The 72,089-nt window shown below is 45.0% G+C and overlaps 1 protein-coding gene and 1 pseudogene across 1 annotated transcript; one reads left to right on the plus strand and one right to left on the minus strand.

Annotated features, from left to right (window-relative positions):
- The first annotated feature begins 1,819 nt into the window (after nt 1–1,819).
- LOC123060020 (uncharacterized) lies at nt 1,820–53,608 on the plus strand (annotated as a pseudogene).
- A 10,614-nt stretch (nt 53,609–64,222) lies between these two features.
- LOC123183393 (uncharacterized) lies at nt 64,223–67,149 on the minus strand. The gene is made up of 4 exons (XM_044596192.1): nt 65,542–67,149; nt 64,912–65,448; nt 64,743–64,823; nt 64,223–64,297 (listed from the first exon to the last, which is right to left on the minus strand). The coding sequence occupies exons 1-2, from the start codon at nt 67,090–67,092 to the stop codon at nt 65,080–65,082; spliced, it is 1,920 nt and encodes a 639-aa protein (XP_044452127.1). The 5' UTR covers nt 67,093–67,149; the 3' UTR covers nt 64,223–64,297; nt 64,743–64,823; nt 64,912–65,079.
- Nucleotides 67,150–72,089: the final 4,940 nt, after the last annotated feature.

Genomic DNA, 72,089 nt, shown 5'->3' on the forward strand with positions numbered 1-72,089 from the left:
AATGCCTAAATTATAGTCCCCTGTCTTATTATGTCCCCATGCCACTATGTGTGTTGCAATTGGAATTTCCTAATAATAGTAGTCCCATAGCTAAATTTATAAAACAAAATTGATTTATTATTATTTAATATGTTAAACTTCATGTATAAATCTGATTGTATTGTCTATCTAATAATATATGTATCTAGTATTATTATTGACTCAATCCTTGATCATCTATTGTCGTGGAATTGTCACGGCAGATGTCCTCTTGCAAGGACTTAGTCGTGGAGCCATCGCAACTAGGAAGCTTAGAGGGGTTAATCGAGACAAAGGACACGAGAGGGTTTATACTAGTTCGGCCCCTTACGGTGAAGGTAAGGCCTACGTCTAGTTGGGTTGGTATTGCTGAGGTTTCGATGACCAGGGAGCGAGACACGCTACGTCCGGCTCTCGATGAGTTGTTTCTTGCCCTAAGCCGCCGACGAGTCGTCCCCTTATATACACGGGTTGACGCCCTGCGGCCTACAGAGTCCCGGCCGGCTCATAGACAGTATCCGGATCGGTGACTAGTTAATTCTACCTTATGATACAAGTCATGCCATCATGGCGGTTTACCACTATGGGCCTTAAGTCGCCTATGGGCCTTAGACCCTTTATTGAACCGTCATCTTCATGTTTGGTCTTGGGCTTCTTCTGATGAGTCCCTCTTTGCGTAACCCGGCCCCTCCTGGGCAGCTTACACAATTAGTTATATCCCCAACATTAGGCCCTAGATTGATTTGAACCGGTTCATGTCAATCTTAAAACACCTTAAGAAATAAGTCTTCAGTCTTCTGCCTGTGCAAAGGTTTTAACCCGCCATGACGTCATCTTCTGGATCTGCGTTAACCCGTCGTGACGTCATCTTCAATTAAATTCATATTTTACTCTGTCGTATCCTCCAACGGATCTTTGCCTTTACTGACCCTTCCGAAAACCGAGGCGTCGGGGCCGCTGGATAATGATGTTTGGTCTCCTCGTTTCTCGCTCCGTCTCAGTCGGCCTTCCCTTATAAATAGGAACGACCTAGGTCCTCCATTCTCCCCCCTTCCAGTCGTCTTCTTCCTCTAGCTGCCTCTCTGTCTCTCGAGCTCCGCCGCCGCCGCCGTCGAGCCCCTCGTCTTCACCGACTCAGGCCGCTGCATCAACCTGAATTTGACCAGAAATCGACGGCGAACCTCTGTAGCCCGTCCACATCCGTAAGTTCCTCTCTTTCCCTTTCTTAGATCTGCATTAGAGCTTCTTCGAGTTCGTCGGTGTTCGTCACCGCCTGAGCCAAACCCTTGACCGTTTTCACCTCCAATGCCCTGCTTAGATAGTCAAAATAACTTAAAACTGCTGCGGTGATTGTTTGCGCTTATCCTGAATACAAACAGATCTGTTTTCCCTTGTTTAGAAGCCTCCCTCGAATGTATGAAATTCTCTGCCCTGTTTTTAGGTCTAGAAAATTTTCTATTTAGAACGACCATTTGATCTAAAATAATACCTGCAACTTGTGAAACCTGTTTGTGCCACACTTAGTCAAAAAACACTACCGCTGTTGAATTTGTTTAACCATGGTCATTGGTGTGGCCTGTTTAAGAAAATGATACTGATTTGTCAACCTTGCTTACTTCCGGCGACTTAAGAAAATTTAACTGCCCTTGACACCTGTAGCGGCTTAAATATCACTGCACAGTTACCCATATGTCATTAGGCCCCTTCTTAAGCCACCATCTTGAATAAATTAATAATGTTCTCCTCCGAGTTAAAGTTGAGCCGGAAACTCTTTATTTTGTCATAGGCTTCCATTTGCGTAATGGCACCTAAGGCTCCCAACGCTCCTGTGACCTGTAACTGGGTCAAGTCCGTTGTCACAGAGAGCACATTGTCTGAATTTGTGAAATCCGGCTATCTACCCAACAAGGATATCATGTCTTATCGCGCTCCTGACCCGTCTGAGGAGAAACCTCATCCCAAAGAGGGGGAGGTGATCATTTTCACTGATCATATGAGCCGGGGATTTGCTCCGCCCGGTTCAAAATTCTTCAGGGATGTTTTGCAGTTCTTTGACCTAAAACCTCAAGACATCGGGCCCAATTCCGTGTCAAATATTTGCAACTTCCAAGTCTTCTACGAGGTCTACCTTGGAGAAGAGCCCAGCCTACTTTTGTTCAGAGAATTGTTCTATTTAAACCGGCAGAACGAACATGCCAATGGGCCCAGTCTGGAACTCAGGGGCATCTCGATTCAGTGGCGGAGAGACTATCTTTTCCCTTATGCTGAACTGCCGAGTCATCCAAAGGATTGGAACAAGACGTGGTTCTATTGCCAGGACACTTCTCCGGCTGGTGAAAACCCATTGCCCGGCTTTCGCGCCTTGCGCCTTGAATCCAACCACCCACTGCCGGACAAGTTGACTGTTGTTGAACATCTGCCACTCACCCCTACTATTAAGAAAATCAAAGCTCTTTTGGGGAATGGCTTAGATGGCATCGACCTGGTCCGAGTCTGGGTTGCTTGGCGAGTGATTCCGTTAAGCCGTCGACCCGGCTTAATGTGTACTTACTCAGGCGAGAAGGATGACCCCCTGCGTCATAGCCCTGACAACTTACCAGATGATGCAGTGGAGGCTACGACCCAGACTTTGTTGAAAGAGGGCACAGTGACTAGTAATGCCTTTGTCTTACTTCCCTTCTGCAAGAAGAACCCGGCCCCTGCAGTGAGTCATCAACCTCAATAAATACTCTTTACTGTGTTATACCTTGCTTTTACTCATAACTCCTTATCATTTTTCACAGGCCAATGACAACTTCTGGAAGGTCAAGTATGACCATGAGGCTGCCAAACAAGCCAGGGCGGCCAAGAGAGCCAAAAGAAAAGCCACCAAGACAGGAACATCAAGGAAGAGGAAGCCGAGCGCCTCCGATATGTTAAGACTTGAAGATTCTGATGACGATGAAGAAGAGGTAACTTTTAACCCTTTGACTCTTTTATCATCACTTCACTGACATTAACTCATTTCAGGAAGGCACGGGAAACAGCCAAGCCGTCGAGGAAGAGGTAACTATAATCTTCTCCGACTCCGAGCCCTTGCTGCGGCAGAAAATTCGAAGAGTGACCCGGAAAGTAAGATTTTCACATCCTTTGGCTTACCAACATCCTCAATTTCTTTTGAAGCAACAGTTACATGAAAGCCAGAGGCAGACCCGGACTAGCAAGGATGCAGAGCTCTCCTCCGGCTTACCTGACGTAACCAGGAAGCGCCGAAATGAGGTTATCTCTGATTTACGTTCCGCTTTACCTTTGGCAGGTTTAATTCGTCAACCTCTCAATTCCTCTGACTCCAATTATCAGGATACATCTCCTTCCTCCGGCGAGTCTATGCAATCCAACATGCCGGCTTTCAAAACCGCCCCCGGGTAATATAAACTTGTTTACCTTATGCTTTATCTTACTCATGCTTTTGCACTTACCTTTCTGACTTGTCCACAGCGTGCAAGTGAAGCCCAGGAAGAAAGCGAAGAAAAATAAGCCGGCCCAGGACCCTGTTGTAACAGAGCCGGCGCTTGGAGCGGCTGCTCCTGATGCCTCTGCTCGCGAGCCGCCGCCTCAACCGTCTCATGATGTTCCTGTAACTTCTTCAGACCCGCCTGCTGAGCAAGCCATCAATGATTCTGATAACCCGGAGGCTCCTAGCCCCTCCAAGGCAGACGATCCGGAAGTTGAAATTCTCAAGACTCAATTTGTTGAGCCGGCACAGCCCACTGTACTCGCCAAGTGTTCTGCTAAGGAGGAATTATTAGAACGCCGAAAGGCCAAACTGGACGTCGCTGACTACACTCATTGGAGTATTGGAGAGATCGTTTCCGGCTATATCAATCAAGTACATAGCAGTTGTGACCTGGAAATTGACATGGTGAAGCAGATACAACAAAAATCTGAGGTATGACTTATGATACTTTTCCTTAATCATACTTACTGTACCAGCCCCCAAGTCTATTGCTTATGAATAAATATGTTGTAGACTTAGAAAACTGCCTAGCACTGCTTGTCCGGCTTTAGAATGAAAATATTTAACCCGACTGTAGCATGATACCTTGAACTTGCGATACACATTAGCTCCCAAGTGCCATGTACCTTTGCTTGTAAAGTGCTTGGGACTTAATGTTCCCTTACAATGATTCTGACTATAACCCGACATCAATGCAGGCCACCATAAGTCAAATTGAGTCGGAGATTGCTGACCTGAAGGGTCGTCTGGCAGCTCAAGAACTTGAAATTCAAAAGTCCAACTCCAAGTTTGAATTCAGCGTCTCTGAACAAGAGAAGTTGAAGAGGAATTTTGAGGCGGAGAAGAAAACCTGGGCTGATGAAAAGGCTTCTCTGGTTACCCGGGTCGAGACAGCAGAGGCATTGCTTGCAGAAGCAACGGCTGAGCTGTCCGGCTTAAAGCGCTAGATATCTCAAATGGTCTCAGCAATCTTTGGTAAGTTACTTATACAAACTTTAAACACTGCAAACCTTCTTTGAATGACTATTTCAGTTGTTACCTCCGGCTCACCTTTTGTTTAATAACGTAGGCCTCAGGAGCACAAATCTCAAGCAGAACATGTTGATCAAGCTGAAGGCAGTGTATACTCTACACCGGGTCACAACGTGCTCTGGCCGTTGTGGCTTTATCAAATGACGTTCCTTATCTCCTGCAAGATGTGCTGAAGTGGCTTGCTATGCTCCCTCAACGGGTCCAAGAGCTAAGGTGGGCATCTGCAAGAGCCGGAGCTATAGCCGCATTGAGCCGGTCCAAGGCGTGGCTTCCAGAGTTAGACCCGGCTGACATTGCTCTTGGGTATCCAAGCTGGAAGGAGGATGGCACCTTATTCAATGAGACGGATTTCACCTCATGTGTGAAAGACATACGCCCTGTGGCTACTCTCATTGGGAACGACACTGACCTTACCAAGTATCAGCCGGGTTATGACAGCGAGAATCACAGAATTCCAACACCTCACTATGATGAAGTCAGCCTAATCCCTCCAACTCGTAAGCATACCTTTGCCCCTGAAGTCGACCCAGCCGGGTTAATTGATGATGAAGCTCAGTTTTAAGCCTTGAGTGGCATTGACTGGGCGGCATCCACCTTCCAGGACGGGGCAGCCGACGGAGAGGCGGAAAAGGATAACCCGGAATCTTCAGGCCAACCTAAAGAGTGAACCGCCAGACGTCATATGTTTATATCTTTGTGAAAACAATGCTTCATCATTCCGACTCGGGGAGTCTTGTAATAGGGTAGAAAACACTCTCGATTTTTGCCATGCCTTCATGCATGTTTACGGCGCTTTAATACTTTCTTAAGCCATCATCGCTATAACTTACCAGTTTTATTGATCTTCTATATCCGTTATGTTAAGAAAAAAGTCGCTTGCCTTATCCTGCATATGAAACAAATAGAAATCCCTTGGCGACTTATCGCATCGGGGATCACGTAAGGTACTGGTAACCCGGAGTGTAAACCAAAAAACATCACATAAAAGGTCGGTTTAGGATTACATCTGTTAAACACAATCACAACAGCATATCTGCGATCCTTTTGGTAATCTCGCCGGTTTATATGACCCAACCCATGAGGGTAAGTTTAACTCCTAAAAGTTGGCACATATAACATTCACCTGACACTTAATAACCTGAGGAACAAGAACCACTCCATAGTAAGAGGGCCTCAAGATAGTCAAATACTTATGCTTACAAATTATGAGAAGTAATAAACAAAATGTAAAGGTTTCTGATTCGAATACAATCAGTGAACCGTTCCAAAGGGGTTAAGCTAAGATTCGGATACGATCATATAGCCCCTAGTGGCTTTGGCGATGCCGATCAAGTGGGTATCGACAACTGTGTTACCTTTGGTTCGAATACGACCTATGTTTGAACAGGAAGCCCCCAAGTGACCATAAGAGTTGTTTAATGACGCTGATTCAAATACGATCCATGTCAGACCCAAAGGGGTTAATCTATTATTCAAATATGATCAAGAAGCCCCCAAGTGGGTTTGGCAGTATGCTGATCAAGAGGGTATCGACAGCTATGTTCTCTTTGGTTCGAATACGACCTATGTTTGAACAGGAAGCCCCCAAGTGATCATGGCTAGATTCAGATATGATCATAAGCCGGACCAAAGGGGAAGCCGGATTCAGATATGATCCGCTCCCTGTTGGTTGTTTCCACCACATGATAAAGAAGACATGTAAATCTTTGAGGGTGAAAAGGACAGAGGTCCTGCTTTATTGCTTTATATAATATATACATTGTCAAAATATATACACTTTAAGAGCCGGTGGCTCAAGTATAGTAAGGCCGAAGATGAGCAATATTCCACGGCCTGCGGGTCTCCTCCTCCAACTTACGTGAGTCTTTATGCTCTCGAACGTCGATAAGGTAGTATGAACTGTTGTTCAGGTTCTTGCTGACCACAAAGGTTCCTTCCCAAGGAGGGGATAGCTTGTGCATATCTGACTGATCCTGGATGAGCCGGAGCACCAAGTCGCCTTCCTGAAAGGTTCTGCTTCTAACCCGGCGGCTATGATAGCAGCGCAGGTCTTGCTGGTAAATCGCCGAGCGGGCTATTGCCAAGTCTCGCTCCTCATCCAACAAGTCAAGTGCATCCTGATGAGCTTTTTCATTATCAGCCTCAACGTAAGCCGCCACGCGAGGTGAGTCATGCCGGATGTCACTTGGCAGAACCGCATCTGCTCCGTACACCATGAAGAAAGGTGTGTAACCCATAGATCTGTTAGGTGTAGTGTTGATGCTCCAAAGTACAAAGGGTAACTCCTCCACCCAACAACCCGGCGTCCGCTGCAAGGGGACCAAGAGCCGGGGTTTGATACCCTTCAAGATCTCCTGATTTGCTCTTTCTGCTTGACCATTGGATTGTGGATGAGCGACAGCCGAAACATCAAGCCGGATATGTTCTCGTTGACAAAACTCTTCCATGGCACCTTTGGAGAGATTAGTGCCATTATCAGTTATGATGCTGTGTGGAAAACCAAAACGAAAGATCACCTTTTTCATGAACTGAACCGCCGTGGCTGCATCCCACGAAGGCATGCTTCACGACGGGCTGAGCTCGGGCGGGTCTCGCACGCTAAGCCGTCTCGACGAGGTCGATGCAGTAGTCCGGTTCAGAGCCGGCTCACCAATCCGGCCGATGAAGACGTGGATTCCGCCGAAGGGGACCCGGTACCCATACTCAATTGAGCCGACATCGGGGCCCTAGCCTTCGTCGTCGATGTAGATCTTGCCGCGATGACTCTTGGTCATCCGGCCGACCGCATATCCCTTGAGCCCTTCGAAGCTGCCCTTCAAGAACTCAAATCCACCATGCGCTGACCCCATGGTGGGCGCCAACTGTCGTGGAATTGTCACGGCAGATGTCCTCTTGCAAGGACTTAGTCGTGGAGCCATCTAGGAAGCTTAAAGGGCTTAATCGGCAAAGGACACGAGAGGGTTTATACTAGTTCGGCCCCTTACGGTGAAGGTAAGGCCTACGTCTAGTTGGGTTGGTATTGCTGAGGTTTCGATGACCAGGGAGCGAGACACGCTATGCCCGGCTCTCGATGAGTTGTTTCTTGCCCTAAGCCGCCGGCGGGTCGTCCCCTTATGTACATGGGTTGACGCCCTGCGGCCTACAGAGTCCCGGCCGGCTCATAGACAGTATCCGGCTCGGTGACTAGTTAATTCTACCTTATGATACAAGTCATGCCATCATGGCGGTTTACCACTATGGGCCTTAAGTCGCCTATGGGCCTTAGACCCTTTATTGAACCATCATCTTCATGTTTGATCTTGGGCTTCTTCTGATGAGTCCCTCTTTGCGTAACCCGGCCCCTCCTGGGCGGCTTGCACAATTAGTTATATCCCCAACATCTATGATGGACTGCGTGTTTATAGATTCTAACTTAAAAAGAAAAATTAAGTGGCTTTGTTTGTACGGGTTAATTGCTTGTTTTTTCGGGGGGGGGGGGGGGGGGGGTTTAATTGCTTGTTTGCATGGCTCTAATATGGCTCTGCGGCATTGATCACCAATTCATTTTTTGGTGAATTGTATGTACACCCTCTGTATCAAAATATAATACGCTCTCCCCCTCTTAGATTTTGATACAGAGAGGTATTTTGTTAGATGAATTGCATGCATGTTTTTCTTTGAAAGACTTGCACGTATGCTTTCTTGGAAAGACCTACCCGCATGCCATTATAATCAGAATCAATGGAGCATACATTTTTAGCTTATGTAGAAAAATTTAGCGCTATTTTATTCTACTATTTTAATTTATATAACATTTATACATTTATACAAAAAATGCTTCCTTGTTTATTAGCTGAAAGATGGATGTATTGAGTTATATATGGATGAGTGTCCATGTGGTTCTCCAGTTTTTATACTCATGGTGTTGCCAAAAATCTAGCAACCGCATGGATTGATCCATGTGTCCATCTATGCTTCTGCATGGAAACTAATCAATTGCTCATGTCTTACCGAAAATCTATATTGCCTTGTACACGTACGTTACGTTATTTATTCTTGTACGCGGACTAGAGATGCTGATAAATCTGCATCGTTGATACATCTTAACATTATATAACTCAATCTGCACCGTCCTTTTCTATTGTTTTAATAATGTAATAGATAGATATGCCTGTTGAAATTCTGGGACATCCTCATCCACCTAAGGGCGATCCTGTGTTCGAAATAAAGGAACTTGCTAATACATTGAAATGTGTTTATCTTGATGAAAATCAAATATATCCTGTTATTATCAATTCGAACCTTTCAGTGCACGAATAAAAGAAATTGTTGAAAATCTAAGGAAACATCGTGCTGCAAGATACTCTGGATGATTTCAAGGGCATTAGCCCAAGTATGTGTTAGCATAAAATTCATATGGAGCCAGATGCTAAACCCGTTGTTGATCATCAATGTCGTTTAAATCATAAGACGAAGGAAGTGGTAAGAAATGACATATTAAAACTTCTGGAAGCAGATATTATTTATCCTATAATTCATAATATATGGGTAAGTCATGTACATTCAGTTCCTAAGAAAGGAGGTGTTATTATCGTTCCTAGTGATAAAAATGAACTTATCCCACAAAGAGTTATAGTTGGTTATAGGTGATTATTGATTTTAGAAAAATAAATAAAGCTACAAGAAAAGATCATTATACTTTGCCTTTTATTGATCAAATGTTAGAAAGATTGTCGAAACATACACTTTTTTTTAAGATGGAGATTCTAGTTTTTCTCAAATACCCGCATCTCCTGAAGATCAGGAGGAAACTACTTTTACTTGTCATTCTGAAACTTTTTCTTATAGACGCATGTTGTTTGTCTTATGCAATGCACTTTCAAAGATGCATGGCTGCTATATTTTCTGATTTTTGTGAGAAAATTGTTAAAGTTTTCATAAATGATTTCTCCTTCTATGGAAGTTCCTTTGATGGCTGTTTGAGAAATCTTGACAAGGTTGTGCATAGATGTGAGGAAACTAGTCCTGTCTTAAGCTAGGAGAAGTGCCACTTCATGGTGGATGAAGGTATATTCCTCGTTCATATGATTTTTGAAAGACACATTAAGGAAGATAAAGCTAGAGTGGATGCCATTGGGAAAATGCCATGGCCTGAGATATCAAAGGTATAAGAAGTTTTCTTGGTCATGCTAGTTTCTATAAAAGGTTCATTAAGGACTTTTCAAATTTTTCTAGGCCTCTTACTAATCTCTTGCGAAAAGATATTGCATCTGTTTTTTATGATGATTGCATAGAAGCCTTTGAAATACTTAAGAAAGCTTTGATCACTACTCCTATTCTCCAACCACCCGATTGGAATTTACCCTTTGAAATTATGTGTGATGCTAGTGAATTTGCTATAGGTGTTGTCCTTGGTCAAAGAGTTGCTAAGAAATTAAATGTTATTCCTTATGCTAGTATGACCTTGGACAGTGCTCAGAGAAATTATGTTGCTACTAAGAAAAAAATAGCAGTTGTGTTCTCTTGTGACAAGTTTAGTCGTTACATTGTTGATTCTAATGTAACCATTCACACTGATCATGCTGCTATTAAATATCTTATCGATAAGAAAGATGCTAACCCTAGGTTGATTAGATGGGTTCTTTTGCTGCAAGAGTTTGATTTGCATATTGTTGATAGGAAGGAAGCTGAGAACCTTGTAGCAAACAATTTATGTTCGATGGAAAATATTCTTGATAACCCAATTCCTGTTAATGATGGTTTTCCTGATGAAAAATTGGCTATTATTAGTACTTATTCTCATGATAACCTTTGGTATCTTGATTATGCTAATTACATTGTTCCTAAGTATATTCTGCCAAACTTTACATACCAACAAAAGAAAAAATTCTTCTTTGATTTAAGACATTACTTTTGGGATTACCCACATCTTTATAAAGAAGAAGTAGATGGTATTTATTAGACATTGTGTACCTGAGTATGCAGGAACAAATCTTGAGGAAGTATCAGTCTGGTGCATACCGAGGACACCATTCTTGAGATAGATGCATTTGCTTTTAACCTTGCAACTAGCAAGAGGAGGGGATTGACAACCCCCATTCCAAGTTTGGTGCAAGCTTTTATTTTGTTTGTGTTTAGGTGATGCTTATCTTGTTAGCTTGTTGACTCCTATTGGTTCGATTAAACCTTGGTTCTTAACTGACGGAAATATTTTCTACTATTATGTTACACCACCCTTCCTCTTCGGGGAATCATACAACTCCTACGGGAGTAGAATTGGCCAACACTAAACAGACACTTCTAACAACCACAATTGTTAAATATCACTTGTGTTATAAATACTCATGACTGTTACAAATGCATGATGTGATAGTATAAAGGATGCACCTAACGAGTGAAATGGGAATTGTTTTGTGGATAAATTCTTTGTTTAGATCTCATGCACTTTATAATTCAGGATCCAGTTATACCTAAATTAACTTGATACTCTTATACTCTAGAACCATCGACCAAATTATTTATTATTGTACTTTAAAGGGATTTATCATGCTTTTAGACATTTAAGAGACAACAAACTAGTACACATATAAATCACTTGGACACATCAAGGGACAACAATTAATTTGTGGAGCATTGTGAAACTTTTAGTTTTCTTAGATTTTGAATTGATTTGAATGTAACGTAACAAAATCTTTCCATGAATATATATATATATATATATATATATATATATATATATATATATATATAATGTTTGAACAAATTTATTTAAAATTCTCTTACTAAAACTATGCGAAAAATATGTATCTTAACATACGTGATTGTAAACAAAAATTGCACTACCTCATATATTTGGAGATATTATTTAGGTTATTAGTATGTTGAAATATGTATACTAGTATATGTTTTGCAAAATGAATTCTAAAGTATAAAAGTTTAGTATAAGTTGAAAAGAGTGGTGGACAATTGCTAATCTAAGACTATGCAACCGACGGATTTATAAAGGACATATTTCAAAAGCAGAAGAGTGATCACCTTGAGAAGCAGTGTGTGGCCATAAGGAAAGAGTGGAGAGATATTCAGATAGAGAAGGCTCACATGTGGCAGTGGGGCAAGGACTACTTCGAGAAGAAGATTGAACATGAGATGTTCATGGATGAGGATAATAAGTTTCATGAGCGAGTTATGGCCGAAAAAAATTGAGCAACTGCAACTGGAATACAAGATTGCCAAGATACCAAAGGTTCCAAGTGATGTTGCGAAAGAAGAAGGCCCATACCGCATGGCCTGGAGGGTACTTTCTTGTTATTCTATGCTTCTTATTGATGACCCACAAGTATAGGGGATGAATCGTAGTCCTTTCGACAAGTAAGAGTGTCGAACCCAATGAGGAGCAGAAGGAAATGACAAGTGGTTTTCAGCAAGGTATTAACTGCACGCACTGAAATAGTCGGTAATAGGTAGTTTGATAGCAAGATAATTTGTAACGAGCAAGTAACGATAAAGGTAAATAAAGTGCAGCAAGGTAGCCCAATCCTTTTGTGGCAAAGGACAGACCAAAACGGTCTCTCATGATAAGCAAGGTGTTCTTGAGGGTACACGGGAATTTCACCATGTCACTTTCATCATGTTGGCTTGATTCATGTTCGCTACTTTGATAATTTGATATGTGGGTGGATCGGTGCTTAGGTGCTGTTCTTACTTGAACAAACCTCCTACTTATGATTAATCCCCTTGCAAGCATCCGCAACTACGAGAAAAGTATTAAGATAAAATCTAACCATAGCATTAAATTTTGGATCCAAATCGGTCCCTTACGAAGTAGCGCATAAACTAGGGTTTAAGCTTCTGTCACTCTAGAAACCCATCATCTAATAACTACTCCACAATGTATTCCCTTAGGCCCTAATAAGGTGAAGTGCCATGTAGTCAACGTTCACATGACACCATTAAGGGAATCACAACATACATATCATCAAAATATCGAACACATATCAAGTTCACATGATTACTTGCAACATGACTTCTCCTGTGACCTCAAGAACAAAAGTAACTACTCACCAATGATAATCATGCTCAAGATCAGAGGAGTATTAAATAGCATAATGGATCTGAACATATAATCTTCGACCAAATAAACCATATAGTAATCAACTACAAGATGTAATCAACACTACTAGTCACCCACAAGTACCAATTTAAGGTTTCGATACAAAGATTAAACACGAGATGAACTAGGATTTGGGAGGAGATGGTGTTGTTGAAGATGTTTATGGAGATTGCCCTCCCAAAGATGAGAGGGTTGTTGGTGATGACAATGACGATGATTTCCCCCTCCGGGAGGGAAGTTCCCCCGACGGAATCGCTCCGCCGGAGGGCAAAAGTGCTCCTGCCCAAGTTCCGCCTCGAGACGGCGGTGCTTCATCCTGAAAGTCCCCCTCTGATTTTTTTTCTAGGTCAAAATGACCAATACACCAGAAGATGGGCACCAGACGTGGGCCGAGGAGGGCACAACCCACCAGGGCACGCCTGAGATCCCTGCCGCGCCCAGGTGGGTTGTGCTCACCTGGTCGGCCTCCTCTGGTAGTTATTTGCTCCAGTATTTTTTATATATTGCAAAATAATTCTTCGTAAATTTCCAGCTCATTTGGAGATGTGCGGAATAGGTAACTCTGACATAGCTTTTTCAGGTCTAGAATTCTACCTGTCGGCATTCTCCCGCTTTGTGTAAACCTTGCATATTATGAGAGAAAAGGCATTCTCCATAAAGCATTATTATGCATAATAACATTGTAAATAATAGTACCAAACATGATGCAAAATGGACATATCAACTCCCCGAAGCTTAGACCTCGCTTGTCCTCAAGCAAAAAACCAAAATCAAAAAACATGTCCACATGCTTAGAGAGAGAGGTGTCGATTAAAACAAAATACGGACATAAAAGCATCATGTATTATTATTATTATTATTATAAACAGCAAAGAACTTTTAACATAAAGGTTTATCATACAAGTTTTATCATATAACTTCTCATGAACAAGTAACAATTTATCACAACATTGAAGTATAAAGCATAAACTCTATTGAAAACCAACAAACTATATTCTTAGTCAACTTTGCAACTACAATTCATCGTCTTTTCAGGAAGGGTCACATATCGGAGCCTTTAGGCAAGTCCACATACTCAACCATCATATAATCTTCTATGATTGCTAACACTCACAGCATACCCCATGAACAAAACGTTTCAGCCGGACACATAGGAAAATAGGGGCTTATAGTTTTGATTCCCAATGTATTCACCTCAAGATTAATGTCAACAATAATAACTCATGCCTAGATCTTTCCCCACCACATGATGCTTGCAAAAAGAGAAAATAAAAGGAATAGAGGAGAATACTTTGACTCTTACATAAAATTAAATGCGTAGAAGTAAAAGAACATTACGTTAAATCCCAACCTATTTGAATCAGTACGTTAATTACTTAGAACACGAGAAATGTAACTAAAAAAGAACAGAAAACCTTGAGGCCGATTTGGTCGCCGCCGGAGTTTGCGACGGGCCAGAGCAGGGTCGATTGGGCTGGACGGAGGAGCGCTGGAGCTCGGTGGCACCCTGCCTCTACTTGTTGCCGTCCTGCACGCGTGCCTCCCCATCTTCCTCATTCCTAGCCAACTCGGCTTAGGGAGAGCGACCACTGACCACCATGGCGGTGGCTTAGAACAACTCCACGAGGCGAACCAAACGGATCAAAATCCATCGAAAATTGCCAATAAAGGACACACTTCACGATGAACTTTGAAATAAACATATCTCCACCGCACAACTTTTTTTATATACAACCTGGAAATACATAAATACATATTTGTCACGATCTGGAAATTTTTCAAAACAATATAGTTTCCTACGTGCCATAGACAAAGAAACAAATATGTATATGAAAATGGGCAAAAAATATTGTTGTTGTTGGGCCTTTTTCTCTTGTGTAGCATGCAAATCATAATATTTTTGAAAGAAAAATATGTTTAAGTTTTGCCAGATTTTTATTTGATTTTTTTTCAAATCTGGGAAATATGATCATTTGAAAAACGGGCTCCAATGCCGCCGTCCTTCATTCATTCGCTTCCCAAAATCTGTCCGCTTTTAGTTTGTTTGGGTGGCTAGAAGAGCAGGCGTTCTGCCCTTGTTCGTTCTTTCCTGATCATGGTGCCCAATGGGGTGACTCGTTTGGTCTGCGCTGTCAATTTTGTTGATTAATTTAGTATTTTAGCCATTCAATAAATAAATCACATAGTTTAAAACCAAATAAATGAAAATTACATAGTTTAAAACCAAATTAATGAAAATTACATACTTTAAAACCAAATGAATTTAAAATGTAGCAAATAAATTGGAAGAAAATGAGAAGATAGAATTATTGGTTTCCTATGTGAGTTCACATATGCTCAACCAAATTATTTTGAAGTTGAACATGAGTTGTCCGATCACGCATTTCATGTGAAGTTGGAAAACATTGTTGCTTCACCCTCGGGCTCAACCAAATCACCCTCATAATCCAACCCTTAGTCATAGATGTTATCTTCACGTTCATCCTCTACAATCATGTTGTGCATGATCACACAAGTACTCATCATCCCTTGCATAGTGTCAACGCTCCATTTTCTTCCGGATGCCAAAGAATAACACAGCGAGATTGGTCCACACCAAAAACATACTCCACAGCCTTTCTAGTGTTACATAATCTTGAGTGGTAATCCTTAGAGTCAGTTTTCTATACACGTTTGTGGTTAGGTTTTTGTGTCCATGTCACGTACGTAGGTGAGTACGAGTCCAGGTAAACACGTCAAGGTAGAGTCGGCTAAGAATAAACTGATCGTGTTTAGCTTCCTCCCCTAGGAAAAGCCTAGGGTTTATTTGCTCGGCTCCAGCGAGGAAGAGGCAATGACGACAGCGCGTCTTCGGCTCGCTTGAGTGTTTGTAATCGTCGCTAGGTGGTCTACGGACGAAATATAATATTTTATTTCTGATATTTATTGTACTTTGATAATTAAAAATGAATAGATTTAAAGTTTTCTCAAAAAAAGCTAGAGTCCGGCTAAGACAAGCAATCAGGTCGTGTCCATGTATGAGTACTAGTTTAGGCCAAGTTGAGTCCCAATATGAGTACGTTCCATATGGATCGGCTGCTCGTGTATATGTACAGTTTGAATACTGTTACCTAATCTAGACGTTGGGTTTAGGCTAGTTTGTTTTCTGTTAACAAATACAGTATAATCAAAATCGCTCACATACACAACCATACATTTATTTCTATGAACACATGTACATACACCCTATCCCTATGAGGACCTTGAGAAATTGAGCTGGCACATCATTTTGAGATTGACGAAATCGCCATGGACGCCTTTGTAGTCGACGGGAACGTCTCCTCCCACTGAACAGACATCGTCAAAAGGTCTGGAATAAATCCAGAGAAATGTAAGCATCAATGTTAAGTCTGAGCTTGAACTATAGTGGACAGAGGATACCATTGTGCTTCTAACCATCCAACCACAGTTGGTTAAAGCTCATGTATATATACATGACCAGGGCTATAGATTTTAACATGTGAAGATAAAAGGGAAACAAATAGAAAAAACAAAGGGCATGACAAGGGCCTTGGGGAAAAATGCGTGCGTGTTTTTGCGATCTCTTGATGTGATCGATTCGTGGGCTAATTCCAACAATTGGTATGAACGCAAGGTTTGAGATTTGATGTCCCGCTTGCCCTGGGAAAGCGACCCCTACTAGCACGTCGAGGCGGGCCATACAGTCACTAGGTGATGCTGCGAGGAGGAGGACCAGTAATCATCGCTCGGGAGAGTGACAAGGACGAAGATGGCAGGATGTCGTCGGCAGATGGTGGAAGATTGTCGTTGATGGGTGCGATGGTGCTGAGGTATGGTGCCAGAAGATCTCATCAAGATTGTCGTCTGAGAGAGTATAATGAGTCAAGGAGTCGCGCGAGTTAGCACTGTGGGTCGTCGTGTCAGTGAGTAGTTGTCATCATGTCTGAGTGCTTGTGTCTGTCTCTGTGAGGATCCGTTGAAAATGAAGCGGATCAAGGTCATCTATTGTCTCAACGAGAGGGTCAAGTTCAAATATGTGGGGACGGTAAACTAGTGAAGGTAAGTCTCTTCAACAAGGTCATGTCTCTATATGAGGCTGGAATGGATGATGTAGTCCACAAGGTGATGTGATCCACAAGGAGCCTACATGTATCTTATTAGGGTTGATGGTGAAATTCACTGGGTGGCGTATTCCAAAGGTTTCTAGCGTGCCTGGTAGTCCAAGGCCTATTTAAATTGGTCCATAAAAAACATTCGGGTTGTGATCATGATGTGGCGAAGCTTCGAGTTGGCCAGTGTCGGATTGTTGTTTCTTTTTTTAGTTGTCGGGTGTCACTAGTAGAAAAAGGGCCTTTAGTCCCGGTTCTGGAACCGGGACTAAAGGGTCGGTACTAAAACCTCTTCCTTTAGTCCCGGTTCTAACTGGAACCGGGACTAAAGGCCCTCCACGTGGCCGCTGCCTGGAGGTCCATCGTTAGTCCCGGTTGGTAACACCAACCGGTACTAAAGGAAATTTTATGAAAAAAAAATTGAATTTTTTTTGAATTTCAAATTTTTGAATTTTTTTAACCTCTAATCTCTAATCATCCCCACTGCTCAATTTAACCTTTAATCTCTAATCACCCCTCATCATTCCAAATCATCTAACTTTTCGAACGGTCATCCATCCTCTCACTACTCCAGCCTGAGCATGCTTAACTTCCGGGTTCTATTCTCCCTCGTTTCCAAGTCTGCACTTGTTGTTTTCCTGACAATAGTAAGATGTCAATCCTATTAACCCTTAGGAATTTAGCTTGAGCATGAAGTCACACATTTCACTGTTTGAGTTTGAAACTATTGTTCTAAAAATCAATAATTATTTAGTAACACTGATATTTCTTGAATAAGTAGTTTGACCACAGTTTGACCATAGTTGACCAAAATTCAAAAAAAACTGAAATAATTATTTAGTAACACTAATATTCTTGAATAATTATTTAGTAACTCTAATATTCTTGAATAATTATTTAGTAACACTAATACTTCTTAAATAAGTAGTTTGACCATAGTTTGACCAGATTTAAAAAAAAATCAAAAAAACTGAAATTTGAGCATAACTTTTTTTCCTTTTAGAACTTGAGGATTCTAAAAATTGGCAAACAGGCCATAGGCCGTCTCCATCGGATGCAGATTTTCGTTCCGAACATTTTGATATATTATACGTTTTTTTCGGACATCGTATGCAAAAGTTATAGCCGTTTTACATTTTCCTTACATTTTTTGCAAAACATGTCCAAATTTAAGTTTTTAAATTTTCCTAACTAGTAGATGTAGTAATATAACTACCTCTCGAAGGATATTATTTTTTGAAGTTTTTATCATTTTCTTTTGATTTTTTCAAAACAAAAAAGGCGATCCACCAGGGGGGAGGGGGGTAGAGTTTGAAAATGGGACCTTTAGTCCCGGTTTGAGACACAAACCAGGACTAAAGGGCGTCGCACCCTTTAGTCCCGGTTCGTGTCTCAAACCGGGACTAAAGGTCTAATCTTTAGTCCCAGTTTGAGACACAAACTGGGACTAAAGGGCATCACACCCTTTAGTCCCGGTTCGTGTCTCAAACCGGGACTAAAGGACTCAGGTGAACCGGGACTAAAGCCTTAGCCGCACGAACCGGGACCAATGCTCACATTATTCCCGGTTCGTGACTGAACTAGGACTAATGTGAATATTGCCCCGTGACCAAAGCCCTGTTTTCTACTAGTGTGTATGGTTGTTCCTTAATCAATCCAGCCATGTTGTGGTTTTTGGCCTAGTTTCTCTAATAAGTCAGGCCGTTTTGTTACTTTTTTCAAATCGGCGGGGCTCCTGCCTTGCAAGTCAAAAATAATAATAATTCCATGTCCGCTGAGCAGGTATTACTGACAAATAGACGCTCGGTGGGAAAATGGGGCTCCTTGTGATAGTTGCATCTCTGACCGTTAATATACAAAAATCCGCATCTGATTGGCCACATTATTGATAGTTCGCTGAAAGCCACCGGCACAGATGATGCATATACAACTATCACATGCGGTTTTCCTACGTCATTTACTGACATATCTCGTCTGACAGGTGGTAAAACCACGAGATATATATAACGATTTCCAACCGTGAGAGATGACCCATGGTGTAGTAGCTAGTGCAGCTCTGAAGTTAAGCATAATTGTAGGACAGTCTAGTTTAGCACCAGCATATGTTCTTAGGGTAAAGCCTGAATTGCCGCCGGAGAAACATCCTCCAGGAGACCGCTTTCTGCAAAGCATACTAGTCTAAATATCCATGCAAGGTGTAATATAGACTTTGAAGATGCATATATATAGTATTATCCACTAATTGATACATTTGCATCTTTGTGCCTAACCTGGGACACAAGGCAAGTAACACCGTTCTTTAAACATTGTTAGTGCCAGTGTAAGTTAAAATACCATTTGCAATAATCAGATGATAATATAGCTAGCAAGAAAGCCATACGTTACGTACGAGCAAGCTGGATCTGTTCTTCCTTCTCTACATATATATAGTACGTGCATGTGCAGGCATTCATACAAGAACTAAGAAGCACAAAGCATTGCTGGTTCAGGGCAGGATGTAGGTGGTGGACATGGAGAAGGAGATGGCGGGCATCGAGCCGCCGGCAAAGGTGGCGAAATGGCCGAAGCACTGCATTTTCCGTCTGCCGCGGCGCTTCAAGATAGCCGATGCCAGGTAAGATGCACCTATTACACAAAGTTAATTTGACTTTCATAAGCCATTTTCAAAAAGGTGAGTCAGTCGGCCCCGTTGTCACCTAGGATAAAGTTTTGGAGTGAAGATACTTGCTACGGAGGATCTGCGCCCAAGTGGCATCAGTCTCTACCAATAACTTCCACAGCCATTTGCTGAGAAGACACATGTTCTTGACCTCAAGATTCTCAATGCCAAGACCCTCTTGGTCTTTCGGACGACAGATGATATCCCATTTGGTGAGTCTGTATTTTCTTTTTAGTTCATTGCTCTGCCAGAAGAATCGTGATCGATAAAAGTCCAGTCTTTCCCTAACTCCAATTGGGACTTAGAAGAACGACAAAATAAACATAGGCATACTCGTGAGAACCGAGTTTATCAGAATTAATCGGCCTCCGTATGACATGAGCTTGCCTTTCCACCAACTCAGGTTCTTTTCAAAGCGGTCCTCGATACACTTCCATTCTCTGTTTGTCAACTTACGATGGTGGATTGGTATAACTAAGTATGTAAAACGTAAAGTCCCCAATTCGCACCCAAACAATTGCCTATAAGCCTCTTGTTCGTCATTGGCTCTACCAAAGCAGAACAATTCGCTTTTTTAAAAGTTAATCTTTAACCCGGTCAATTGTTCAAATAAGCATAACAGCAGCTTCATATTTCTCGCTTTTGACAAGTCATGCTCCATAAAGATGATCGTATCATCGGCGTACTGTAGGATAGACACACCACCATCAACTAGATGAGGTACCAAGCCACCCACCTGACCAGCCTCCTTAGCCCTTCCTATCAGAATTGCCAACATATCAACTACAATGTTGAACAGGATAGGAGACATCGGGATACTTGGCTCGGAGAGACCCCCCTTGCCATTCAATACCCGTCTCTGTATCGTATTGTTCAACGACGTGATGCGTTCGTTGCAACGGTACTTCAATCTATTCCCCTTAATATTCAGTTCAGAAGGACGCTAGTTGGCAATCGTTGGGAAGAATGGCTTTATCTAGTACGTAGACTGATGGAGGTTCAGTTGTCCCAACAGCCCAATAAATTACGCTGGAAGCTTACTAGGTCTGGAGAGTTTACAGTGAAATCAATGTATCTTGATGTTATCAATTCAAGCTCTATTCCTAGTTCAAAACATGTTTGGGCTGTCAAAATTCCTTTGAAAATCAAAGTGTTTATGTGGTTTGTACAGAAACAAGTAATATTAACCAAGGACAATTTGGCAAAGCGTAATTGGACAGGACCTACTAGGTGTAGTTTCTGTGATCGGGATGAAACTATCAAACACCTTTTTCTTGATTGCCCGTTAGCCAAAGTTCTATGGAGGACGGTCCATATTGCATTTAATATTACTCCACCGAGTTCTGTCAGCACGTTATTTGGAACGTGGCTTAACGGGATAGAGCCCGAAATAGCGACACACCACTATAAGAAATATGTCAACTTGTGACCCTCACTATTGGTCCCTGAAAGGTCATAGTTTTTCATTTGCGACCTTTTTGTGACCAAAAACAAAAGGTCAAAAACTGGCAGTCGTAAACTGAAATTAACAATCTTCTCTGTGAGAAGGTCATAGACGTTTAAGACCAAAATATGCCTACTGGTTTGTTTTGGTCACTAGCAACCTCCCCAGGTCACGTAGGCATCCAGCGTGGCAAGCTGATGTGGCACAAGATTCAGCCCGGTCCAATTCGGTTTTCTACATGGGCCGAGCCCAACAATTCGGCCTTTTTACTGTATATTTTCTCTATTAATTTTCTCTAGCTACATGGGCCTGGCCCAACAATTTGGCCTTTTTATTTTCTAGGCATAGCCTTTTTGCTAGTCTATTGATTTTCTATTTTCAACCATTTTATTTTGCAGCTGGTCCTACCACAGATTGGTCCCACTTGTCATGCTTATCCCAAAATTGGTCCCACACATCAAAAATTTCGAACTTTGCCAAACAACCATTATATCATTTCACAGGTATTCAAATCACATACAGAATAATTATCAGACCAGAGAGCAAACGAAATTCATCCAAAACAACACTACATTGGTCTATTACAACCATTACAATATACTACAAGCCAGATATGCCTACTACTGCCTACAATTACAACACATAATATGCTACTGTTTGTTGCTATGCTTCACAGCTTCAGACTTTGATTCGCACTTCACCTGGGCAAAGAATAAAAATGAAAATATAAGAATAAGAATGTGTACAGAACATCAAACAATAGCCAATGAGGAATCCAATAACTTATAAGCAAAAATTGACAGCAAATGTCATGTAGATAAATAGTATGACTAACACTAACCAGTATATGTTCATGGGGTGACAAGAAATAGCAGACTAGAAACCTCAGGAGGCAAAATAAGTAGCATGGTAGTGAGAATACAAGTACTCAAGGCAAGTAACCCAGTTTCAGCGTGCTTAAGTTCAGATTTTTTGTCATAACATTTAGATCCAAGAAGACATTAACACGCTTGACAGAATTTACATGAATACGTTGTGTAAGATAAATTGCACATAAAAAAGAATAATAATCAAGAAAACTTTCAAGGAAAACAAGTATGTTGCACCAATATAATACACAGGCAGCAGAGTTGGTGCTAATAGAATACAGCAGGAGTGAGTAGTAGTAATTAACAGGCAGTAGTTAGCCAATTCACATGAACATGCTAACAAGTTAAGGCAGCATTTAAGCAACGGGTAGCAGTATCCACAAAAGCAACAATATAAGCTATGATAAGTTCACTTGAAACCAGGCATATAAACCAAGTTATGGAGTAATAATCTCTAATTCAACAGAAGTTGTTAAGTAGCCAACTTAATTAGATTCTACAAGACACTGCACTAGAAATATTGATTTCTCATCCAATTGACAACTATATTACGGAGAACACCTCAGTAAGGATGGGTAGATTTGATGTCATACAAATATATATAAGATTTATTGATTAGTGTTTGGACTAAAAAAGCTGGTAAATTCAATGCACAAATTTTGATGGTAACTGATTAGTGTGTGTGTTTGTGTGAAGAGAGTGATAAACAGTCGGAACATTATCACCTTAACACATATAAGAGAAAACATCAGTTAGTAAGTGAGAATTTCACGTGTCCTTTAGAAGCAATTTTGATATCCATCATATCCGGGTTTGGCCGGTACCCCAACAGGTCGCCCTCACCTTGTTGCCCGCCCTTCCCATTGACCTTGGCGCCTGGCGCCTTATCCTGGGCTGCCGCACCATCTGCGGCATTGGTGAGCTTCTGGATCTGGTCTCCATCTTCTTGTCTATTGGGCGAATCTAGCACAGAGAATTCAACATAAGACAATCTACTATTAGACAGCTGCAAAAATGGAGACTGGCAACTTAGCAATCAACAACACCTGAGGGCACACGCACACACCTTCTCAAGAAACAGCCTGATCTCGACAAGGCTGCGCGCAATAGGGTGGCCATCGACAGACAGCCCCTTGGCCTTGCGTAGCAGGTAGTAGACGAGGCCCTGGCAGTAGCTCAGCAACAGGTGGTGCTTGGCCTCCAGGTACCCCATGCCCTTGCCCGTCGTCAGCCGGTTCTTCCTCACCTATACCAATACACAAGCAGTCAAGCACACACGAAAACGAACAGAATACTCAGTTTTGTTGATACTGCTACCCGTTGCTTAAATGCTGCCTTATTCTTACACAAGTGAACTTATCATAGATCATAAAGCGGCAGGTATCTACAAGTCTAGGATGCGGCAGCAGCACAGTGCAAACTGAAGACTTGGTAAAGCTGTACAACATCGTTCACATAAAAAGCCTATCGTTGCTTCTCTGCTGCTGGAACTTTGAAATCCCACGCACCCATTTGAATTTTCCAGTAGTACCAAAAACATTCAGAAGGGTGGCAGCGTCAGTAGCAGCACCAGGTGGGTGCATTCTTCAGAGGAACGTCGCAGCTCGGCGACCACTGGTAGGTAATCAGCTGTACAACGGAGCGACAGATATCTCAATGTTCAGCTGAGCACATCAACCGGCCAGAATCGCCTCCACGTGGAGATCTCGTCTTTGGTCTGCAGCTTCCTGATGCCGCCGTAGAAGCCATCCGTCTCGTCCCCTTTCTCCCGGTGGTCTTTCCTGTTCACTGTGGTTTGCCTCCACCTCGACCCAGTCGCCTAGTGCTTGAACTCCAGCATGATTGTATCCGACAGAGCACACACACCCAACAAAATTCAGATAAGAACACACAGACACACACACACAATGGCAAAAGTGGAAAATGCTATAGATATGGATAAGAACGGACGAGATGCTATATATTAACACACTCTAGACTGTGGATACTGGATAGGACGAACAGCACAAGATCACGGGAGAGAGAGGGCAATGATCAGACTGTAGCCATGACGTTTCATGCATGTTGACGATGATCCTATGGGATAACGAATCTTTGATGCCCTCGACATGTTCCTGAATATATTTCACATGCTTCTTATCTTCCCTGAGGCTCAAAAAACATGCAACTAGAGGATGAATTACCGTCTTCATGGCAGCGGCAGAGATGCTCGTTCGCGTTGCATGGCTCCAGGTGACCCACGACGCCGTACCACCAGTCTGTGATCCATCACAAGAAATCATCCGTTACCAAGTGCCGAACTCTACATCGATGGAATTTCGCAATGGCGCAGCCATTAACAAGAGCAAGAATGCATACATACCGTAGGGGAAATCCTTGTTCTTCCGCCACTGGATCTCGAAGTGGTCACCGGGGCGGAGGTCCTCCAGGCAGGCCGAGGCGTGGAGGTCCTGCGCTGGCGCAGTGAAGAAGGGTCCCCCGGCGCCGCAGGTGTCGTTCCTCTGGTCGGTGGCGAACGCGACAGCGACCGAGGCTGCGAGAGCCGGCGAGGTAGAGGCGGAGGTATGGCACGTAGAAGCCATGGACTGCGGAGGCGGAGGAAGGGCCCCGCCGCTCCGCCCCTAACTCCTCCTTCATCTGCCGCTGCGTGGGCGTGGTTGTAGAGGACGGCGGTGGCGGATCTGGGCGTCGCCTGAGCAGCTTGGGAAGGGGAGAGGGTGGCGGCGGCAGCGGTGCGCCGATGCGAGAGAGCCCGGGGTTGGAGAAGAGGAGGACGGCGGCGGCGGTGTTGGGGGAGAGGAGTTGGTCGGCGGCGAGGCTGGGGCTTGGGTTGGGGAAACGGGAGAGGAGGAGGAGGAAGTTTGGCAGGGTGGGGGCGGGATGGTGAGCGCTGCGACTGGGATGGGGAAAGAGGGGCCGGCGACGGAGGGACGTCGTCGTCGATCTGGATTCTGGATCGGGGAGAGAGGGAGAGAGAGGCGGCGACGGAGGGACGTCGTCGTCGATCTGGATTCTGGATCGAGGAGAGAGGGAGAGAGAGGCGGCGACGGAGGGACGTCGTCGTCGATCTGGATTCTGGATCGGGGAGAGAGGGAGAGAGAGGCGGCGACGGAGGGACGTCGTCGTCGATCTGGATTCTGGATCGGGGAGAGAGGGAGAGAGAGGCGGCGACGGAGGGACGTCGTCGTCGATCTGGATTCTGGATCGTGGAGAGAGGGAGAGAGAGGCGGCAACGGAGGGACGTCGTCGTCGATCTGGATTCTGGATCGGGGAGAGAGGGAGAGAGAGGCGGCGACGGAGGGACGTCGTCGTCGATCTGGATTCTGGATCGGGGAGAGAGGGAGAGAGAGGCGGCGACGGAGGGACGTCGTCGTCGATCTGGATTCTGGATCGGGGAGAGAGGGAGAGAGAGACGGCGACGGAGGGACGTCGTCGTCGATCTGGATTCTGGATCGGGGAGAGAGGGAGAGAGAGGCGGCGACGGAGGGACGTCGTTGTCGATCTGGATTCTGGATCGGGGAGAGAGGGAGAGAGAGGCGGCGACGGAGGGACGTCATCGTCGATCTGGATTCTGGATCGGGGAGAGAGGGAGAGAGAGGCGGCGACGGAGGGACGTCGTCGTCGATCTGGATTCTGGATCGGGGAGAGAGAGGCGGCGGCAGGTGTGTTCTTGGGGAGAGGGAGAGAGGAATGGCGGCTGGGGGTTGCTAGGGTTTTGTTAGGGCTGCTGAGACCAAGTGACAGACGTTGGATTCGCCAAGTGTGGACGGTCCAGATTGGCTAAGGGGGTGATCCATGAGAACAATCCTGATTGGTTCGAATAGTCTGTGATTTAAAATAGTTTCCAAGTGTTAAGAATAGAGTGATTTTGTGAAGCAGCTATCAAAAATATTTTGCAAAACGGCACCACACAAATTTTCACTAGATTTATACCACATTTTATGGATGAGCACCAATTTGTATGCATTTCTGATCTTTCTAGCTATTTAATCATTTTTCGAGTGCCTAAAAGGAGGTTTTTTTTTTTTGCGAAGGACCTCCCAAATAATTGTTGTAAAATTGGACCAAATCATTTTTCTAAAATACTAGGACATATTTAATGCACAATTGACTAAATGGTTGGGTGTAAAAAGTTTTGAGCCACCTCTCGTGAAAAAGACAAATTTCCGCTGATTCAGTTGGAAGCGGGTCAAATTTGAACTGTAGCTGCCTTGTAGTTTGCTCTTTATTTTTTTCCAAAAATCATTTCTAGGTACGTAAGTATCTATTTAATCAGAGAAACACCAAAAAAATTTCAAGATTCAACCACTATCTAGAAACGGTCATTCCCGCCGTTTTGACCGCATTTTGAAACGGTCATAAAAAATCAAAAAAAAAAATTTGGGAAACCTTCGCATTGTGTCATTATATGTGGCCAAGTTCCAAGGAAAAATAATAAACTTGTAATACGACAATTATTTTAAAAAAGTGTTCTCAGAATCGAGCTATCACGTTTGGAGATCAATGACTTTCAAGCCAAATGATCAACCTTATGGCCACATTCATGGCATAGTTTGTTCAAATGATCTTATATTGTGCACAAGGGTGCATATTGGAATGGCAAACAATGTTGCCTAAGGAAGTTTTCATTTTCTTTGGACGAAAAAAACATTTTTCATTTTTCGAGTGCCCAAAAAGAGGTTTTTTTGTGAAGGACCTTCCAAATAATTGTTGCAAAATTGGACCAAATCATTTTTATAAAATACTAGGATATATTTAATGCACAATTGACCAAATGGTTGGGTGCAAAAAGTTTTGATCCACCTCTCGTGAAAAAGACAAATTTCCGCCGATTCAGCTCGAAGCGGGTCAAATTTGAACTGTAGCTACCTTGTAGTTTGCTCTTTATTTTTTTCCAAAAATCATTTATAGGTACGTAAGTATCTATTTAATCAGAGAAATACCAAAAAAATTCCAAGATTCAACCACTAGCTAGGAATTGTCATTCCCGCCGTTTTGACCGCATTTTGAAACGGGCATAAAAAATTCAAAAAAAATAAAAAAATTGGGAAACCTTCGCATTGTGTCATTACATGTGGCCAAGTTCCCAGGAAAAATAACAAACTTGTAATACGGAAATTATTTTAAAAAAGTGTTCTCAGAAACGAGCAATCACGTATGGAGATCAATGACTTTCAAGCCAAATGATCAATCTTATGACCACATTCCTGGCATAGTTTGTTTAAATGATCTCATATTGTGCACAAGGGTTCATATTGGAATGGCAAACAATGTTGCCTAAGGAAGTTTGCATTTTCTTTGGACGAAAAAACCATTTTTCATTTTTCGAGTGCCCAAAAGGAGGGTTTTTTTGTGAATGACCTCCCAAATAATTGTTGCAAAATTGGACCAAATCATTTTTATAAAATACTAGGCCATATTTAATGCACAATTGACCAAATGGTTGGGTTTACAAAGTTTTGATCCACCTCTCGTGAAAAAGACAAATTTCCGCTGATTTAGTTGGAAGCGGGTCAAATTTGAACTGCAGGTGCCTCATAGTTTGCTATTTATTTTTTCCAAAAATCATTTCTAGTTACATAAGTATCTATTTAATCAGAGAAACACCAAAAAAATCCAAGATTCAACCACTAGCTAGGAACGGTCATTCCCGCCGTTTTGACCGCATTTTGAAACAGGCATAAAAAATTAAAAAAAATTAAAAAATTGGGAAACCTTCGCATTGTGTCATTATATGTGGCCAAGTTCCCAGGAAAAAATAACAAACTTGTAATATGGCAATTATTTTAAAAAAGTGTTCTCAGAAACGAGCTATCACGTATGTAGATCAATGGCTTTCAAGTCAAATGATCAATCTTATGGCCATATTCGTGGCATACTTTGTTCAAATGATCTCATATTGTGCACAAGGGTGCATATTGCAATGGAAAACAATGTTTCCTAAGGAAGTTTTCATTTTCTTTGAACGAAAAAACCATTTTTCATTTTTCGAGTGCCCAAAAGGAGGTTTTTTTGTGAAGGACCTCCCAAATAATTGTTGCAAAATTGGACCAAATCAATTTTCTAAAATACTAGGACATATTTAATGCACAATTGACAAAATGGTTGGGTGCAAAAAGTTTTGATCCACCTGTCATGAAAAAGACAAATTTCCGCCGATTCGGATGGAAGCGGGTCAAATTTGAACTGCAGTTGCCTCATAGTTTGCTATTTTTTTCCAAAAATCATTTCTAGTTACATAAGTACCTATTTAATCATAAATACATGGTTTGGTGGCGATACATCGAGGTTTGGGCGGTGGCCGAGGGCCCCAACTCTAGAGCGCGTAAACTCGCATGCCCGCCGCATGGTCACCGCGTGATCGTGGCGTTGCCATGTGTTCTGGGCGTCCTAGGCATGTCTAGTGGGTTGGGCACTCCCCAGGTAGGTGCTAGGAGGAAAATTACAACATAAGATTCTCACGAGGAGACCGATCGATGCTCAAACATGAATTAACAGCCAAGTGTTTGATTAGCGGTACGGGAAATGTACATGGCTAATGGGCGTGAGTTTTTGCTGAGGATGATTAGTTACTAAGAAGACCGTCTTCACAAATTTTCAGCTCAAAAGGAGGAGCCTAGGTGGTACTTGCTTTGCAAACTACCACACTGGACATAAATACGAATGTTGAAGCTCGGCTCAAAATAATGAATGGATTGAGCTGGAATTTGGTGGAGGATGGTTATTTGGGCATAGGAAAGCACTGTAGAAAATGGATACTATTTGGGCATGCCAAAGTGGTACTTCCTTCACAAACTGTTGTTCTGAACACAATAGGAAAATGAATATTTTTGAATTATTTTTGAACTAGGCAAGGAAGGTTTTACATATTTGACGAAGATATGACCCAAATAATTTATGAGATTTTTTTGGGAATTTTGGGAATGACAAAAATATAGGTTGCTTCACAATCTAGGGCAAAAACTGCCACATGGACATGACACATAGGCAAAACTGATGAGGTGGCGCCTAGTCATAGCAACCCACCACAATTTATAAGTCTATGACCATCTATATTGGTCGTTAACATCTAGAAATAAGGCAGCGGACTAGCGCTGTTTTCTTTATGACCATTTCATGTAATGAAATTACGACCTTTCTAACCAAAATGGTCGCAATGGTTTAGGTTTGGAGCCCCCCGAACAGCTTTTGACCAATTGGTCTGAACTGGTCATAGATCTATGACCATTTCTGTAACACCCCGGATGTAACTTTCCCAATTTGTACTCCAACTCTTGCCGTTTCCGGCGTTAAGTTAATTTATTTTCTCGGGTTCGGGTCTTGTCTCCGTGTGTTGTTATTGCTGTCATGAATCTCTTATCATGTCATCATGTGCATTGCATTTGCATACGTATTCGTCTCTTGCATTCGAGCATTTCCCCGTTGTCCGTTTTGCATTCCGGCGCTTCGTTCTCCTCCGGTGGTCATTTCTAGCTTTCTTTCGTGAGTGGGGATTAAACATTTCCGGATTGGACCGAGACTTGCCAAGTGGCCTTGGTTTACTACCGGTAGACCGCCTGTCAAGTTTCGTACCATTTGGACTTCGTTTGATACTCCAACGGTTAACCGAGGGACCGAAAAGGCCTCGTGTGTGTTGCAGCCCAACACCCCTCCAATTTGGCCAAAAACCCACCTAACTCTCCTCCATGTCCTAGAGCGTTCGATCACGATCACGTGGCCGAAAACCGCACCTCATTTGGACTCTCCTAACTCCTCCTATGCCTATTTAAAGGCCCCCCAAAAAATCTCCTTCTCCTTCCTCGGACGAAACCCTAGATCCACCCACCTCGCGCGCATCGGACACGTCCGGCCGCAACCGGACACGTCCGCCACCCCGCCATCCAACCCGGTGCCGCCACGTGGCGCTGCGGGTCCCTAGTTCGCCGCCGGCCCGCAGGCCCGCAGCCGGCCCGCGCGGCCCGCGCGTCGCCCGCCGCCGTCGTTCGCCCGCTGCGTCGGCCTCCGCGCCGCGCCGCCCGATCCACTCCGCCCCGCCGCCTCGAGCCGCCTCCACGCCGGCGGCCGCCGCCTCGCCGGCGACCCCGCCGCGCTCCCCGCGCCGCCTACTACCTCCGGCCGCCTCCGCCCGCCGGAACGCCGCCGCCTCGCCGCGCCTTCGCCCCGGCTGCCGCACTCCTCCGCCAGGCCTCTCGTCGCCGGCGAACCTCACCCTGCCGCGCGCCGCCGCCCAGACTTCGCCGAAATCGCCGCTCGCCTCGCCGGAGCTCTGGCCGGATCCGATCCGGATCGGGACCAGATCCACCGGTCCCCGATCCAAACGCCCTCGCCCGTCCCCGCACCTGCTCCGTCCTGGATATCCCCGTCCGCTGTTGACTTTTTCCGCGGGGTAAATTTCTTCTAAGTCCTGAGTTTCCCAGATCCATATGCCCATGTTCGTGGCTCCGTAACTTTGCATCCGTAGCTCCGATTCATGCATATAGCATATCAAATTGTTCATCTTAGAGAGTACATCATTACATTCCATTGCATCATTTTCATTAGAGTTCATCTTGATGCCTGAAATGCTGTTAGAAGAGGGCTACTTGAGTTAATGGTCAGATCTGCTACTCCATCTTAGACTTTTGTCATTTTTGTCATGATTATTGTGTGCATGATATGACCATGAGTTCTACATGTGTTTTGTTAAGGGTTTTGTCATCTCTCCAGAGGTGCAACCCATGTATTTTTAGGATGTGTGTGGTGACTTATGCATGCTTGCAAAGTGGTGCACTTGCTAAGTCTGTTTTCAGGGACTTAGTAATTTCACTAAGTCCTAGGATTGTTTAGTTCATGATGCCATATGTTCTTATTGTTTCCTAGTGATCCGTGCCTCTTTTGAGGATGATCAGTAAGGGAGTTTTGTTAATCGTGTAGTGCTCTATCCATCCATGTCTTTGTTTGCAATTATGGAGCAGCCTAGCTTGACTCAATCGAGCTCTACTTTTGCTACTTTGTGAATCTGGGCAGATCGTCAACTTGTTTGCGATTTTGCCGATGTTATTGTAGTTGATCCGTGCATGCTATGCCATTGTTCTTGCCATGTCTAGCTTGCATTTTGTGCCTTCTTAAGGTATGTATGCTTGTCTTGCCATGACTTGCAACGTGGTGAGTGCATCGAGCTCGTAAACATGCCTTCGTGAGTTATGTTTCAGCATGTCCCAGTTTTCACTAAGTCTGGAAACTGATTATGTTTTTGCTATGTTCGTGTGCTTGTTAGTATATTTTGTGATCCCTTTTGGCTCAAGGTCACTAAGGGACTTTTGTTAAGCTTGTTGAGTAGCTCCATGTCATGTCTTTCTTTGTCATGTTCAGGTCCTGTAGCATGTTGTTTTGTTGCTCCGAAGAGGGCTATATGATCAGAAATTCCAGACAAGTGTTAATTTCACTAAGTCTGAGATCTGTTTTACCATTTGCATTTTTGCCATGCTTGTTTGAACCTCCTAATGGATGAATTGGCCGTAGCTCAGTGCTAGACTTTTGTTAAGCATCTTGAATGCTTCCCTGCCATGTATTTTGATGCCATGTTTGAATGCTGTAGCATGTTCATCTCATTGCATTTAGGTGCCTACTTGCTGTAAATCGCAGACCGGTGTCATATTTGAATCGCTTGCCATTTCCAAACCGTAACTCCGTTTCCGGTGATCTTTATATCGTTTTCAAGCGATTTCATCTCATCTTTCCAGTGGCACACTTGTATTTCCAAGTTGAGGCCAGGTTCATGCATTTCCTGTCATATCTTGCATTTGGCATCCCGCATCGCATCCCGCATAGCATATCATCATTTCATCATATTGCTTGTTCTTGCACGTGGTTGATTGTATCCTTGTTGCTTGTTTGTCTTGTTTGGGTAGAGCCGAGAGACGAGATTGCTAACGAGGAGCCCGTTGAGTTTGCTTTCGAGGATCCAGTCAACTCTGACAACTGTGCAGGCAAGATGATCATACCCTCGAAATCACTACTATCTTTGATATGCTAGTTTGCTCGCTCTTTTGCTATGCCATTGCTACGATGCCTACCACTTGATTGCAAGCCTCCCAAATTTCCATGTCAAACCTCTAACCCACCATTGTCCTAACAAACCGTTGATTGGCTATGTTACCGCTTTGCTCAGCCCTTCTTATAGTGTTGCTAGTTGCAGGTGAAGATTGGAGGCCGTTCCTTGTTGGAACATCTTTTATTTACTTGTTAGGATATCATTATATTGCAATGTTATCTTAATGCATTTATATACTTGGTAAGGGTGGAAGGTGAAGGAAATATGCCCTAGAAGCAATAATAAAGTTATTATTTATTTCCTTATAATCATGATAAATGTTTATTATTCATGCTAGAATTGTATTAACCGGAAACATAATACATGTGTGAATACATAGACAAACAAAGTGTCACTAGTATGCCTCTACTTGACTAGCTCATTAATCAAATATGGTTATGTTTCCTAACCATGAACAATGAGTTGTTATTTGATTAACGAGGTCACATCATTAGTTGAATGATCTGATTGACATGACCCATTCCATTAGCTTAGCACCCGATCGTTTAGTGTGTTGCTATTGCTTTCTTCATGACTTATACATGTTCCTATAACTATGAGATTATGCAACTCCCGTTTGCCGGAGGAACACTTTGGGTGCTACCAAACGTCACAACATAACTGGGTGATTATAAAGGAGCATTACAGGTGTCTCCAAAGGTAGATGTTGGGTTGGCGTATTTCGAGATTAGGTTTTGTCACTCCGATTGTCGGAGAGGTATCTCTGGGCCCTCTCGGTAATGCACATCACTTAAGCCTTGCAAGCATTGCAACTAAATGAGTTAGTTGCGGGATGATGTATTACAGAACGAGTAAAGAGACTTGCCAGTAACGAGATTGAACTAGGTACTGGAATACCGACGATCGAATCTCGGGCAAGTAACATAACGATGACAAAGGGAACAACGTATGTTGTTATGCGGTCTGACCGATAAAGATCTTCGTAGAATATGTAGGAGCAAATATGGGCATCCAGGTCCCGCTATTGGTTATTGACCGAAGACGTGTCTCGGTCATGTCTACATTGTTCTCGAACCCGTAGGGTCCGCACGCTTAAGGTTACGATGACAGTTATATTATGAGTTTATGCATTTTGATGTACCGAAGGTTGTTCGGAGTCTCGGATGTGATCACGGACATGACGAGGAGTCTCGAAATGGTCGAGACATAAAGATTGATATATTGGAAGCCTATGTTTGGATATCGGAAGTGTTCCGGGTGAAATCGGGATTTTACCGGAGTACCGGGAAGGTTACCGGAACCCCCCGGGAGCTAAATGGGCCATGATGGGCCTTAGTGGAAAAGAGAAGAGGCAGACCTACATGGGCTGTGCGCCTCCCCCTTCCCCTAGTCCTATTAGGACTAGGAGAGGTGGCCGGCCCCCTCTCTCTCTTTTCCCCCTCTGCGAATCCTATTCCAACTAGGATTGGGGGGGATCCTACTCCCAGAGGGAGTAGGACTCTCCTGGCGCGCCACACCTTGGCCGGCCAGCCTCCCCCCTCTAGTCCTTTATATACTGAGGCAGAGGCACCCTAGAACACATAAGTTGATCCACGTGATCTATTCCTTAGCCGTGTGTGGTGCCCCCTGCCACCATATTCCTCCATAATACTGTAGCGGAGTTTAGGCGAAGCCCTGCTGCTGTAGTGCATCAAGATCGTCACCACGCTGTCGTGCTGACAGAAATCTTCCCCGACACTTTGCTGGATCGGAGTCCGGGGATCGTCATCGAGCTGAACGTGTGCTCGAACTCGGAGGTGTCGTAGTTTCGGTACTTGATCGGTTGGATCGTGAAGACGTACGACTACTTCCTCTATGTTGTGTCAGCGCTTCCGCAGTCGGTCTGCGTTGGGTACGTAGACAACACTCTCCCCTCTCATTGCTATGCATCACATGATCTTGTGTGTGCGTAGGAAATTTTTTGAAATTACTACGAAACCCAACAGTGGCATCCGAGCCTAGGTTATTTATGTTGATGTTATATGCACGAGTAGAACACAAGTGAGTTGTGGGCGATATAAGTCATACTGCCTACCAGCATGTCATACTTTGGTTTGGCGGCATTGTTGGACGAGACGACCCAGACCAACATTACGCGTACGCTTACGCGAGACCGGTTCCCCCGATGTGCTTTGCACATAGGTGGCTTGCGGGCGACTGTCTCTCCAACTTTAGTTGAACCAAGTATGGCTACGCCCGGTCCTTGCGAAGGTTAAAACGGAGTCTATTTGACAAACTATCATTGTGGTTTTGATGCGTAGGTGAGATTGGTTCTTACTTAAGCCCGTAGCAGCCACGTAAAACTTGGAACAACAAAGTAGAGGACGTCTAACTTGTTTTTGCAGGGCATGTTGTGATGTGATATGGTCAAGACATGATGCTGAATTTTATTATATGAGATGATCATGTTTTGTAACCGAGTTATCGGCAACTGGCAGGAGCCTTATGGTTGTCGTTTTATTGTATGCAATGAAATCGCGATGTAATGCTTTACTTTATTACTAAGCGGTAGTGATAGTCGTGGAAGCATAAGCTTGGCGAGACGACAACGATGCTACGATGGAGATCAAGGTGTCACGCCGGTGACGATGGTGATCACGACGGTGCTTCGGAGATGGAGATCACAAGCACAAGATGATGATGGCCATATCATATCACTTATATTGATTGCATGTGATGTGTATCCTTTTATGCATCTTATCTTGCTTTGATTGACAGTAGCATTATAAGATGATCTCTCACTAAATTATCAAGAAGTGTTCTCCCTGAGTATGCACCGTTGCGAAAGTTCTTCGTGCTGAGACACCACGTGATGATCGGGTGTGATAGGTTCTACGTTCAAATACAACGGGTGCAAAACAGTTGCACACGCGGAATACTCAGGTTATACTTGACGAGCCAAGCATATACAGATATGGCCTTGGCGGAGACCGAAAGGTCGAGCGTGAATCATATAGTAGATATGATCAACATAACGATGTTCACCATTGAAAACTACTCCATCTCACGTGATGATAGGTTATGGTTTAGTTGATTTGGATCACGTAATCACTTAGAGGATTAGAGGGATGTCTATCTAAGTGGGATTTCTTTAACTTGATTAACTGAACTTAAATTTATCATGAAACTTAGTACCTGATTAGTATCTTGCTTGTTTATGTTTGATTGTAGATAGATGGCTCGTGTTGTTGTTTCATTGAATTTTAATGCGTTCCTTGAGAAAGCAAAGTTGAAAGATGATGGTAGCAATTACACGGACTGGGTCCGTAACTTGAGGATTATCCTCATTGCTGCATAGAAGAATTACGTCCTGGAAGCACCGCTGGGTGCCAGGCCTGCTGCAGGAGCAACGCCAGATGTTATGAACGTCTGGCAGAGCAAAGCTGATGACTACTCGATAGTTCAGTGTGCCATGCTTTACGGCTTAGAATCGGGACTTCAACAACGTTTTGAACGTCATGGGGCATATGAGATGTTCTAGGAGTTGAAGTTAATATTTCAAGCAAATGCCCGGATTGAGAGATATGAAGTCTCCAATAAGTTCTATAGCTGCAAGATGGAGGAGAACAGTTCTGTCAGTGAGCATATACTCAAAATGTCTGGGTATAATAATCACTTGATTCAAATGGGAGTTAATCTTCCAGATGATTGCGTCATTGACAGAATTCTCCAATCACTGCCACCAAGCTACAAGAGCTTCGTGATGAACTATAATATGCAAGGGATGAACAAGAATATTCCCGAGCTCTTCGCGATGCTGAAAGCTGCGGAGGTAGAAATCAAAAAGGAGCATCAAGTGTTGATGGTCAACAAGACCACTAGTTTCAAGAAAAAGGGCAAAGGGAAGAAGAAGGGGAACTTCAAAAAGAGCGGCAAGCAAGTTGCTACTCAAGAGAAGAAACCCAAACCTGGACCTAAGCCTGAAACTGAGTGCTTCTATTGCAAGCAGACTGGTCACTGGAAGCGGAACTGCCCCAAGTATTTGGCGGATAAGAAGGATGGCAAGGTGAACAAAGGTATATGTGATATACATGTTATTGATGTGTACCTTACTAATGCTCGCAGTAGCACCTGGGTATTTGATACTGGTTCTGTTGCTAATATTTGCAACTCGAAACAGGGACTACGGATCAAGCGAAGATTGGTTAAGGACGAGGTGATGATGCGCGTGGGAAACGGTTCCAAAGTCGATGTGATCGCAGTCGGCACGCTACCTCTACATCTACCTTCGGTATTAGTATTAGACCTAAATAATTGTTATTTGGTGCCAGCGTTAAGCATGAACATTATATCTGGATCTTGTTTGATGCGAGACGGTTATTCATTTAAACCAGAGAATAATGGTTGTTCTATTTATATGAGTAATATCTTTTATGGTCATACACCCTTGAAGAGTGGTCTATTCTTGTTGGATCTCGATAGTAGTAACACACATATTCATAATGTTGAAGCCAAAAGATGCAGAGTTGATAATGATAGTGCAACTTATTTGTGGCACTGCTGTTTAGGTCATATCGGTGTAAAGCGCATGAAGAAACTCCATTCTGATAGACTTTTGGAACCACTTGATTATGAATCACTTGGTACTTGCGAACCGTGCCTCATAGGCAAGATGACCAAAACGCCGTTCTCCGGTACTATGGAGAGAGCAACAGATTTGTTGGAAATCATACATACAGATATATGTGGTCCGATGAATATTGAGGCTCGTGGCGGATATCGTTATTTTCTCACCTTCACTGATGATTTAAGCAGATATGGGTATATCTACTTAATGAAACATAAGTCTGAAACATTTGAAAAGTTCAAAGAATTTCAGATTGAAGTTGAAAATCATCGTAACAAGAAAATAAAGTTTCTACGATCTGATCGTGCAGGAGAATATTTGAGTTACGAGTTTGGTGTACATTTGAAAAATTGTGGAATAGTTTCGCAACTCACGCCACCCGGAACACCACAGCGTAATGGTGTGTCCGAACGTCGTAATCATACTTTACTGGATATGGTGCGATCTATGATGTCTCTTACTGATTTACCGCTATCGTTTTGGGGATACGCTCTAGAGACGGCCGCATTCACGTTAAATAGGGCACCATCAAAATCCGTTGAGACGATGAATTATGAACTGTGGTTTGGCAAGAAACCAAAGTTGTCGTTTCTAAAAGTTTGGGGCTGCGATGCTTATGTGAAAAAGCTTCAACCTGATAAGCTCGAACCCAAATCGGAGAAATGTGTCTTCATAGGATATCCAAAGGAAACTATTGGATACACCTTCTATCACAGATCCGAAGGCAAGACTTTTGTTGCTAAATTCGGAAACTTTCCGGAGAAGGAGTTTCTCTCGAAAGAAGTGAGTGGGAGGAAAGTAGAACTTGACGAGGTAACTATACCTGCTCCCTTATTGGAAAGTAGTACATCACAGAAAACTGTTTCTGCGACACCTACACCAGTCAGTGAGGAAGCTAATGATGATGATCATGAAACTTCAGAACAAGATACTACTAAACCTCGTAGATCAACCAGAGTAAGATCCGCACCAGAGTGGTACAGTAATCCTGTTCTGGAAGTCATGTTATTAGATCATGATGAACCTACAAACTATGAAGAAGCGATGGTGAGCCCAGATTCCGCAAAGTGGCTTGAAGCCATGAAATCTGAGATGGGATCCATGTAGGAGAACAAAGTGTGGACTTTGGTTGACTTGCCCGATGATCGGCAAGCAATTGAGAATAAATGGATCTTCAAGAAGAAGACTGACACAGACGGTAATATTACTGTCTACAAAGCTCGACTTGTCGCAAAAGGTTTTCGGCAAGTTCAAGGGATTGACTACGATGAGACCTTCTCACCCGTAGCGATGCTTAAGTCTGTCCAAATCATGTTAGCAATTGCCGCATTTTATGATTATGAAATTTGGTAGATGGATGTCAAAACTGCATTCTTGAATGGATTTCTAGAAGAAGAGTTGTATATGATGCAACCAGAAGGTTTTGTCGATCCAAAGGGAGCTAACAAAGTGTGCAAGCTCCAGCGGTCCATTTATGGACTGGTGCAAGCCTCTCGGAGTTGGAATAAATGTTTTGATAGAGTGATCAAAGCATTTGGTTTTATACAGACTTTTGGAGAAGCCTGTATTTACAAGAAGGTGAGTGGGAGCTCTGTAGCATTTCTGATATTATATGTGGATGACATATTGTTAATTGGAAATGATATAGAATTTCTGGATAGCATAAAGGGATACTTGAGTAAGAGTTTTTCAATGAAAGACCTCGGTGAAGCTGCGTACATATTAGGCATTAAGATCTATAGAGATAGATCAAGACGCTTAATTGGACTTTCACAAACAACATACCTTGACAAAATTTTGAAGAAGTTCAAAATGGATCAAGCAAAGAAAGGATTCTTTCTTGTGTTACAAGGTGTGAAGTTGAGTAAGACTCAATGCCCGACCACTGCAGAAGATAGAGAGAATATGAAAGATGTTCCCTATGCATCAGCAATAGGATCTATCATGTATGCAATGCTGTGTACCAGACCTGATGTGTGCCTTGCTATAAGTCTAGCAGGGAGGTACCAAAGTAATCCAGGAGTGGATCACTGGACAGCGGTCAAGAACATCCTGAAATACCTGAAAAGGACTAAGGATATGCTTCTCATATATGGAGGTGACAAAGAGCTCGTCGTAAAAGGTTACGTTGATGCAAGCTTTGACACTGATCCGAACGATTCTAAATCGCAAACCGGATACGTGTTTACATTAAACGGTGGAGCTGTCAGTTGGTGCAGTTCTAAACAAAGCGTCGTAGCGGGATCTACATGTGAAGCGGAGTACATAGCTGCTTCGGAAGCAGCAAACGAAGGAGTCTGGATGAAGGAGTTCATATTCGATCTAGGTGTCATACCTAGTGCATCGGGTCCAATGAAAATCTTTTGTGACAATACTGGTGCAATTGCCTTGGCAAAGGAATCCAGATTTCACAAGAGGACCAAGCACATCAAGAGACGCTTCAATTCCATCCGGGATCTAGTCCAGGTGGGAGACATAGAGATTTGCAAGATACATACGGATCTAAATGTTGCAGACCCGTTGACTAAGCCTCTTCCACGAGCAAAACATGATCAGCACCAAAGCTCCATGGGTGTTAGAATCATTACAGTGTAATCTAGATTATTGACTCTAGTGCAAGTGGGAGACTGAAGGAAATATGCCCTAGAGGCAATAATAAAGTTATTATTTATTTCCTTATAATCATGATAAATGTTTATTATTCATGCTAGAATTGTATTAACCGGAAACATAATACATGTGTGAATACATAGACAAACAAAGTGTCACTAGTATGCCTCTACTTGACTAGCTCATTAATCAAAGATGGTTATGTTTCCTAACCATGAACAATGAGTTGTTATTTGATTAACGAGGTCACATCATTAGTTGAATGATCTGATTGACATGACCCATTCCATTAGCTTAGCACCCGATCGTTTAGTGTGTTGCTATTGCTTTCTTCATGACTTATACATGTTCCTATAACTATGAGATTATGCAACTCCCGTTTGCCGGAGGAACACTTTGGGTGCTACCAAACGTCACAACGTAACTGGGTGATTATAAAGGAGAATTACAGGTGTCTCCAAAGGTAGATGTTGGGTTGGCGTATTTCGAGATTAGGTTTTGTCACTCCGATTGTCGGAGAGGTATCTCTGGGCCCTCTCGGTAATGCACATCACTTAAGCCTTGCAAGCATTGCAACTAAATGAGTTAGTTGCGGGATGATGTATTCTAGAACAAGTAAAGAGACTTGCCGGTAACGAGATTGAACTAGGTACTGGAATACCGACGATCGAATCTCGGGCAAGTAACATACCGATGACAAAGGGAACAACATATGTTATTATGCGGTCTGACCGATAAAGATCTTCGTAGAATATGTAGGAGCCAATATGGGCATCCAGGTCCCGCTATTGGTTATTGACCGAAGACGTGTCTCCATCATGTCTACATTGGTCTCGAACCCGTAGGGTCCGCACGCTTAAGGTTATGATGACAGTTATATTATGAGTTTATGCATTTTGATGTACCGAAGGTTGTTCGGAGTCCCGGATGTGATCACGGACATGACGAGGAGTCTCGAAATGGTCGAGACATAAAGATTGATATATTGGAAGCCTATGTTTGGATATCGGAAGTGTTCCGGGTGAAATCGGGATTTTACCGGAGTACCGGGAAGGTTACCGGAACCCCCCGGGAGCTAAATGGGCCATGATGGGCCTTAGTGGAAAAGAGAAGAGGCAGCCCTACATGGGCTGTGCGCCTCCCCCTTCCCCTAGTCCTATTAGGACTAGGAGAGGTGGCCGGGCCCCTCTCTCTCTTTTCCCCCTCCGCGAATCCTATTCCAACTAGGATTGGGGGGGGGGGAATCCTACTCCCAGAGGGAGAAGGACTCTCCTGGCGCGCCACACCTTGGCCGGCCAGCCTCCCCCCTCTAGTCCTTTATATACTGAGGCAGAGGCACCCTAGAACACACAAGTTGATCCACGTGATCTATTCCTTAGCCGTGTGCGGTGCCCCCTGCCACCATATTCCTCGATAATACTGTAGCGAGAGTTTAGGCGAAGCCCTGCTGCTGTAGTGCATCAAGATCATCACCACGCCGTCGTGCTGACGGAACTCTTCCCCGACACTTTGCTGGATCGGAGTCTGGGGATCGTCATCGAGCTGAACGTGTGCTCGAACTCGGAGGTGCCGTAGTTTCGGTACTTGATAGGTTGGATCGTGAAGACGTACGACTATTTCCTCTACGTTGTGTCAGCATTTCCGCAGTCGGTCTGCATTGGGTACGTAGACAACACTCTCCCCTCTCATTGCTATGCATCACATGATCTTGCGTGTGCGTAGGAAATTTTTTGAAATTACTACGAAACCCAACAGAAGGCTCGGCCTCTCGCCTAGTGTTTTGTTCCACTCTTGCCGCCCTAGTTTCCGTCATATCGGTGTTATGTTCCCGGATTTTGCGTTCCTTATGCGCTTGGGTTATAATGGGAACCCCTTGATAGTTCGCCTTGATTAAAGCTTTTCCAGCAATGCCCAACCTTGGTTTTTACCATTTGCCACCTAGCCTTTTCTTTCCCTTGGGTTCTGCAGACTCAAGGGTCATCTTTATTTTAAACCCCCCCCCCCGGCCAGTGCTCCTCTGAGTGTTGGTCCACCTGTCAGCTACTGGTGGCCAGCAGGGGCAACTCTGGGCTGGCCTACCCGTACCTAGGACAATCTGAGTGTGCCCTGAGAAAGAGATATGTGCAGCTCCTATCGGGATTTGTCTGCACACTCGGGCGGTGTTGCTGGTCTTGCTTTAACCTGTCGAAGTGTCTTGAGTTACCGAGATACCGAGTCTGATCGGAACGTCTTGGGAGGAGGTCTATTCCTTCGTTGACCGTGAGAGCTTGTCATGGGCTAAGTTGGGACTCCCCTGCAGGGAATTGAACTTTCGAAAGCCATGCCCGCGGTTATGGGCAGATGGGAATTTGTTAATGTCCGGTTGTAGATAACTTGAACCTTAATTAAATTAAAATGAATCAACTGAGTGTGTTACCGTGATGGCCTCTTCTCGGCGGAGTCCGGGAAGTGGACACGGTGTTGGAGTAATGTTTGCGCAGGTTGCTCTCTAGTTTCTCGCTCGCGCTTTGCCTCCTCTTCTCGCTCTCTTTTGCGAATAAGTTAGCCACCATATTTGCTAGTTGCTTGCTACAGCTCCACTCATATTTTACCTTGCCTTACCTATAAGTTTAAATAGTCTTGATGGCGAGGGTGCGAGATTGCTGAGTCCCTGTGGCTCACAGATTACTATTACACCAGATGTAGGGCCCGATGATTCCGCTCCAGGAGACGCGTATGAGCTCAAGTGGGAGTTCGACGAAGACTCTCAACGTTACTATGTTTCCTTTCCCGATGATCAATAGTGGTGCCCAGTTGGGGGTGATTGGGGCCGTGTCGCATGTTGGGTTCTCTTTTATTTTGGCGCCGTAGTCAGGCCATGAGTGTTTGGATAATGTAATGTTATTAATGTACTTGATTGACGTGGCGAGTGTAAGCCAACTATATTATCTCCCTTTTTATTATCATATTACATGGGATGTTGTGAAGATTGCCTAACTTGCGACATATGCCTTCAATGCGATTATGTCTCTAAGTCGTGCCTCGACACGTGGGAGCTATAGTCGCATCGAGGGTGTTACAAGTTGGTAATCAGAGCCTTCCCCGACCTTAGGAGCCCCATTGCTTGATCATTTTTAGTGGCCGAGTTGTGTCTAGAAAAATGTCTTGAGTCATTTAGGAATTATATATCGGAGAGATTAGGAATTCTTTTTACTTCCCAGTCTCCTCATCTCTCTGGTAAGGCATCCTGACGTAGAGTTTTGACTCTTCTCTTCTCAAATTTCACTAAAAAAATTTAGGATCACGCAGGTATCTTGGAATCGTTCCGATGGTTTTATGATGAGAACATTGTCTTGGTGCCTCCTGTCAGGGGTTTAGTGGAAGTGTCCCGGGGAGTTGAGCTCTGAGGTATTGTCATCATAATTTTATCGTTGCAGTTCTGGAATACCTGAGTTTAGTACGCCGACATCGAAAATCTCTTTTATGCAGTTCGTTGGTGAGATAACCTTGACGCCACCCAGTACTGGGGCGGGAGTTCGGGAGTATCGCCATAACTTGTATAACGGATGCTTTTCGAAGGTTGAGGTAGATGGTTTCCGAAGGTTTCTTGGTTATGTGTTGAAGGATGGATGTAGCTGGATGTAGGAATTGCTAGTTTGGGTGAGATATTATGCTTCCCCTGTATCCCCAACACCTGATTGCATAACCGGAAAGGTTCGGGAGTTTCATAGGTGGGAATTCTAGTACTCTAGTTTTTCTTCCACGGATATTGGTTTGAGATTGGGATTTCTTACCGATTATTCGTTCTTGATCCGTACCTTGTTGATTTATTTCTCTACCTTAATTCTACGTGGCTTCTCAATTTATGGATATGTGACCATTTCAAGAGGAATGCATTCGTTCATTTTGTTCGGATGTGCAGACTATATGTTGCAATTTTCATTCCGTTGGATTCAGCTTCAATATTTATCTGTCAATGTGCTAATGGATGTCAACCTCTTTAGGATGGCTCCTCCAACGCGCACGACTCCGAATCCTGATCCGCCACCACCTCCACCTCCTCCGGAGGCATGGCAAGCTGTGATGGCCGCAACCAATGCAAACACACAGCTGATCATGCAAATTCTCCAAGAGCGCAATCAAGGCAATCAAGGGAATCAAGGCAGCAATCAGAGTCACTTTGCTACACTCAACCAGTTCCTTACTAACGGGCCAAAGACTTTCAGCAATTGTGTTGAGGCAACTGATGCTGACGATTGGCTTGTGGATCTGTGTAAGCATTTCGAGTGCAGTAACGTCAGGCCTGAGGACTTTGTTAAGTTCGCTTCCTTCCAACTCAAAGATCAAGCTGCAGAATGGTTCCAGCAGTACAAGGATTCCAGAGGTGGACGTGTTATCACTTGGGATGATTTCCGTCGAGATTTCCGAGCTCATCATATCCCTCAGAGCGTGGTCGAAATCAAGCGTGAGGAATTCCACAATCTGAAGCAAGGCTCTTTGTCTGTCTATGACTACAACAAGTTGTTCCAGAAGCTCGCCCGCTTTGCCAAGCAGGACGTCCCTGATGAGAAGAGCATGATATACCAGTTCAGGGGTGGTCTCAGAGAAGAAATTCAGCTAGCTCCTGTTCTCTTTGAGCCCTTGAGATACGATGAGTTCTACAACATGGCACTGAAGCAAGAGGCTGCTCAGTTGAAGTGTGATGCTTCCAAGAAGCGAGTCAGAGATGTTACTCCTTCTTCCTCTACTCAAGTGGCCAAGCAGCAGAAGTTCTAGCTTCCTCCTCCTCCGTTCCGTCAGCCGTATCAGCAGAAGAGCAAAGGTGGCAGTGGTTCTTCCCACCCACCCAACCCTGGCTTTCAGAACAAGACTTCGTCTCAAGCTCCAAGATCGAGTGCTCCGTACCCGTCCGCTTTCAGAGGTCATGTGCAACAAGTGCCAACAGAAGGGTCACTATGCCAACAAGTGTCTCAACTAGAGGCGTCTTCCTCCTCCTCCTGTCAGATCGGCAAGTACAGCTGTGGTCAAGCATAACCCCAAGCATGCCAAGGTCAATTTGATGAATGCAGCTCAGGCAGAGGACTCGTCAGATGTGATCATGGGTAACCTTCCTGTTAATGATATTCCAGCTAAAGTTCTTTTTGACACTGGTGCATCGCATTGCTTCATCTCGAGACCGTTTACAAATAGGCATGAATTGGTTTCGCAAGTTTTGCCTAGTCCTTTAGTAGTTGTCTCTCCCGGTAAGCGCATGCAGGCTAACTCCATCGTTCCGGAGGTTTCTATCACTTTGGGTGACTACAAGTTCTTGGCTTCTCCAACAGTTCTCGGTGACTCAGATATTGATCTTATTCTCGGGATGGATTGGCTTTCTAAGCACAAGGCTCAGCTTGATTGTGCAGCCAGGCAGATTCAATTGACTCATTCGTCTGAGGATGTAATTGTCTTTGCCGCTCGTGATGATACCATTCGTCTGTTTTCTCTCAATGAGAAGGGTGAATTGGATGCTATTTCGCAAATTCCAGTCGTTTGCGAATACCAAGACATCTTTCCAGAAGAACTCCCAGGAATGCCTCCGCACCGGCCAGTTGAATTCGTTATTGATCTTGAGCCTGGCACGGAACCTGTGTGCAAATGTCCTTACAAGCTCGGACCTGAAGAGTCGAAGGATCTGAAGAAGCAACTCAATATGCAAGAGAAAATGGGTCTCATCCAGCCTAGTGCTTCTCTGTGGGGTTGTGGTGTTCTTTTTGTGAAGAAGAAGGATGGAACGGACCGACTTTGTGTTGATTACCGTCCAGTGAACAAGAAGACCATCAAGAACAAATACCCACTTCCCAACATCAATGAGCTGTTCGAACAACTCAAAGGTGCCCAAGTATTCTCCAAGCTTGATCTTCGTATGGGTTATCACCAGATTCACATTCGTGAAGAAGATATTCCCAAGACAACATTCAGAACAAGCTTTGGTTCATATGAATACACGGTCATGTCTTTTGGCCTCGCCAACACTCCTCCGACGTTCTCTCGCATGATGAACTTCATCTTCAATGCCTACACCAATGACTTCGTTTTGGTCTATCTCGACGACATTCTGGTTTTCTCGAAGAACAAGGAAGATCATGCCAAACACTTGCGTTTGGTGCTTGATAAGCTCAGGGAACATCAGTTCTACGCCAAGTTCTCCAAGTGTGAATTTTGGCTTGATGAGGTTCTTTATCTTGGTCATATCATCTCTGCCAAGGGCATTGCCGTGAATCCTGAGAAGGTGTCTGCAATTGTGAATTGGGAACCTCCTCAGAACATGAAGCAACTCCGCAGTTTTCTCGGTCTCGCAAGCTATTGCCGAAGATTCGTTGAAAACTTTTCTAAGATCGCGAAGCCTCTCTCTAATCTTCTCCAGAAGCACGTCAAGTACGTTTGGTCAAACTTCCAGAAGTACGTTTGGTCTCCTTGATTAAAGAGAAATTGATCACTGCTCCAGTTCTGACTCCGCCTGATGAATCCAAGCCGTACGAGGTCTTTTGTGATGCCTCTCTCCAAGGTCTTGGCGCAGTATTGATGCAAGAGAAGAAAGTTGTTGCTTATACATCTCGCCAGTTGAAGCCTAATGAGAAGAACTACCCCACTCATGATCTCGAGTTGGCGGCAGTTGTGCATGCTCTTTTGACTTGGAGACATCTTCTATTGGGAAGAAAAGTGGACATTCTCACTGATCACAAGAGTCTCAAGTACATCTTCACTCAGCCTAATCTCAACCTCAGGCAAACTCGATGGGTCGAAATGATTCAAGAGTATAATCCGAGTATCGAGTATATTCCAGGCAAGGCCAATGTGATTGCTGACGCTTTGAGCAGAAAGGCTTACTGCAACAGTCTGATTCTCAAGCCTTATCAACCCGAGCTTTGTGAAGCTTTCCGCAAACTTAACCTGCAAGTTGTTCCTCAAGGTTTCCTCGCCAACCTTCAAGTCTCTCCTACCTTGGAAGACCAGATTCGCCAAGCTCAGCTTCTTGATGCTATGGTGAAAAAGGTGAAGATTGGGATTGCCAAGGGTCAGTCCAAGTACAAGTGCTACCGCCTTGATGACAAGGACACTCTCTTCTTCGAGGATCGTATTGTGGTACCCAAAGGTGACCTCCGTAAAGTGATCATGAACGAGGCTCACAATTCTCTCCTCTCCATCCACCCTGGGAGCACGAAGATGTATCAGGACCTCAAGCAAGCTTATTGGTGGACTCGAATGAAGCGCGAGATCGCTCAATTCATGAATGAATGTGATGTCTGCAGAAGAGTGAAGGCAGAACACCAAAGGCCAGCAGGTCTCCTCCAACCTCTTGCCATTCCAGAATGGAAGTTTGACCACATTGAAATGGACTTCGTGACTGGGTTTCCAAAGTCCAAGCGTGGCAATGATGCTATATTCGTTGTCATCGACAAACTCACCAAAGTGGCTCACTTTCTGCCTATCAAAGAGTCGATCACTGCAGCTCAATTGGCGGAACTCTATACCTCTCGTATTGTCTCTCTGCACGGTATTCCTCAAGTGATCTCTTCAGACCGTGGCAACATCTTTACCTCGAAGTTTTGGGATTCTTTTCAGAAGGCCATGGGCACGAACATCCATTTCAGCATAGCTTTCCATCCACAAACAAGCGGTCAAGTCGAGCGTGTCAACCAGATTCTTGAAGATATGCTCAGGGCTTGTGTGATCTCCTTCGGCATGAAGTGGGAGGATTGTCTTCCTTATGCTGAATTCTCCTACAACAACAGTTTTCAAGCAAGTTCGGGCAAGGCCCCATTTGAAATTCTGTATGGCAGGAAGTGCCGTACCCCTCTCAACTGGTCTGAAACCGGTGAACATCGGCTTTTGGGTAATGACTTAATCACAAAGGCAGAAGAAATGTGCAAAGTCATTCGTGATAACCTCAAAGCGGCCCAATCCCGGCAGAAAAGCTACTATGATAGTGAGCACCGTGATTTGGCTTTCGAGATCGGAGATCATGTTTACCTTCGTGTCTCTCCTATGAAAGGTACTCATCGCTTCGGTATCAAAGGGAAGCTTGCCCCCAGATACGTGGGACCTTTCAAGATCGTCAGCAAGAGAGGCGACCTCGCCTATCAACTCGAGCTTCCTTCAAACTTTGCAAATGTTCATGACGTGTTCCATGTCTCTCAGCTTCGAAAGTGCTTCAAGACTCCTGACCGCACCGTCAACTTCGAGGACATTGAGCTCCAAGAAGATCTCTCTTATCGTGAGCACCCTGTTGCTATTCTTGAAGAGACTGAACGCAAGACTCGCAACAAGTCAATCAAATTTCTCAAAGTCAAGTGGTCACACCATTCTGACCGTGAAGCTACCTGGGAACGCGAGGATCACCTCCGTTCTGAGTACCCGGCGTTCTTTCAGTCCTAGATCTCGGGACGAGATCCTTTCGTAGTGGTGGAGTGTTGTAACACCCCGGATGTAACTTTTCCAATTTGTACTCCAACTCTTGCCGTTTCCGGTGTTAAGTTAATTTATTTTCTCGGGTTTGGGTCTTATCTCCGTGTGTTGTTATCGCTGTCATGCATCTCTTATCATGTCATCATGTGCATTGCATTTGCATGCGTGTTCGTCTCTTGCATTCGAGCATTTTTCCCGTTGTCTGTTTTGCATTCCGGCGCTTCGTTCTCCTCCGGTGGTCATTTCTAGCTTTCTTTCGTGAGTGGGGATTAAACATTTCCGGATTGGACCGAGACTTGCCAAGCGGCCTTGGTTTACTACCGGTAGACCGCCTGTCAAGTTTCGTACCATTTGGACTTCGTTTGATACTCCAACGGTTAACCGAGGGACCGAAAAGGCCTCATGTGTGTTGCAGCCCAACACCCCTCTAATTTGGCCCAAAACCCACCTAACTCTGCTCCATGTCCTAGAGCGTTCGATCACGATTGCGTGGCCGAAAACCGCACCTCATTTGGACTCTCATAGCTCCTCCTATGCCTATTTAAAGGCCCCCCAAAAAATCTCCTTCTACTTCCCTGGACGAAACCCTAGATCCACCCACCTCGCGCGCATCGGATACGTCCGGCCGCAACCGGACACGTCCGCCACCCCGCCATCCAACCCGGTGCCGCCACGTGGCGCTGCGGGTCCCCAGTTCGCCGCCGGCCCGCAGGCCCGCAGCCGGCCCGCGCGGCCCGCGCGTCGCCTGCCGCCGCCGTTCTCCCACTGCGTCGGCCTCCGCGCCGCGCCGCCCGATCCACTCCGCCCCGCTGCCTCGAGCCGCCTCCATGCCGGCGGCCGCCGCCTCGCCAGCGACCCCGCCGCGCTCCCCGCGCCGCCTCCTGTCTCCGGCCGCCTCCGCCCGCCGGAACGCCGCCGCCTCGCCGCGCCTTCGCCCCGGCCGCCGCACTCCTCCGCCGGGCCCCTCGTCGCCGGCGCACCTCACCCTGCCGCGCGCCGCCGCCCGGACTTCGCCAGAGTCACCGCTCGCCTCGCTGGAGCTCCGGCCGGATCCGATCCGGACCGGGACCAGATCCACCGGTCCCCGATCCAAACGCCCGTCCCCGCACCGCTCCGTCCTGGATATCCCCGTCCGCCGTTGACTTTTTCCGCGGGGTAAATTTCTTCTAAGTCCTGAGTTTCCCAGATCCATATGCCCATGTTCGCGGCCCCGTAACTTTGCATCCGTAGCTTCAATTCATACATATAGCATATCAAATTGTTCATCTCAGAGAGTACATCATTACATTCCATTGCATCATTTTCATTAGAGTTCATCTTGATGTCCGAAATGCTGTTAGAAGAGGGCTACTTGAGTTAATGGTCAGATCTGCTACTCCATCTTAGACTTTTGTCATTTTTGTCATGATTATTGTGTGCATGATATGACCATGAGTTCTACATGTGTTTTGTTAAGGGTTTTGTCATCTCTCCAGAGGTGCAACCCATGTATTTTTATGATGTGTGTGCTGACTTGTGCACGCTTGCAAAGTGGTGCACTTGCTAAGTCTGTTTTCAGGGACTTAGTAATTTCACTAAGTCCTGGGATTGTTTAGTTCATGATGCCATATGTTCTTGTTGTTTCCTAGTGATCCGTGCCTCTTTTGAGGATGATCAATAAGGGAGTTTTGTTAATCTTGTAGTGCTCTATCCATCCATGTCTTTGCTTGCAATTATGGAGCACCCTAACTTGAGTCAATCGAGCTCTACTTTTGCTACTTTGTGAATCTAGGCAGATCGTCAACTTGTTTGCGATTTTGCCGATGTTATTGTAGTTGATCCATGCATGCTATGCCATTGTTCTTGCCATGTCTAGCTTGAATTTTGTGCCTTCTGGAAACTGATTATGTTTTTGCTATGTTCGTGTGCTTGTTAGTATATTTTGTGATCCCTTTTGGCTCAAGGTCACTAAGGGACTTTTGTTAAGCTTGTTGAGTAGCTCTATGCCATGTCTTTTTTTGTCATGTTCAGGTCCTGTAGCATGTTGTTTTGTTGCTCCGAAGAGGGCTATATGATCTGAAATTCCAGACAAGTGTTAATTTCGCAAAGTCTGAGATCTGTTTTACCATTTGCATTTTTGCCATGCTTGTTTGAACCTCCTAATGGATGAATTGGCCGTAGCTCAGTGCTAGAATTTTGTTAAGCATCTTGAATGCTTCTCTGCCATGTATTTTGATGCCATGTTTGAATGCTGTAGCATGTTCATCTCATTGCATTTAGGTGCCTACTTGTTGTAAATCGCAGACCGGTGTCATATTTGAATCGCTTGCCATTTCCAAACCGTAACTCCGTTTCCGGTGATCTTTATATCATTTTCAAGCGATTTCATCTCATCTTTCCAGTGGCACACTTGTATTTCCAAGTTGAGGCCAGGTTCATGCATTTCCTGTCATATCTTGCATTTGTCATCCCGCATCGCATCCCGCATAGCATATCATTATTTCATCATATTGCTTGTTCTTGCATGTGGTTGATTGTATCCTTGTTGCTTGTTTGTCTTGTTTGGGTAGAGCCGAGAGACGAGATCACTAACGAGGAGCCCGTTGAGTTTGCTTTCGAGAATCCAGTCAACTCTGACAACTGTGCAGGCAAGATGATCATACCCTCGAAATCACTACTCTCTTTGCTATGCTAGTTTGCTCGCTCTTTTGCTATGCCATTGGTACGATGCCTACCACTTGCTTGCAAGCCTCCCAAATTGCCATGTCAAACCTCTAACCCACCATTGTCCTAGCAAACCGTTGATTGGCTATGTTACCGCTTTGTTCAGCCCTTCTTATAGCGTTGCTAGTTGCAGGTGAAGATTGGAGGCCGTTCCTTGTTGGAATATCTTTTATTTACTTGTTGGGATATCATTATATTGTGATGTTATCTTAATGCATCTATATACTTGGTAAGGGTGGAAGGCTCGGCCTCTCGCCTAGTGTTTTGTTCCACTCTTGCCGCCCTAGTTTCCGTCATATCGGTGTTATGTTCCCAGATTTTGCGTTCCTTACGCGGTTGGGTTATAATGGGAACCCCTTGATAGTCCGCCTTTATTAAAGCTTTTCCAGCAATGCCCAACCTTGGTTTTTACCATTTGCCACCTAGCCTTTTCTTTCCCTTGGGTTCTGCAGACTCAAGGGTCATCTTTATTTTAACCCCCTCCCGGGCCAGTGCTCCTCTGAGTGTTGGTCCACCAGTCAGCTACCGGTGGCCAGCAGGGGCAACTCTGGGCTGGCCTACCCGTACCTAGGACAATCTGAGTGTGCCCTGAGAAAGAGATATGTGCAGCTCCTATCGGGATTTATCGGCACACTCGGGCGGTGTTGCCGGTCTTGCTTTAACCTGTCGAAGTGTCTTGAGTTACCGAGATATCGAGTCTGATCGGAACGTCTTGGGAGGAGGTCTATTCCTTCGTTGACCGTGAGAGCTTGTCATGGGCTAAGTTGGGACTCCCCTGCAGGGAATTGAACTTTCGAAAGCCGTGCCCGCGGTTATGGGCAGATGGGAATTTGTTAATGTCCGGTTGTAGATAACTTGAACCTTAATTAAATTAAAATGAATCAACTGAGTGTGTTACCGTGATGGCCTCTTCTCGGCGGAGTCCGGGAAGTGGACACGGTGTTGGAGTAATGTTTGCGCAGGTTGCTCTCTAGTTTCTCGCTCGCGCTTTGCCTCCTCTTCTCGCTCTCTTTTGCGAATAAGTTAGCCACCATATTTGCTAGTTGCTTGTTGCAGCTCCACTCATATTTTACCTTGCCTTACCTATAAGTTTAAATAGTCTTGATCGCGAAGGTGCGAGATTGCTGAGTCCCTGTGGCTCACAGATTACTATTACACCAGATGCAAGGCCCGATGATTCCGCTCCAGGAGACACGTATGAGCTCAAGTGGGAGTTCGACGAAGACTCTCAACGTTACTATGTTTCCTTTGCCGATGATCAGTAGTGGTGCCCAGTTGGGGATGATTGGGGCCGTGTCGCATGTTGGGTTCTCTTTTATTTTGGCGCCGTAGTCGGGCCATGAGTGTTTGGATGATGTAATGTTATTAATGTACTTGATTAACGTGGCGAGTGTAAGCCAACTATGTTATCTCCCTTTTTATTATCATATTACATGGGATGTTGTGAAGATTGCCTAAGTTGCGACATATGCCTTTAATGCGATTATGTCTCTAAGTCGTGCCTCGACACGTGGGAGCTATAGTCGCATCGAGGGTGTTACAATTTCTTTCAGGATCACTGACAGAAGGTCACTAGTTGACATATTTCTTGTAGTGCACATTCGCGTAGGAATAGTGCTTTATTGTGGACAGTCTGGAACTGCAGAAATGATTTGGTTTTTAACAGAACAACAAATATTCATTTTTTGCAGGTTATTTTCCGAGCCACTGCGTTGATCCGTATGTGGTCGCTACTCACTCCGACGGAGGCCCGGGAGCGTTTGGTTACTGGATCTATCCGCTGGAAGATGGTAGCACGGGATATCTTCAACCGGTTTGGATGACGGTCATGTAATAGAATAGGCAATTAGTTTACCTATCTTTCTTATGCCAGCCGGTTGTGACTTTTTGTGGCTAGTTCGTTATTGGCCCTTTGGCTCTTTGTGAGCTTTCCTTTATTTTCGTTTAAGACTTTAAGACCTTGTTGAACCTGTTTATTTATTTAATAAGTTGGCCGTATGCAACGTTCTGATGCAGAGGCCGGGGAGTCCCTCTTTTCGAAAAAAAGTAAGGATGCACCGCGCTGCACACCGTCATTTCCAACATCATCCTATTAATCGTTAGTACTAGCTAATATTTCTTTTAACACTAGCTAATTAATAGAGCTTTGTAGCAGTAATGGGAGGGAGGCGAGCGTCTATAAGCCGCAGACGGTGGCTCCACCACAATGACGATAACCTGAAAGCCATGGAGGAACACAAGCTGGGAGCTGTCAGCCACCTGCTCCGACGGGCCGGGAAAACCCTCGGGGAGCTCGTCGCAGCCGTGGAGGAGGTAGCCGACGAGCTGAAGGACGCCTATCTGGACCTCAACGACGAGTGGTGGGGCGAGACCACGGGCAAATTCCTGGAGATGATGATCAGGGACGGTTGCTTCCTGCTGGAGGTGATGAGGGTGGCGGCATGGAGGCACTCCATTCCCGACTACGCGAGCAGCGACCCCGTCTTCAGCTGGCACGGTATCCACCACATCAAGCCGTTCATCCAGCACGACATGCTCATGGTCGAGAACCAGGTGCCACTTAGGTTGCTCGAGAGGATCCTCACTGTGGAGAGCGACACATATCCGGTTGGTTACTAGTACTATATACTACCATCCGTTCAAGTTTATTGGTTCTCTTCGTATTTTGTGTCAAAATTCAACCATAAATTTAACTGATAAAATATTAATACGTGTCATGAAAATTTATATAGTTGGACTCGTATTTTAACATAGTTTTTAAAGATACTATTTTTTGTGGCATGCATTAATGTTTTCTTAATTAAATCCATGGTCAAAAGTTTGATGATGATGATGATGGATGAACATGCATGCATGCAGAGCGTGATTTCGATAAATTCCACGGTGCTCATGTTCGTCGAAAGGAGAGGAAGCTGGTACCCGATGTCTCATTTCATCGGCCGCAAGACCTGCCCCGGTCGGCATGGAAGCTGAGTTGAGGCAGCAGGAATCCAGTTCTCGCACACCAACACACACTACATCGATGACATCAACTTCAGCAACCGGAGGCTTAAGATGCCCATTCTCCAGTTGGACGATTCCATCGCGTACACGCTCCACAACATGATGGTGTTCGAGGCAATGCACGTCGGCACCGGCAATGACGTGACAGCACACGTGCTGTTCGTGAAAGACATTGTCGACTCCGTCGACGATGTGCGCATGCTGGCGAGCAAGCGGATCCTAGAGAATGACCTCGCTGATGATGACGCCGTGGTGAGGCTTTTCAACGGCCTCATCAGGGACGTGTCCAAGAGCTGGGAGAGTGAGTTGTGCCACGTGCGTGATGACATGGAGCGCTACTACTGCAGCCACAATCTCCGCATGTTCCTGTATGAGTCATGGGCCAACGTCAGGAGCAGGTACTTCAGTAGCCCGTGGATTGCCCTCGCCACCGTCTTCTTCCTCATCCTCGGACCTTTCGTTGCAGACGTCGTGCAGGCCATGTATGTAGTCATGTCGTATAACCGTAAGTAAGCCGAAAAATGCAGTAGTTAGAGATTGATGTTTCTCGTTTTGACAAACAAGAAGGAGCGGTGTCGCCCTTAGCAAAGTGTATCTTAATTTCCCTCAACTTCCGCCAGCTGAAAATAAGGAACAGGATGTGCCCAACTGCCCATAGACTCAGTGTATATGCACACTAGTGCTACGGTTTGGATTCTGCCATTTCACCAATCGGCAGCTTGGCGCTCTCCACCTTCTTCTCCATGCCCACCCCACCCAAATCCCGTGGCGCAGTTACCTAGTAACTCTTGCCTTTTGTGCTTCTTAGTTCTTGTATGCCTGCATGGCACTTCATAGTTCATACGCACGAGTATATGTATCATCTACTCCCTCCATCCCATAATATAAGAGTGTTATGGTGGTTCGCTGGCCCGTTTGTCCTGACTGAGCCTCTGCTTGGCCGATCCGGTGCAGGAAAATAGGACCGCCTGGCCGGCCAATCCGGTCTGGTCCAGCCTGTTGGTGCAGTTCGGCGCGGAGGTGGTCGAATGGTGCAGGTATGGATGACTTGAGCTTCCTTGGCAGCGGCCAAATTCGTGGCATGAGTCTGTTGACTCCTGTGATTGTTGTTCTAGCCTTTATTGATTGAACTCAACAACGACGAACTTGTGTCATTATCTTGTTGAAAGCGTTATTTTCATGTCGATGCTCTATCCTTTTTTTTTTGTTGGTCATGGCATTCAGGATGAAAATCCTTGTCCTGCTCGTCTACGGCCGGACACGACGACCGTGGCATGACCGCCAAGACGTTTGTAGCCGTAGGTGTTTTCTTCACATCTTGTTGTGGTTCCGCCATAGTTGTATATACATTTTGTACTTTGCTTGTTGATGACTTTGACTTTATTGCCTAGCATCAACTTCAAATAAAATTTGGCTGTGTGCATATTTGCTCTGGAAAAAAGTTCTCCGATGGGGCTTGCTGCTGCTGCTGCTGCTACAACAATCAGCAGGGATGAGCTTCCACACCAACTAGTTGTTGCCATTAGGCACCTTAGACCAAACCAACACAATGTATAGGATTATTAAGGAGATTATACCGCCTGATGTTCGAGCGGCACAGGATCTTCTTATTGAGTGTTCTAGAGTTCTTCAATCTTCTGTGTCTGAATCCAATGATGTCTGCAGCCGGGAGGAGAAGAAAACTGTTGCCCCTGAGCAAGTATCACATCATGGGAGAAACAATTTGGCAACAGCTCCTCCCAACAGCTATAGCGGGCACTTTTCCAGTCTGGAGATAATTTTCACAGGTTCTTGCTAAATATGGAGTTGTGTTAGCGAGGAGTTGGGAGGAATTCACGGCCGCCGCCGTAGCATAGCGGGGAGGCTCCGCAGCATCTATAGCGCCACGATAGCGGCAATTTAGCAGGCGATTTGAATGCGGGCTCCTGAGCATGTTATTAGGGCTTTACAGGATCTTGGCTTCAAAGAGGTGTATGCAGTAGCCTACGAGCAGCACAAACTTAATACTCTGGACTCTCCAAAAGAAAGCAAGTTGACTTACAATCTCAATCTCAAGCAGAAGAAAGAGGTTTGGAGGGAGATGTGAGAAGAAGAAGCTTCCCCAGCCATAGCTTCTCTCACAACCACAAACATACCATGGCTAATAATCCAAACATAATTTGTCTGCTGGAACATATTTTTTCAGGGCAGTGAGTCGACTTAGGACAGCTCAAGGAAGCAATTTAACTGACATCCTTAGCAGCAGAAGCAGTACCCCGAAATGGGTCTCGACGCTGCTCTTGCTGATAACAATGCATAGACTGATCTACACAGAATTTACTCAAATGAGAAGCAGATAACATGCCATATCAGCAACATCACAGACTATCTTGCAATGCGATCACAGATCATCCAGTAATAATAGTACTACTCAAGTTCTGGACTGAAAGGATAACATACCATGGCTCAAGATGGCAATGGGGCCCCGCGGGGTTTTACCCTATTAGGGGACGGGGATGGGAGTATTTTCATCCCCGTGGGGCTGTTGTTGGGCATATTATACAACCCGACATATTTCGTGGGTTTGCACCCGTTTCGGTAGTCCCCGAACCCGAAACCCGGCAAACCCGGCAAAATACATTTTTTTACCATGCACTGATTCGGTGCGGCCCAAACCAAAGGTATCGTCTTATGTAATTGCACATCTTATTGAACCATGTATGGCTTATCATCTTTCATGCTGAGATCTGATCATTTTTATTGCTGAAATGTGGTATTATGCTGCTGAAATACACTCTATATAGCTATTGAACCATCTACTATTGTTTTTTGTTGAAATTTGCTCAAGTTATGATGCTGAAATATGCTTGTTTTGCTGCTGAAATGTTATTCTTTGTCGCCACTATGTTTGTTTAAATATTTTGATTTTCTTGTGGGTTCCCCGTGGGTTCCCCGAAACCCGATGGGTTTAGGGCACGGGCGGAAAACTAGCCCCGCACATGGTGATGGGGATGGGGACGGGTTTACGATTTTATCGTGGGGATGGGTTTGGGAAGGCCGACGGGCTTTGTCCCCGTTGCCATCTTGAACCATGGCTGCCAAATCACAGACATCTTAGAATGCGATCACGGATCATCCAATAATACTACTACTCAAGTCATAGGTGGCAGATCATAGACATACATATATTTCAAGAGAAATGCACAATATATAGTGCTGGATAGAACTGATAACCGTCTTGCTTCTCCATCAAACTAGATGCATTTCGTCTTCACTACACATCTACACATCAAACTAGATGCGCTACCCCACTTGCTTGGCCACACTTTGAGGCAGCCTGCATTGCTTCAGAAATTGGACGAGGGAGATTCTGCCCGCACAGGACGCACTTCTTAGGAAGAACTCCACCACAGCGGTGGCAATGAGGCCAATCCTGACCACCATCACCAGCAGCAACGGCACCGACAGCGATTGCACCAGCAACACCAACAAGCGCTGCCGCAGTCCACTTCTTGGCTGTAGTCATCGGACGCCTGCAGGTAGGTAGGTGGGATGAGAATGAGATGGTAAGGAATGTATATGTCTAATATGAATGATATTGTAGCAGAGGACAGACAGAACAAATGTTTATGTCTAATATGATTGATATTGTAGCATCAAGGGTCATGTGGCCTGGGCTGGGCTTGACTTGCGTGCAGATAGACTTGGGCACATACCTGCCTAGCTGGGAAGCCGTGTACAGCTCCTCTTTCTTCGGCTGGGTTTGCGACCCACGGTATCCTTCCTCCAAGGCACGGGAGGGTGCGGACCGCTGGGAACACAGAAGCAGCATTGAGAATTGATGACTAAACAATCTTGACAAGAGGCGTGATCTACAGTACCAGCAAAATTCTAAGCAAAAAGGAGTCTGGTTTTACTGGCCATTTGACGATAAGAGCACACTCCCGCAAAAAAAAAAAAAAAGACGATAAGAGCACACATGCACACACAGAATCATGCTACGGCAGTTGATCATCTCCCGTTGGAAATAAAGGAGATAAGATGCCGATTATATAATTGTCAAGCAACACAGCACAATATCAATCTTGTAGGAAGTGAAATTGAAAGCAAAAAAGGAATTCAGTTTTGCAGTCTATTTCATAGTAGTAAATTTCTGCTGGGCAGTTGATCATCTGCCAATGGAAATAATCAAGAAGGGAAGGGAGCACCTCCAGCAATCGGATTCAGAGCAAGAATCAGAGATGGGACGGAGCAGAGGGGGCGGGTAGCAAGATTAAGATACCTGGTTGGTGTGGACGAGACGGCGAAGCCCCTCGCCTGGAAGACGCAGGATCCTCGTCGCCGCCGCACGGAGAGACGCCAACATCGTCGCAGGCCTGCGGACAGACAAGCAGCCATTAATCACGGAGGAATCGAGACATGAGGCCGGGTTGGAGCCTGCATTGCGGCGGATCGGGGCTACCTACCTTGGGGATCGGAGCCTACAACTAGTGCTTGCTTCTTAGGGTTAGGGTTCGTCGGTCGCCCGCCGCCGGTGCCGCCGATGTCGCAGGGAAGTGAGCGAGGCCAGCTCTCTCTCTCTCTCTCTCTCTCTCTCTCTCTCTGGGGTGGGTGGTGGACTAATAAGTAGTAGGTGGTCGCTGCGTGGTCAGGGTGGGTGCTGGACGGCGGAATGCTGCTGCAGCGGCTCTTCTCTTTTCTTTTCTTCTCTTCTCTTTTCTTTTGGAGTGAGAGAGCAGGCCCAGCCCATCTGTGAGTACATCGGTCCAACTTCATTTCCTTTTTCCTCTCTTCTCGCTTCGGTGAGAATTTCATTTCCAAAATACTACGTACTATTAGAGCATCTACAACAGGACACTCCAAACCCTCCTCAAACGCCCAGGCGAGCCGTCCTGTCACTGATCGGTCACGAAATTTTGACCCAAACGGGGGCCTCAAACGCCCGGGCTTACCAACATCCGTCATATCCAGCCCAAATATGTGGCGGATATGGGATCGTCCGGGCGCGCCCTCCACGCCGGACCTGGCCCATACTGGCCCACTCGACCCAATATATATTCCTCCCTATTCGCTCGCCGGGCCAAACCCTAGCCACTTCACTGCACTCTCCCCTCCACCACCCAATCTCATCTCCGGCGGCACCCGTCCGTCTCCGGCATGGCGGGCAACGGATCCGAGTCCTTTACCTCCAAATCCGTCGAGCCCAAGCTCAACCCACACGACCCCGAGGAGGAGATGGCCGTCCGTTTGCGCTCCGCCGCTCTCGGGAGGACGCCCGTGCACGCCAGTGCTCCGACTCCTTTTGTCGGGAATCCATTGCGTCTGCCCAAATGGCACATGGATCCGAAGCTAGGGCAGCCGTCGCTGCCTCACCGGAGGCGGTGCGGTCCGTCTGGCGTCCGAACGCGGTGGCGAAAGCGTAACCCCTCCATTGGTGCATCGAGGCCATGGACGCACTGTATGAGTCGCCCGACACAAACATGGCGCAGCATGCCCTCCGTGCGCGGCAACAGGTGTGGGAGCCGGCGGTGGACGTTGGTGAGGCGGAGTCGCATTCTCCGATGCCCCGCATGGTGCCGTAGCCAGAGCGTCGCGACGGCGTCGTGGTGGACGCGTCGCCGGCTCGCCCCGGGATGTATACATCATCGATCTAATGTCCACAGGCACCGTTAGGGTTTCGGGCTCCGACGAGGAAGAGTATGACATGGGAGACGGTGGCGCGTTCAGTCCCATGAGCTGGCTCATGTCCCATGCCCTGCTCTACCTTACCAGCGTCCGGACCAAAACTCTGGGCAGCGCAGCCGGCCACTGGACATGGCCACGACGACCGGACGAGCTCCGCTTAAAGATTGCTATGTTGCATGTAATAATTTCGATTTTGAGGTATCCGCATGTCAAGTGCATTATTTGAGGCTTGACCGGTCAGTGTCCCTGGACGCGTCCGGGGGCGCCCCCGGGCATAGGGCCGGATTTGCTCATCACGATGGTAGATGCTCTTAATCTACACTCCTACTTTGGTTGTTGATTTTTTTTTCTAGAAAAAAGGGTAAAAAATGCATATACACACACACTTCCTACTCTATATCTATATATAGAAAACATAAATATATGTGGCAATCACTACGCGCCAGCAAAGATCGGCCGGGTTGCTGGCCGAAGGATCTGTCCCTCACTACCAGTTGGATCAGGCGGTAGTCATCGCCTCCCCAAGATCATCTGTGTTGCGATCCATCGCGCTCACAACCCACTGTTTGCAACATAGACCATGTTGCACTCGGGCGTCCTCTTCCTATCCATCTCTGCTATCCTCTTCCTTATGTCGAACCGTCCCCGAGTGTGTTCAACAGTGTTGTTCCAGTTGGACATCGCCTCCCTCGGCTGATCCGCCCGCTGCCTCTCAAGTTTCAATTGGTTCACCCACGCCTTGTCTTCCCCACAGACCCCGTCCCATGAATCTTGCGGTTTCATTTGTCTATAAGCACAATGTACAGAATAATATATACTTCATATGAACTACAAAGTGCCTGATATACTAAAGCTCTAGTTCTTTTTTTCTTTTGAGAAACTACTAAAGCTATAGCTTTTTTGAAACTAAACACACTCACTTTATTACTCAATGATGTTCATGGGGATACAATTTGAGTCTAGTAAAGCTACAGCTATATGCGCTCTTGTTTTTTTTAGAAAAGGAGGATGTACCTCGGCCTCTGCATCTGGACGATGCATGCAGTCATATTATTAATTATTCACAAAGACCATACAAGGTGATACATCAATAAGCCTGAAGCCACCATCTTGGCAACGTTGTTGCTATTCCTATCCCCTTGATGAATGTGTGCTGAATGTTCGGGCCTAATACTAAACAGACATCGCACCAAAACCTAACATCTAAAGCCGGGTGTCCCATCCAGCCACTACCTGGATTGGGTCCCACACTGGTCTGGCACACTCCCAGTGAGCACCGCACGCTGCAAGGGCCGTCACCTCCATCTTCCCTCGGTCCATCCTCAGAGCAGAACTAATGCACCGGCCTTGCCAGGCCTCTACTATCAACGCCACCATGACGCCAGACAGCTTCCTCCTCCTGCACGAGTCCATCTCCGCGCATCAGACGCCGAGTCTCGACTGCGCCATGCCGCCGAGACCCATCATCGACGATACGTTTGATGCCACACCGCTCCACCTACATGCCATCTCATGTCGACTCCGAACTACCAGCAACTCCATCACCTTGAGCAGTCCCCGACCGATGCCTTCAGGAAGGAACACGACATCAAAGTGCCATCGTCGCCCAAACAGAGAAACAGAGGCTCTTGTACATGTTGTTATGCATCACTCCCTCCGCAGGGTAGTTCTCGCTTCCCTCCCTCCGCGAGCTTCTTCGGAGGTCATTGTGCGTGTACGTTTGAGAGTGGTGTCCATCGTTGAGGCTCCACAGCGATCGCTCTGCCGGCTGTTTTCGGTGTCATCAGGGAAAAGTCCGGGAGGAGGCCGCATTCTCCTTGGTTTTGTGAGCTTCTTCCCTTCGTTGCTCAGACGTTGTTCAGTTCCGGTGGGTCTTTGACCGCATTGGATCTTTTGGTTTGTTCTTTTCTTTTTCCTCATAGAATATCTGTTGTTTATATCTTTTTTTGCAGGTGTTTATATCTATTTGTTGTTAATGTATTCAGTTCGTACGGGTAATACAACTTGAAATATATTATGAAGTTTGCATGTCCCCTGTTGTTATGCATTTTTTTAGGTTATTAAGATATTCATAGAGGTTTCTGTCCGGCCTGGGTCTTGTTAATTATGGAGTGTGTTACTACAGTTAAGTATTCAGTGAAATTCAATGGCAAACTCAGTTTTCTCCGACATGAGGCCTCCGACAAGGTGATCCATATACCCCCATTCTTATTCTTATTTGTTGCTGATGCACTCTCGGCCTTGTTGAATAAGGTGGTGGTGGAAAGGGGCCTACTTCCAGTTATTATATGTCGGAATGCACCTCCTATTTCTCATCTCCTGCTTGCGGATGATTCATTGTTATTTTTCCAAGCAAGTGGACCTCAGGCAAATATTATCAAGGATGTTTTGAACACTTTCGAGGCGGCAACGGGACAACTTATCAATCTGTCCGAGTGCTCCATCTTGTTTTCTGATAATTGTTTGACAGTTGTGTCCCAATAAGTGAAGAATATTTTGGAGGTCACACAGGAAATATTTGATCCAAAGTATCTTGGTCTACTGGTCCCCGAAGGCAGAATGCATAAAGGCAGATTTCAAACCATGCGGGCTAGATTGAGTAAGCGATTGGTCGACTGGAGCGAGAGGTATATAGCGTCCTCTAGTAAAGAAATTCTTATAAAAGTTGTGGCCCAGGCAATTCCTACCTATGTTATGAGTGTATTTAAATTGCCATTCTCAGTATGCGATGATCTAACCAAGCTTATGAGATAATATTGGTCGGGTGTTGAGAGAGGAGGAAGGAAGATGGCTTGGGTCGCTTGGGACAAGCTCATTCTACCAAAGGTGAAAGATGGATTTGGTTTCAGGGATATGAGAGCTTTCAACCAACCTTTGTTGGCCAAACAAGCATGGAGGCTAGTCGTTCAACTGAACAGTCTTTGTGCACGACTATTGAAATCTCGATATTATCCTAATGGAAGTTTAGTTGATACAGTTTTTTCTAGGAATTCTTCGGCGGTATGGAATGGGGTGGCGCATGGTCTCGAACTTTTGCAGAAAGGGTTGATTTGGCGTGTGGGAGACGGTTCGATGATCCGGACGTGGCGCGATCCCTGGATTCCAAGGGGGCCAGCCTTCCGGCCAATTACACCTAAGCGCCAATGAAGACTCAACCGTGTCTCGCAGCTACTGAATGAGGATAGATCATGGAATGTTAGACTATTACAACAACACTTCTGGCCGGTCGACGTTGCAAATATTCGCAGTATTAAAACTTCAGCTCGGCAGCAAGAATATTTTGTGGCGTGGCAACCAGAGCTTAAGGGTTGCTTCACAGTACGGAGTGCATACAAGCTGGCAATGGAGGAGCGCATGAACAGAAGTTCTCTGGTGGTGCTTCGAGCTCGACCCCGGATGGCGCGCATTCGGTGTGGAAGCTCATCTGGCAGGCGGATGTTCCCCTCAGAATGCGTATCAACGCATGAAAAGTCGCTGCTGGTGCTCTTGCCACAAAGTTGAAAAAAAGAGACCGTCACATTGCTAAAATAGCTACGTGTCCAGTTTGTGGTATAGATGTTGAAGATACATACCATGCAATGATAACTTTTTTTAAAAAAAAGGAGGATGACCCCGGCCTCTGCATCTGGGCCATGCATACGGTCACTTTATTAATTATTCTTACAAGACCTTACAAAGGAATACAACAATAAGACTAAAGCCGCCGTCTAAGTACCTCTATCCAGCTGATGAAGGGGCGCAGATAGCCTGGGCCTAATACCAAACAGATATCGCAGCCAAACCTAACATCTAAGACCTGAGAACCCATTCAGGACGCCTGCCAGGCATGGGTCTCACCGGTCCGGCGTGCACTCAGATGCCGCCGCCGCCAACTGCCACCCCTCCATCTTCAGAACTGTACTGCTGCATCAACCTTGCTCGGTCTAGCTATCGTCGACGCCACCACGGTGCCAAACGGCACCTCCTCCCTGCGCGCAAACAGTTGAGCACGTCGCGGTCGCCACTGATACACCTCAGCGCCATGCTGCCAGGTATCACCAGCCGACACAGCTTGAAGTCCTTGAAAGATCTGTCGTGCGTAGCACCTGCCGACCAGGCATGACAAAGCGTAGCACCTGTCGGTCAAGCATGACTTGACATTACCATTGAACCTCCGTGCAAGACGAAGCTGCTCCACCTTCTGCCTCTGACATCCAGCGCTGCTCCGCAAACGATGCTCCCAAGAGAGAAACGACACCGCAATGCCGCAATGCAATGATAACTTGTGATAACACATCCATTCTTTGGGATACTATGAAAACTGTGTGGCCAATCCCGGTGAAGGAAGAAGTCATCAACACGGGAGAGGAGTGGTTGCTGCATCTACTTAGCTCTCACCCAGCTATCACCAGCGAGATGATTATTATGCTACTGTGGAGAATTTGGAGCCTCCGCAATGATCTGACACATGGAAAGAATATCCCACCTACGGAGGTGTCTAAGAATTTTCTATGTTCATATTTGAACTCAGTACGTGATGTTCGTCATCTACCAGTTGAGCAAGTCATTAAAGGGAAGACACCGGTCAACTCTTTCATACACTACCAGAAACGTGACTAAGCGTGTGGGCAAGTAGCCGTCAGGAAAAGAAATATGGCCGTCAGGAATATAATTCCTGTCGGCCAACCGACAGGAACAACCCACAGCCATAGCCTGCCAGGAATGAATGAGTATGCCTGACGGACGGCCCACAGGAATATTAATGCTGTCGGTTATCCCTGACGGTTGGCGCACAGGAAAGAAATGTTGCGTCAGATTTATGCTTCCCGGAAAATACATATTCCTGTCGTCCACCTGTCAGGAAGGACTTATACCTGTAGGTTCAACCGATAGGAAAATTATACTAGGTTGCTGCAGCACGCGCTCATTCTTGTGAGCCGTTGGCCGTCACGGTTACATCATGATGTTGATTTTTTATTTCATATTCCTACCACAAAAGCAATGTGCTTAACCCAGGTTCTACAAATGTTGCATTATTTCACAGAAACCATATGAGAATATATTTATATGACAACATCAAACTTCATATAGCATCATCAGTTCCATACATATATAATTACACTACAAGGCTACAAAGGTACCATCCACAAAAGGATCTGCTAACTACAATAATACTAGCAAAATACACCGGCTTGCAACTACCACCAGATGTATCAACATCAGTTCCATACATACACTACAAGGCTACAAAGGTACCATCCACAAAAGGATCTGCCAACTACAACAATACTAGCAAAATACGCCGGCTTGCAACTACCACCAGATCTTAGTTCACATTCCTAAGCCATACCAGATACACAAGTCCACAAAAGAGCATATTACGACCACATATAGTCTGATGTTATCATGTTGATTGAGCAATCAGTTTCCGCCATGGTTGGCTGCGTCAACGGTCTGATCGCCGACATTCCCAGCGGCTTCATCCTCCTTGCTTGACTCCATGACATTATTGTTGCCATCAACCGCTTGCGAGCCGGCTTGAGATGAGTTATTTGTCCCCTGAATCAAGAAGTAACCTAATTGTTATTTAATCTGATTTAGAACAATAAAAATACAATACTTTGTTGGATAACAAGTGGAGACAACATAACCAAATGAACCAAATAATATCCATTTATTGATTAATGCTTGGCACCAAGAACTGATTTTGTCTAGGCTACTTTCAAGTTCCAATCAGATGGACCTTAAGCATGACAAGCATTATTTATACGGAAATTGGGCACAACAGCTAAAGAATCTTGTGAGAATAGACAAGCTCACAGATGCAAACATCCAAACAAATTAATACAAAACATGAAAAACAATCTCATATGCAACACAGTGTTGATATTGCAGCCACATCAACGTAGACATGTCAGAAGGAACGCACAAAACTAAGTTGAGTAGTGGACATCACACATTCATCCATATGATATATACAACTTCAAGTTTCTCATACACTTACTTCTGGTTGCGAAACAGCTCCATGGCTTAGTATATGTAGTATATGAGCCGGCAACTCTTTTCCTATCTCCTTGAAAAGTGCCTGCAAACAAAGAAGAAATGTTACTAGAGTTGATACTTGAGAAGTTAAGATCCACTGTTTTAGAATGTGGGCATGAATTTGTACATACAGTTATGAGCTGCCCATGCATATCTACTTTCTGCTGTAGCATCTCCTTAGCACGCCTGAGTTCTGCATTTTCTTCATTAACACGCCTGAGTTGTTCCTTCTCTCGAATGTGAGCGAAATTGATGCACTAGCATTTCTTTTTCTAGCTACTGATTTAATATTTGCTTTCTTAATAGCCCCATCGGTTTTGAGCAATATCCTCAGATTTCAAGCGAGCTTCTCGTCCCCTCCCCCTGTTGGTCTTGTATTCCTTTGATGTCCAATAACGACATAGTCCAGGCCATGCAACTTCCTTGCACCATGGTATCCTACCCTGGAGGTATTGCTCATATTCGAGTTCTCTTGCACAAGCCATCGAGTCATCAAGCTTCTCTCCTTGATTCTCATAGTAAAGCTTCACAGCATCCACACGAAGTTGGTACAACATGTCTTTCACCTTTTTCCTTGCATATGTGTCAATAATCCGGTTAGCCTCTTGCTCAATTTGGATTCGGGCACTGTCATCTTCCTCGTCATCCACATGCAGCTCAAACAAGTTCTACATGTTCAGAAATTTACAGATCAGACTTTTACAGCAATACAAAGATATGTATAATAATAATTGCAATTGCTCCAAAAAAATTGTACTTACCCAAAACTCTTCCTTCACACGATCTGCGGCTGTCCGCTGCTGAAAATCTAGAGTCGAATCATGATAGTAATCGTACCACTCCAGAATGAAGCCACGAAATGCAACTGGTAGCAGCCGTTCCATGAAGATATGGTAATCATGACTTTTAAGCCCAAAAATCTTCCTTTGCTGGAAGCTAACTCCTCTTTTAAAACCCGCTGCATATCCATCGGTAAATTTCAGCTCTTCAAACCATTTAAGAATGGTTAACCTATCATCTTTCTCAATGACAAACGGTGCCCTTGGCTTGAACCACTTCCCATTGTCCTTCAAATGCAAATGCTGCTTAGGGCGATGGCATATTTCTTCTAGATCTTTTCTTGCCTTCACATTATCTTTAGTTTTATTAGGAATGTCAAAGCATGTGTTCCATATAGCTTCTGCTACATTTTTCTCATTGTGCATCACATCGATGTTGTGCCTAAGCTTCAGTTTATCAAAGTATGGAAGATCCCAAAAGCAGCTTATGTGGGTCCAGTTGTGCGATTTATTATAGTTATCTGTGTCATATACATTTGCAACCATGTGAGCTCGCACTTCCTCCCCTGTCAAACGCCTTGGTGGCCCCTCAAGCACTATTGTATCCTTTCTAAACGAATTGGCTTGGGTTCTGAACTCATGGTCAGGAGGTAGAAAGCGCCTATGGCAATCAAACCAGCAAGCCTTACGCCCATGCGGAAGTGTAAATGATTTTGAATCACTCAAGCATTCTGGGCAAGCTAGCTTCCCATGAGTGCTCCACCCAGCAAACATACCAAAAGCAGGGAAATCATGGACTGACCATAGAAAAGCTGCTTTCATTAAAAAGTTTCTCTTCACAGAGGCATCCCATGTATTAACCCCCAGCCACAGTTCCATAAGCTCATCTGCTAATGGTTGCATTAGAATGCCCAAATTCTTTCCAGGATGTTCTGGACCAGGTATCACAAGACTAAGAAATATAAACTCTGGCTTTAAGAGAAAACCAGGGGGGAGGTTTAACGGAGCTACAAACACTGGCCAACACGTGTATGGAGCAGCAACCAAACTATATGGTGTAAAACCATCTGTAGCTATGACAAGTCGCACACTTCTCGGATCACATGAGAATTCTGGAAAATCCTTATCAAAATCTTGCCAAGCCTCACCATCACGTGGGTGGACCATCTTATCAGACCCGGAAGGAGTGTGAGAACGCATAAGCTTTGCGGTCTCCTCATTGGCATACAACCTTTGCAATCTATCTTTTAGAGGGAGGTACCGCAAAACTTTACGTGGGATTTTCTTTTGGCCTTCCTCATAACGAGATGTGCCACAAAAGTCACACTTCTCTTTATGTTTGTTATCTTTGTAATACAACATGCAATTATTTTTGCACACATCTATTTTAACATATGGCATACCAAGACCTTCTAAGAGTTTCTTGGATTGGTAGAAGTCTTCGGACAAATTAGATTCAGGAGGCAAAAGTTCATGGATTATTTTTAAGGTATCATCAAAATGTGCAATGGACATGTTGTATTGTGATTTCATAGCCAGCAAGCGAGCTACAGCAGAAAGACGTGTGTGTTTTGTATTCTCATGTACCAATTCATCAGCACTACTGACCATCCTATAAAAAGCCTTGGCAGAGGAGGTTGGCTCCTCAGTAACCGGTGGAGGATGGCTACCACCTAAGTCAACCAACATATTGTCCATTCGATCAGTTTCGTTACAGCCCTCTTGATGATGTACTAAAGGGACAGATCCATCAGCAGCAGCTACAAAACACTCACCATGTTCTGTCCAGGTTTTGTAATTTGGCTTATACCCATGTTTATACAAGTGTTTCTCTACAATGTGCCTTTCTTGCGGAAAATAATTCTGACATTTGGCGCATGGACACTTAATTTTACCACCTTCAGCTACGGAAGAGAAGGCCCGGTCTATAAATCGTGCAGTTTCTTCAAGCCATATATTAGAAGGGACTTGACCAAACACCCATCCACTATACATCCAATCACGGTTCTCCATTATTTAACCAAGAATTCATACTGAAATAAAATTCACAGAAATGGGGATATTTGAGAAAAATAATAGCATACTAAAGGGCAGCAGCACAAATAACAATTCACAAAAAGACAATTGTTTCAGACATAAATTTAAGAGCTCAAAGCTATAACTTACCAACATACTTGTTCAAGCTGGGAAATTACGGCGTCGAAAAGGGTGGCTAGCCAACTCCCCTAGCTGTTTGCCGATGTTTCTGGAAAATTATACGTGTTAAATTCACTTTACTAGAATAAAATAGATAGCAGGTAGATGTCATAGAAGCTACAACCTAGAAAAAATAAACACTTATATGGTCATGTACAGAAGCTACAACACGTTAGCTGTTCAGTGAGGTTGCTACAGACGCTACAACATACATCTAAGAACAACAAAAACTAATCTGTTCAAATCAACCGTATACTAATCAGACGTGCCTAAAATAGTTTCAACTAAGCTTAAACGCTACACAAGAAATAGAGCAAGCAAATCTTTTATTAGTCATTTTGTATTAGCAGACTGTAAGCCTATTAACATGGAATAAAACTCCTTTTTTCTCGCCAAAAAAAAAGATATTCATAGAGGTTGGGTAGGCTGATGTGCGTCAAGTGTATTCATGTGGGCATGCGAGCCGGGCAGGGCCATGAATAGCGAGAGGCCGGGAACGTAAAGACCCTCCGTATCCGATCGGCACCAGCCGGCAAGCGATCAAGCCCCATTGCGCAGAGACTGAGACTACTGAGAGAGCATTGATGAGTTTGTCCACCTGGAGCGAGACGTCCAGAGCATGCATCCACGTGAGCCATTGCCTAGGCGCCGATGGAGTCCATTCTACTCCCTCCGTCCGGAAATACTTGTCATCAAAATGAACAAAAGGGGATATATCAGGGTCTCTGCAGACTGCAGGGGCCGGTCGTCCAAATTGTTGTGTGTTTGTTATGGTGATTGAAGTGCGATATCCTTATAGGGCCGGCTCTACAGACGTGTGTGGCCAGAAATTGTTTGGATCGCGCTAACATCTGCCAGGCTACCGGCGTGTCGTGCCAGAACTTCATCCGGTGATGAGTAGCCGGCTAGGATGGAGGCAAACTGAGCCCAGGGCCGCAGACTGGCGAAAACAAACATCGTCCTTGCACCGACCGGCCAAGGTGGTGCATTACAGCTGCAGATTGAGATGACTATGGCATGGTAATGTAATGTGCTCCAAGCCACGCTAGCTGGACAGCCCCAACGGCATCCAAAGGCATGCATGCATGCATTCATGAACAGCGACACGCAGAGCCCCTCCGTATCCGAGGGAACCTGCCCAGGATAGGCCAACGGCAAGGTCAATAGAAAGGAGGTCTGTTGTACGTACCAATGGTGGAAAACACCGCATGGTACGCGCCAGGTTTAACGTTCGCCATGTACAGTGGCGGAGCCAGGATTCGAGTCTAGAGGGGCCGAGTACGTATATTGATCTAATCTCGTTGGTAATTCGAGTCTAGGGGGGCCGAGCACAGTCCTTTTCTGATGGCTTTCATTTGTTGACCATACTGCGCCAAGCGCACCAAGGCGGTGGGCGATGGCAAGCCCTAGGAAGGGAACGACCCGGAGTTTGGAAAGACGTGGCAGCGGAGTCCCATACGGAAGGAAGTATGAGGGTTGACTGGTTAGGCTGCGGCGTGAGGCTGTCGTTGCCGGATAATAACAGAAGATGCGGGTTAATTAGGATGCGAGGTGAACGCACCAAGGTTGTATACAACAATGACGAGACGTAGAGGTTGTCTTCGGCACGGCAACCCTTAGATGTAACCAACCTATGTAAACCCTAGGCACCCCGGGTATCTATATAAGCCAAGGGGTGAAAACATAGACAACAACTCTTATACACACACGATTTCGTGGTAGATCAGTCTGTAACTTGTACTCCATCCAAATCAATACAATCAACTAGGCCATACGGTTTTATCTTTTCAAGAGAGCCCGAACATGGGCATATCTCTGTTACCATTGTGCCGAGACTACCAGCTCGGGATCCCCTACCCAAGATCTGCTGGATTTTACTCCATCACCTGGCATGTGGAATGCAAAATCGGACAAGACCCTGCTGGATAAGTGTCCATATGAGCATGTTGTGTACAAGAGGAAGAAAAAATATGCAAATTTACTCGTGGGTGTTTATGTAGATGACTTGATCATTACCGGAGATAGCACAACAAAGATAGATAACTTCAAGACCTAGATGAAGAACATGTTCAGCATGCGCCTACTCAGCTATTATCTTGGTATTCAAGTGAAGAAAACTCCTCAAGGGATCTCATTGTGTCAAGCCGGGTATGCAACAATTTTTTTGGACAAGTGTGGCATGGTAGATTGCAATGCAACTCCAACACCATTGGAAGCAAGACTAAAACTAAGCAAAGTAAGTAACTTTCCCTTGGTTGACTCAACTCACTATCACAGCATAGTAGGAAGTTTGAGATATTTGGTGCACACTCGTCCGGATAAATATTATGCCGCTGGAATTGCTGCCGATATATGGAGCAGTCGACTGAAGAACACATGACAGCGGTAAAGCACATATCGAGGTATGTGCGAGGCACTCTGAATCATGTGTGTTTCTTTAGGAGAGAGGAAAGGAACCAACTGAAGTTTTTAAGGTTAAGGATAATGATCATGCGTGTGACATCAATGAGAGAAAAAGTACCTTACGTGCCATCTTTTATCTTGGTCCAAACCCCAATTAGCTGGGTGTCACAAAAGCAAAAAAAAAAAGTGTTTGTCTCCTCATGTGAAGCTGAGTATATCGCAGCGGCGTCCGCAGCATGTCAGGGCATATGGCCGGGGCATTTACTTGCTGATTTGCTTGGTGAAGTTGCGCTCAAGGTGGACAATATTCTGCAATTTCTTTAAGCAAGAATCATGTCCATCATGATAAGTAAATACATAGATCTTCGCTATCATTTTATACGGGATTGTGTTGAATCTGGCAAGCTCAATGTTGAGCGTGTGAGAACTGAGGACCAGCTGGCCGACATCCTCACAAAGTCTCTGGGAAGATTGAAGTTTCATGCGATTGAGGAGAAGATTGGGATGAAGGCGCTGGATGAAGGGAACAAGCTTAAGGGGGAGAATGTTATGATTAATCTTGCTGCCTTGTTATTTCCTGTTTTCTGTCACGTTAAAACCGAGTCAATAGGTGTGCACAATGCAATTTTAGCTTTCCTTTCCACCATTTACGTGTTGCAGGTAATTAGGAACAGCCTCTGAACGTTTCTCCTTGGGATGGCACGGCCAAACAAAATCGTGAGGAGGCTTAGCGAAGTAATCGTGAACAGCCTCTGAACGTTTCTCCTTGATCTGTGGAGCCGAGAGAATAAGGGGAAAAGGAACAACAGAAAAGATGCAAATCGTGCGCGTCGCAAAACCTGTTGTTCGTCTCCTGTGTGTTCGCTGCGTGAGTTTTCTTGGTGTCCAGCGAGTCTCGCGTGCATTCGAGTGATCCAGGGGCAAATGTCCCTAACACGGCGATCACCACCGGCAGTGAGCATGGTGTCGCTGTGGCGCATGCCTGGCATGCTCCCCAACCATATGTGGTTCCCCTCCATCTAGGCCAGCGGTGCCACCTTGCAGCGTTCACAGAAATGCTAAAGAATGAGAACAGAGGGAAAGAAGCCCCCTATCTTATTTTTATAGGAGAATGAGGAGACTCGAACCCAGGCCGGCGACATCAACCTTTGTGCGTTCACGGAAATGCTACCCGATTCCCTTGGTCCAGGCCGGCGAGGTCTTCGGTGGAGCTAAGGTGGAGTTTGCCGTGGAAGTGGGACCAGAACCAACTAAGCATTTTCGTCCATGTGCGTGACTGTACCTAGGCACTGAGGCAGACAGCATCAACATGTTGTACTAAAGTTTCCGGCAAAAAAATGTTTTACTAAAGTTGAGGCACTTATTTTGGGATAGAGTATTTCTTTGTTTTCTCACTAAAAAAAAGCTTTGTAATTTTCTGGTGCCCAATACAAATACTTATCTTAGATTTTTTTTTGTTTCTCAAAATGTAGATTTCTTTTAGCTAAATGCAAAAAAATACAAAAACAATTAGGCAAAAAACAAACAAACGAATATTTGGGTCCCAGTGCAGCTGCACACGGGCCTCTCCAGCAAACTGATGCAAACTGAGCCTGTCCATGACTAGTTTGTTAACCCATCAACACACGCTCCCAAAAAACCAATGTGTGTTCACCTAAAAAAAACCAACTCTTCCTTTCCCTGCGGCACTCGCTTAAAGGAAAGCTAACTCGAAAGATGACTAATGCTGATTCCCTAATTGAGGTGATTAGCATCAAGCATGAAATGAGGGAGTGCAACTTCGAAGCCAGTTGCCTCACTAGATCCTGGTCGTTATGTATGGTTAGTAGGGACAACTGATATTATTTGTATTCCAGACTCTTTATTAGTTGAATAATGTTTTTTTTCACCCCCTAAGAAAGACCTAGCACCTACTGGCAGCCTGGCACACT

The sequence above is a fragment of the Triticum aestivum genome, chromosome 1A (assembly GCF_018294505.1).
Source record: "Triticum aestivum cultivar Chinese Spring chromosome 1A, IWGSC CS RefSeq v2.1, whole genome shotgun sequence".
Classification (NCBI taxonomy): Eukaryota; Viridiplantae; Streptophyta; class Magnoliopsida; order Poales; family Poaceae; genus Triticum; species Triticum aestivum.

Coding starts and splice junctions, on each gene's coding strand:
- LOC123183393 (XM_044596192.1), bottom strand. CDS start 67,092: ATGAAATCACAATACAACATGTCCATTGCACATTTTGATGATACCTTA. Junction 65,449..65,541: donor GTGTGAAGGAAGAGTTTTGG/GTAAGTACAATT, acceptor CTGAACATGTAG/AACTTGTTTGAGCTGCATGT.